Source organism: Hevea brasiliensis, chromosome 7, assembly GCF_030052815.1.
Source record: "Hevea brasiliensis isolate MT/VB/25A 57/8 chromosome 7, ASM3005281v1, whole genome shotgun sequence".
Lineage (NCBI taxonomy): Eukaryota > Viridiplantae > Streptophyta > Magnoliopsida > Malpighiales > Euphorbiaceae > Hevea > Hevea brasiliensis.
The window spans coordinates 7,085,339-7,157,427 of NC_079499.1; the positions used below are offsets into that span (position 1 = coordinate 7,085,339).

At 32.0% G+C, this 72,089-nt stretch overlaps 6 protein-coding genes across 7 annotated transcripts; 4 read left to right on the forward strand and 2 right to left on the reverse strand.

The window, feature by feature from the left end:
* The first annotated feature begins 8,884 nt into the window (after positions 1-8,884).
* LOC110662290 (uncharacterized) lies at positions 8,885-19,735 on the forward strand. 2 transcript variants are annotated; one of them, XM_021821219.2, is made up of 14 exons: positions 8,885-9,358; positions 10,598-10,707; positions 11,174-11,236; positions 11,330-11,522; positions 11,686-11,790; positions 11,885-12,015; positions 12,147-12,726; positions 12,819-12,884; positions 13,082-13,158; positions 14,699-14,980; positions 15,868-16,201; positions 16,630-16,782; positions 18,323-18,862; positions 19,301-19,735. In XM_021821219.2, exons 1-14 carry the CDS (start codon positions 9,095-9,097, stop codon positions 19,487-19,489), a joined length of 3,087 nt encoding a protein of 1,028 aa, XP_021676911.2. In that variant the 5' UTR covers positions 8,885-9,094; the 3' UTR covers positions 19,490-19,735. The 2 variants fall into 2 exon arrangements, with proteins under 2 accessions (XP_021676911.2, XP_021676912.2); XM_021821220.2 differs by having other exon boundaries at positions 9,220-9,358; positions 10,594-10,707.
* Positions 19,736-19,941: 206 nt separating this feature from the next.
* LOC110662291 (ras-related protein RABA5e-like) lies at positions 19,942-21,249 on the reverse strand. Its single transcript, XM_021821221.2, has 2 exons — positions 20,563-21,249; positions 19,942-20,410 (listed from the first exon to the last, which is right to left on the reverse strand). Exons 1-2 carry the CDS (start codon positions 20,903-20,905, stop codon positions 20,097-20,099), a joined length of 657 nt encoding a protein of 218 aa, XP_021676913.2. The 5' UTR covers positions 20,906-21,249; the 3' UTR covers positions 19,942-20,096.
* Positions 21,250-23,895: 2,646 nt separating this feature from the next.
* LOC110662289 (cysteine-rich repeat secretory protein 55) lies at positions 23,896-24,868 on the forward strand. Its single transcript, XM_021821218.2, has one exon. The coding sequence runs from the start codon at positions 23,994-23,996 to the stop codon at positions 24,768-24,770; it is 777 nt and encodes a 258-aa protein (XP_021676910.2). The 5' UTR covers positions 23,896-23,993; the 3' UTR covers positions 24,771-24,868.
* Positions 24,869-27,447: 2,579 nt separating this feature from the next.
* Positions 27,448-32,620, reverse strand: LOC110662285 (asparagine--tRNA ligase, cytoplasmic 2). Its single transcript, XM_021821216.2, has 8 exons — positions 30,646-32,620; positions 30,329-30,565; positions 29,385-29,954; positions 28,800-28,985; positions 28,644-28,708; positions 28,412-28,541; positions 28,220-28,278; positions 27,448-27,847 (listed from the first exon to the last, which is right to left on the reverse strand). The coding sequence occupies exons 1-8, from the start codon at positions 31,132-31,134 to the stop codon at positions 27,664-27,666; spliced, it is 1,920 nt and encodes a 639-aa protein (XP_021676908.2). The 5' UTR covers positions 31,135-32,620; the 3' UTR covers positions 27,448-27,663.
* Positions 32,621-35,432: 2,812 nt separating this feature from the next.
* LOC110662288 (EPIDERMAL PATTERNING FACTOR-like protein 9) lies at positions 35,433-36,837 on the forward strand. The gene is made up of 3 exons (XM_021821217.2): positions 35,433-35,906; positions 36,184-36,257; positions 36,405-36,837. Exons 1-3 carry the CDS (start codon positions 35,834-35,836, stop codon positions 36,585-36,587), a joined length of 330 nt encoding a protein of 109 aa, XP_021676909.1. The 5' UTR covers positions 35,433-35,833; the 3' UTR covers positions 36,588-36,837.
* A 14,602-nt stretch (positions 36,838-51,439) lies between these two features.
* On the forward strand, positions 51,440-53,334 carry LOC110651061 (uncharacterized). Its single transcript, XM_058149927.1, has 2 exons — positions 51,440-51,798; positions 52,607-53,334. The coding sequence occupies exons 1-2, from the start codon at positions 51,676-51,678 to the stop codon at positions 52,889-52,891; spliced, it is 408 nt and encodes a 135-aa protein (XP_058005910.1). The 5' UTR covers positions 51,440-51,675; the 3' UTR covers positions 52,892-53,334.
* Positions 53,335-72,089: the final 18,755 nt, after the last annotated feature.

Below are 72,089 nucleotides of genomic sequence, written 5' to 3' on the forward strand. Positions count from 1 at the left end.
TAACCTCAAAAGGTCCAATATACCGATGTGCCAACTTGCCATTCTTTCTAAATCTCATGACTCCCTTCATCGGAGAAACCTTCAGAAATACGTAGTCGCCTACTGCAAACTCTACATCTCTCCGTCTGGGGTTTGCATAACTCTTCTGCCTACTGAAAGCTGTTTTCAATCGTTCCCTGATTAAAGGAACTATCTCTGAAGTGTACTGCACTAGGTCTACATCATGCACCTTCGCTTCTCCCATTTCCATCCAACACAGAGGAGACCTACACTTTCTTCCATATAGTGCCTCATAGGGTGCCATCCCTATGCTGGAATGGTAACTGTTGTTGTAAGCAAACTCCACCAACGCTAGCTGATCATCCCATTGACCTCCAAAATCCAAAACACTCATGCGAAGCATGTCTTCCAGTGTTTGGATTGTCCTTTCGGACTGTCCGTCTGTCTGAGGGTGGAAAGCAGTACTAAAGTTCAACTGTGTGCCAAGTGCCTCCTGCAACTTCCTCCAAAACTGAGAAGTGAACTGGGGCCCTCTGTCAGATATTATGGAAGCAGGAACTCCATGCAATCTGACAATTTCTCAAATGTAAAGCCGGGCGTACTGTGCCACAGAATATGTAGTCTTCACAGGCAAGAAGTGAGCTGATTTAGTCAAGCGATCTACAATTACCCATATCGAATCATATCCTCTCGTGGTACGAGGCAACCCAGTCACAAAATCCATAGTAATCATTTTCCACTTCCATTCTGGGATAGGGAGCTCTTGCAGCTTCCCTGATAGTCTCTGGTGTTCAAACTTCACCTTCTGACAAGTCAAGCACTTGGACACGAAGTCTGCTATGTCTCTCTTCATGCCATTCCACTAATAACTATCTTTCACATCATGGTACATCTTGGTGGAGCCTGGGTGGATATTGTACAATGTATAGTGTGCCTCTTGCATGATTTCATTTCTGAGATTGTCCACATTGGGCACATATATCCTAGAACCTTGCATTAGGGCGCCATCATTGGCAAATCCAAACTCGCCACCTTCACCTTGCTATACTATTTCTATAATCTTCATCAATTGTTGGTCTCTGTGCTGGGAAACTCTAACTCTATCTCACAAGTCTGGCCTCACTGAAAAATGAGCCAACAATACCCCCTCATCTGAAAGATCTAGGATTAAACCTTGATCCATCAACTCATGTACTTTCTGAATCAATGATCTCTTCTCTACTGAAATGTGCGTCAAACTGCCAGAAGATTTTCTGCTCAAAGCATCTGCTACTACATTGGCCTTCCCAGGGTGGTACTAGATAGTGCAATCATAGTCTTTCAAAAGCTCCATCCATCTCCTCTGTCTCAAGTTTAAATCCCTCTGTTGGAAGATGTACTTCAAACTCTTGTGGTCGGTGTATATCTCGCACACTTCACCATATAGGTAGTGTCTCCAGATTTTTAGTGTAAAGATTACAGCCGCCATTTTCAAATCATGAGTGGGGTAGTTCTGCTCATGCCTCTTCAGCTACCTTGAAGCATAAGCCACTACTTTTCCATTCTGCATCAAAACACACCCTAAGCCAACTCTGGAGGCGTCACAGTACACGGTATATCCTTCGCTACTCATCGGTAGTGTCAACACCGAAGCGGTGGTTAGACACTCCTTAAGCTTCTGGAAACTCTCCTCACAGTCATTTGTCCAAATGAATGGAACATTCTTCCGAGTCAACTTAGTTAGGAGAGTCGCTATCCTAGAAAAATCTTGCATAAAACGCCTATAGTAGCCAGCTAGACCCAGAAAACTTCGCACCTCAGTGACTGTTGTAGGCCTAAGCCAATCAATTACAGCTTTAATTTTCTTGGGATCCACTTGAATATATTCACTAGAAACCACGTGTCCCAATAATGAGATGCTTTCTAGCCAAAATTTACATTTTGAAAATTTGGCATATAGCTGGTGCCCCCTCAAAGTCTGTAACACCATCCTCAAGTGCCACACATGTTCTTCCTCGGTCCGAGAGTATACCAAAATGTCATCTATAAATACAATGACAAAACGGTCCAGGAATGGCCTAAACACTCTGTTCATCAAGTCCATGAAGGCTGCTGGTGCATTAGTGAATCCAAAAGACATCACCAAGAATTCATAATGATCATATCTTGTCCTGAATGCCGTTTTGGACACATCCTCATTCCTAATTCTCAACTGATGGTAGCCTGATCGCAGGTCTATCTTGGAAAAGAATCTAGCCCCTTGAGTGATCAAATGCATCATCGATCCGAGGAAGTGGATACTTGTTCTTCATGATACCTTGTTCAAATTGCCTATAGTCAATACACAACCTCAATGACCCATTCTTCTTTCTCGCAAATAGAACAGGAGCGCCCCAGGGTGAAGTGCTCGGACATATAAAACCCTTGTCCAGAAGCTCCTGTAGTTGCTCCTTTAGCTCTTTCAATTCTGCTGACGCCATTCTGTAAGGCGGCATTGATATGGGGTTTGTACCCTGAACAACATCAATTGAAAACTCTATTTCCCTTCCTAGTGGCAACCCTGGAAGCTCCTCAGGGAAGACATCCATGAATTCTCTAACAACAGGAACATTTTCCATGTTGACACCTTCTACAGATGTATCTCTCACTAATGCCAAATACCCTTGACATCCACGCCTCAACATTTTTCTAGCACTAATTGTTGACACCAAATTATATGGAGCCACGCTCCTGTCACCATCAAAACTAAACTCTTCCACACCAGGTATGTGGAAATACACCTTTTTGTTCCTGCAGTCTAAAGTGACATAATGAGTTGCCAACCAATCCATTCCCAAAATTACATCAAAATCCATTACTGGGAGAGGAACCAAGTCTACTGGGAAGATCTTTCCATCCACTACTACTGGGCTACCCAGAAAAACCATATCTACATCTATGCTGTCACTAAGTGGGGTAGCTACAGACAAAGGGTATTCTAAAGTCGTAGGGTTTCTATCCAATCTCATGGCAAACACAGGGTAGACAAATGAGTGCGTAGCACCCGGATCTATCAAAACACGAGCCTCATAGGAATAGACTAGAAGAATGCCTGCCGCAATTGCATTGGAAGCCTGAGCATCCTGGTGGGTCAGGGTGAAAACCCGAGCTTGACCCCTACCTTGAGTGGCGTAACCCCGACATCGACTTCTACCTCCGACCGCCTCCAAATCCACGCCCCTTGTCCTCGCCATCGAACTGATCGTCGCCATGCTAGAAGCACCAGGATACAACTGACGAGGAACATTTGCAACAGAACCTTATGACCCCATCTGTGGCTCGCTGAACACGGGGCATTCCCTAGCAAAGTGACTTGGTTGGCCACACCTGAAACATACTCCTGAACCCATCATACAAGGTCCTGAATCTCCTCTTCCACATTGTGCATAAGGTGCCAAGGAGGATCCTCAACTGCACTAATCCAGATTCGAATCAGGATTACTGGATTCATACTCGTCCGAATCTCGAGATTTGTGTCTAAAACCACTCCTCTTATTCCTGCTTCTTCCTTTGTAATTAGTTTGGCCACCACTATCCATAGTACCCATGTGGGGAATACCTGAAGAACCCTCTGCTCTATTTTTCTTTGCCCTTCCACTGTCATCCACAGCATAGCTAATCTCTATCTGTTTGGCTCGATCAACTACCACATCAAAAGACTGATCAGACATCATGGCATGGTTTGCATACCTACTGTCAAGCCCCTTTTGGAATTTATTCACCTTCATAGTTTCTGTAGCTACCGCTGTAGGGGCCTACCTGCTAAATTCCAGAAATTCTGTAGCATATTCATCTACAGACCAGCCATTCTGTCTTAAGGCCTCAAAGGTCCACTGCTTTTGATCTCTGAAACTTTTTGGTACAAACCGGTTGATAAACAGTTCCACAAACTGAGTCCATGACAAAACCTCCATCCGAGGTAATATGTAGTCATTCATCCATTATCTAGGCATAGGCCCCATGACATGCTGCATACACTCTATAAGTCCTCTACTACCAATCAGAATTGCTCTCGCTTGTCTAGGAATCCAAAAACCGATATGCATCGTCTGACACATCATAAGTACCAGGCACCAACTTCTTGAAATTAATTATCTGTTTGTAAGGTTCCCCTCTTGGTGCGGTGGACTGCTACTGCTGTGGAAGGTGGACCATATACTACGCCATCATATCGATGGTTCTCTGCAACCGGGCTAGAGTAGCTGCCATGGGGTCCATGGGACCCTGTGCCATAAAAGACTGATCCTGAATTGGTGGCAGCTGCTCTTCTACTTGAGCAGCTCTAGGCCTCCTACGCCGCTTCCTCGGGGCAGGCGCCTCATCCTGTGTCGACACCTCGTCAGGCACATCTGGTTCTGGTGCAGTGGCAGCTCTCCTGCTTCTACGCATTTTTCTGAAATTCAGCAGCATTAGCCCACAAAATTCAAAACAATATGTTACACAGCTCTATAGACTCATATTTATACATAATTATATGAAGCAGAAACTAGAAGCAAAGATGACAATGCCAGACGAATGTGGACCCTGTTTTCCGCATGTGACTCTTAGTAGACTCTTCCCAACACTTTAGACAAACATTCCCTAAGAATCTGGAGCCTAAGCTCTGATGCCACATTTGTCACGACCCAACCTATGGGCCGGATCGGCACTAAGACCTGGGCCAGCCTAAAGCCCCCGAGGCCCGTAGTAAGCCTAACTATTCCTTAACCCAACTCTAAGGCCCATTTGGGCCCAATTTCAAGAATTCAACCGGACAGAGTCCGGCCATAAAATGGACCTTTCAATGGGGAGTTTTTGACTCACCCGACCTGTAAACACAATGAATAATCAATTGGGGAGCTCAGCTCACCCTCCACATACTCAAATGTCATAAAATAAATGGGAGCTCAGCTCCCTCATCCCATCCATCAAACATGCATAAAATAATAAGTTTATAGGTCCAAAATAACAATTTATATTATAGACCCAAATCAAATAACTATTTCTAACACATGCAGAAATTCTAAGAGTTAACAGGTTTATACAAAAATTAATAAATGACCTGCGAGGGAGAAAAGCAGGTTAACCTCAAAAATATCCTCCTGTGGCCTGGAAAAATATTGAACAGGAGTGAGCGTTCGACTCAGAGAGTAAAATATCAATTTTAACGATAATCTCTATAACTATCTAAAGCTAATGCACCCTGCAGAGTGAAATGCAACATCAGCAATACTTTTCACATCATAACAGCAAAAAGATAATTTGGAGCACTCACGCACCTAGTAATATCAAATCATAAATATATGGGAGCTGATCCCCTATACAGCTCTTTTAAATCCAACCTGTGCCAGCGAAGAACTCAGCTCGGACTTCCACTTAATAACCAAATCGGGGTCCCAGCGAAGAACTCAAGCCGTGTCTACCCTGAAGGACTGGGTCCCAGCGAAGATCTCAAGCCGTGTCTACCCATCCTATCCATAACCAACACCACATCACACGCACGCCAACGCACGCACACTGCTCCAAATTACCATAACAACATCCATGGCACTTTAACAGTTATGAATGTAATATAAATCGTGCCTAGAGTTTAACTACATAGATATATGCATATAAGTGATGCATTGACATGCTTGAACATATAATAATATCAAAATTACAATTAAAATTAATATTTTACTCACAGACTTGACAGCAGTCACTGTGGCGGCTGGGCGGAGGAAGAAGGCTGTCCCGGCTCACCTGAAAATTTTATTATAATCATTTAATAAATTTGACTCATTACAAACTAAGAAAAAGACTAAATACATCCTAAGTCGTGTCGAAAATCCGGCAGAGTCTCCCCTATACCTAGGACCTACCCAACCTGCAAAAGGGCTTAAAACGCATTTCTATATTCACAAATCATACACTCACAACTCAATCACATCACACAGCCCCTCTTGGGCCAATTCATACAGTCCTCAATCACAATATGTAAATTTACAGTTTAGTCCTTATAATTGATCATTTTTGTAAAAACTACACAAATAAGCTCTAAAAATTATAAAACTTTGCCCCGCGGTCCTTAGCAATATTACTAGGCTCTTGCAAAAAGAATCATAATTTGCTGAGCTACCACGAATATTTTATGGATTTTTAATCCCATTTAAGTACTAGAAAATTACGAAACAGTAAGGTTCAGGTTTACCCATGCCGATTCCGACTTCGGGGACGTGCTCGGGACATCTGATAATGGTGGGATAGCCAAAATCTCGATCCAATTCGGAGACTTTTTTGGTAACCGGTCTATCTAGCCGGAAATTTATAGATCCGGACAACTGTCAAATTTCCGCTAATTGAAGATACCTACACGAAGCTCACAACACGGGGGTTAGTACATAAATTTTATGGAAATTTCTAAGCTCATTTAATGCTTGGAAAAATACTACGAAGTTCCATGAGACCCACCGAAAAATGGTGTCGGAAAAATTTGAAATTTATATCGCCATGAAGCTCTCGAAGAGTGGAGCGCTCTGGTACTCTCGGTTTTCTCGTGGGGTTCACGGTTTGCGAGAAATCTAGCTCAAAAATCAAAATGGGCTAAAACTTCCCAGGCAAAAATTGGACAAACCGCTCGATGGATTTCGGTGTTCTTGGTGTCTATGGAAAGCTCTCGACGAGTAGATGGGTTTAGACACAAGACCCAGCCTAATCGGTGGCCGGATCAACCGGATTTCGGTCGAAAGATTTAAACGCATCGCGCCGCTGGCCGCTCGTGGGACGCTTGCTGCCAGATACAAATGGGTGGTCGAGGTGGTCACGAGGGGAGGTGGGAGGAGAGAGAAAACGGGAGAGAGAGAGGAAGGAGAATGCACACGGGAGAGGAGAAGAAGAAGAAAAAGAAAAAGGAGCCTGCCCGATTCGGCCGGTTCGATCCGATCCAGTTCGATTCAGGAGACAAAATTTTGAATTTTTACTCTGCCTTGGGACTGAAAATGAGGTCCAAAAATTCCGAAAAAATTATAGAAATTTGAATAAATTTTTTAATTTAGACTTAATTTTTAAGTTATTTGATTTGATTTTAATAACCATTAATAAATAAAATTAAACAATTTATATATATAAAATTACATATAGTTCATAAATTTTCTATAAAAATAAATCAATTTAAAAATTAATAAAATAATTTGATTCGGTGCTATTATATTAAAAAATATTTTAGAAGTTAATATAATAATAATATTGATAATAATAATTAAATATTATAAAGTATGAATATCAATTTTGAATATTTTAAAAATAAAAAAATTAAAAATAAAGATATAAAAATTAATGAAAATAATGAAGAGAAAAAAATTAAAATAATACATGCTTTAAAATTTGTGTAGATTTCTATACTCTTTATTTTCACCTTTCGTTTTATCATAGTTAAAGAATTGAGTATATAAATATATATATTTTTTATTTCTCTTTTATTAATTAATTTGCTTTTTATCCAATTTTTAGATCTCAATTCTCATAATCTTCAAACTGTAATTTAATAATTGGGATTGTAATTTTAGATAATTAACTAAAAATAATTCAACCATTTTAGTTGCGATTGCAGTCCAAATATTTCATAATTTTAGATATTAATCTTTTCTTAATGATTCTATTGTTATTGTTTTAATATCAATTTTTAAATATATATATATATATATATATATATATATATATATATTTTTTTTTTTTTTTTATTTTCATCCTTGACATGCTTGATAAAATACCTCAATGAATTTATGCTTCCATATGCTTCAATCTATGAATGATTAATTGATAATATTTTCTTAGAATATATGATAGGTTTTTTACGGACAAAAATATAGTTAGATTAATAGTGTGATGTATATTACAAAATTTTCTTAATTTAAAATATGTGTATTAGTAAGTTTTAGTGGTGGCTTCTAAAAGGTCTAGCACGATCTATTCATATAAATATTATTAAATTTATATTGCTTAAATATATATATATTTTTAAATTAATTATCTGTATCTAAACATGGTATGAGTATTTTTTATTAAGTTTCTTTTTTAGTTATTTAAAATTAATAAAATATATAATTTATAAAAAAAATAGCCAACGTTGATTATAACATTGCAACTTATAAATTTTGTTAATTATAATAATTATATGACTAATTAAATTTTAGCCCCTTCCCCGTATATGTTTATCAAATAAAACATATATGATAATAATTTATTTTTATTAAAATAAATATTAATTAATATCAAACTACATTAAAATATAATATTTAAGTCATATTCAGTTATCTTAATTACAGTAAAAATCATAAAGTGCCTTCTTTGCCTCCTCGTTTCATTGAATAAGAATGGAAAATATTGTTGATTTAATTATTTTTTAATTTTAAAATTTTGTAGTAAAAATTTGTGAGAAATTTATTTATAACAATGAAAATTTTTAAAAATTTATTTATAAGTTGAGTTTGTGATTGCTGTTTTAAAAAATTACTTAGTTTTGTTAATTATTGATTTTGAGTAATTTGAGATGGAGATGGTAAAAAGGGAAATTTATTTTTTTTTAATTATTGAAAAAGAAATTTATTGTTTAAGATGTTTTGGATTTTTCTTAATATAGTTAAAAAGATTTTTTTAAAGGAACATTTTTATTTTTATTTTTGTTAAATTAATATTAAAAATTTATATTATTAAAATAATTTTAAAATTGTGAAGTATCGGATTTAATTAAAAAAATAAATAGTAAACACAACTCTCTTTTAAGTTTGGAGAACGCGTGAGATTTTCGCGCTGCTGTGGAAGCGACGCGTGAAACTTCCTGTCGCAAAAGCCAAACGAAAAAAAAAAAAAATGTCTTAAAGCTGAAGTCTTTTTTAAAATTATTATTTATATTTTCCAAGTAAATAGGAAAATTCCTCACCCGATAAAGCATATGCTTTCTCCAACCAGGCGCAGATTCCCTTCCTTCCTTGCACGGATACGAAACAAAAACGCATCTCTTTTTTAATTTCCTCCCTTTCTCATTGGCGCGTTCACTGCGGAATTGCAAATCCAATTCAAATTATAGGGTTTAGACAAACTCCCAAAATCTCTAACAGCAATGGAATCGATACAGAGCCGAGTAGAATCATGGATCAGGGACCAGAGAGCTAAGATCCTCAAGGTGTCTTGGGCCCCACTGCAGTGGAGAATGAGGTGGCCGCCTTGGTTTCACAGCGACAGAGAACATAGGAAGAAGATTCAACAAGAATACGAGCGCCGGAGGAAGCAGCTTAACGATCTCTGTCTCGCCGTCAAGGCCGATTCCGTCTCCGACTTGCAGGAAATTCTCTGTTGCATGGTCCTCTCCGAGTGTGTATATAAGGTAAAACACTAAAACTGATCATTAAGTTGTACAATATGGTAAAGGAAAGGATGCATTGAGGGAAAGTGGAGTTTGCTTTATTAGGAATTGGAAATGCTTGTTCGATGTGTTGAGCTTTACTGTACTTCAGGGGTTAATTGGTTATGGAGCAAGGAATATTGGATTGTGTTGTTGATAGGTAGCATTGCAACTCAGTATAGAAGGCTGTTGTACATTGTTCTTTGGAGTTGAAATATTGTAGGAAATGAAGTTAATGCACTTTGCTCCTGACCTTGCGAGCAATGAAACAAGATAGGGAACTTTAGACATGCGACATTGTGAAATTTCATAACTGATTATGTACGAATGGTTGACATTATAATTGCTGTTTGGTTTGATGTAAGCTGGATGTCTGCTTTGATTTGGTTATGGAGTGAGGAGTATTGGATTATGCTGTTGATGGGTGGCATTGCAACTTAGCATAGAGGCTGTTGTAAATCGTAATATTTGTAATTGAAGTGTTGTAGGACAGGCTATTTGAGTTGAATAGGGAAATGGATTAGTATTGGGGAATACAATCCAATCTTCAAAATATGCATCAGGCTATTTGTTAGCCACCCAATCTCTTTTCTTTTTCTTTTTTAAAAAATTATCTGTGAAAAAAAAAAAACTATATTTTTAAAGTACTAAAGGAGCTGTACGTGTCACTAATGTAGTCTAGGACTACAAAATATACAAAATCTATTGTTAGCCCCCCAATCTCTTTTCTTTTTCTTTTTTAAAAAATTATCTGTGAAAAAAAAAAACTATATTTTTAAAGTACTAAAGGAGCTGTACTTGTCACTCATGTAGTCTAGGACTACAAAATATACAAAATCTATCAACAGCATTTACAAAAGCAAAATCATCACAGATAGAATGAAGTGTGATTATCTATATAGTAAAACCTATCAAATGAAGATTCTACAAGTGACAATCTCTAAGCCTATCAAATGAAAATTCTATGTTTGCAAAAACTCTCTAAATGGATTCTTAACTTCTTATTAATGATGAACTTACAATTGTTACTTTAAAAATGTGTTAAATATAAAATTTGATATACATGTCTCTTGACATGGAATAGTCCCCCGTACAACTTCAGCTTGCAATTAAAAACTGTGTAAGCTATACCTGATTGCTTTTCAACATGGTCACCATTCTGCTTAAAGAAATGAAACATGTCCCATTTATTTATGATATTTATGCTTCATTACAAGGTAGAGACCTGCTAATGAGATGGTTCGGGCTTTGAACAAATTTAAGGCTGACTTTGGAGGACAAGTTGTTTCTCTGGAGCGTGTGCAACCCTCTTCAGATCATGTTCCTCACAGGTTCTCTTACACTCCTTACTTAAGTTAAATGAAAATTGCTAACCAGTTTGATGACTTTATACATTCTTAGAAGTTGTGGTTTTAAGCAGGCTGTTTTCATGTTTTTAGAAGTTCCAATTGTTTGATATCCTTCTGCAGCAGAAATTTAGAATATGGATCATTAATGGTTAATTTATGATGGAGAATTTTGCTACATATCTTACGTTCTAATTATGTTCCATGTCCAATTTATGATGTAGGTAACTAGGTATGGTCTTTGAAGCCATGTTTATTGACTTCTATATTGTCCTTAGTATTAGTTAGAAGCTTCAAGATGATTGAATCTAGGAGTACATGGATTGGTTGACAATAGGGTATTCATAAAACTTCCCCAGTTAAATTTTATTTAAGACCTGTTTTTCTGATTCTCCTGATGTAATTTTTATTTGTGGTCATATTATAGTTTATTGTACTTTTATTGCTGAAGGTACCTATTAGCAGAAGCAGGTGACACTTTGTTTGCTTCCTTTATTGGGACAAAACAGTACAAGTAAGTATTATGAATATTTCACGGATCTACTTTCTGCAGTATTTATGGGCTAAACAAGTAAAATCCCTCCTTTCAATTTAATTTTATTGGCAGGGATGTTGTGACCGATGTAAATATACTACAAGGTGCTATATTTCATGAGGATTCCATGGAGGATGCTGCCCAGATGGAAGCCTGTGAATCTGTGCAAGGTGAAACTCTAAAGGGAAATGGGGAAAGTCAATGGAATCCTCTTGAATCAAAGCCTAAACATCTGAAAGATCAGCCAAAGCCTGCCGCTCATCGAGTAAGACAGCTGCTGGTCATTTTTGCAATGCATTTGAATACAGTATTTTTGTAGATGTTAATAAATCTTTTGACAGTTATATCGATATTGCACTTCACAATTTATTTTCCTCCGTAAATGTTCCCTTTCACCTGCCTTTTTAATTTTTAAATCATCATCTTAGGGTTTCTTGGCTCGTGCTAAAGGCATACCTTCTTTAGAGTTGTACAGGCTTGCTCAGAAGAAGAATCGAAAACTTGTATTGTGTGGGCATTCACTTGGTGGGGCAGTAAGTTTGAATAGCTTGCTCTCTTAAGCTTTATTGAATAAACTGCTTTTGATTATTGCATTTTCATTTTCCCCTTTTTTTCCAATCTTTTTAGGTGGCAGCATTAGCTACTCTTGCCATCCTGAGGGTTGTTGCTGCATCCTCTCCATCAAAAGAAGATGAAAAGATTCAGGTTAAATGTATAACATTTTCCCAACCACCAGTTGGGAATGCTGCTTTAAGAGAGTACGTCTTCTTTAATCTTCATTTCACAAATTAACAATTGAAAGTGTAGATAACTCATTGGTTTTCTCTTTTCTGAAACGTTGAGACAACTTAATTTACTGTTATCTTTTTTTTCTTCTTTTCCTTTTCAGCTACGTCCATGAAAAAGGCTGGCAGCATTATTTTAAGAGTTACTGCATTCCTGAAGATTTGGTGCCCCGTATCCTTTCTCCTGCTTATTTTCATCACTATAATGCTCAACCTTTGTCAATGAATACTGAGGTTGAAACTACCAGTCAATCAGTGTCAAAACATGAGCAATGGATAGAAAAATCAAGGGCACAGAAGCCAAAGGAGAATGAGGGGGAGCGACTGGTTCTGGGTTTAGGCCCTGTGCAGACTTCTTTTTGGAGACTTTCGAGGCTTGTTCCTTTGGAGGGAATTAGAAGGCAATTCAATAAGTACACAGGAAAACAAGTTGGTCCCATAGGGACATCAGTGACAACTAATTCTGGTGTAACATCTACAATTGAGGATGTAGTTGCACCTCAGTCTCTCGAAATCCAAGAGGGTTCTGATGGCATATCTCTTAAACCATTATCTGACACTAATAATGGGCCACCAGAGGAATCAATGACTGGAAAAGTAGGCGAAAAAGGAAATGATAGAAGTGGAGATAGAAGAAACTGGCATGGGGTACCTTATTTACCTTCATATGTCCCATTTGGTCAGGTAAGAACAGGAACAAGCCACCCTCATTATTGAGCCTGATATATTTTGAAAAATTATTCTTGATATGCTAATGAGTATTTTATTTGCAACAGCTGTATCTAGTGGGAAATTCTTCAGTGGAATTACTATCTGGTGCAGAGTACTCAAAATTAACATCGGTAAGGTTTTCCTTTGCTAATTCAGTTTTTGGTTTTGCTTTGGTTATGGCTTTTCTTTGTGATGGGAAATTTAACATTATGTCTTGCACAAATTGCATGATTCACTATAGCTTTGCATCTTCATTTGTATTGGCTGGAGGCAATCAATTCTGGGATCTCTCATTTTGTTTGCTTTCTTCTGGCAAAGACATTTTCAGGTCAGATCTGTGATTGCTGAACTAAGGGAACGATTTCAATCACATTCAATGAGATCTTATCGGTTTCGATTTCAGAGGTAGTATATCGTTGTTGATAGTAGTTTACCCTCTGTACTTGTTAAACTTATTTTGTAACTTTCACTGTCTGCCATTGCCCTGCTTCCAATGGTTCAATGTGCAAGCCTTTCAACCTAGGTCTTATTTTTACATATTTAATGACTTCAACTTTAGTTTGATAGGACAGCCAGGGTTGCAGCTATGTAATAGAATATAACCTGAGCAGATGGAACGATATGTACAAGTAACTTTAAACTTTAAAGCGCTTAAACAACTGTAATTTTCGAAAGATCTGAAATTTGCAGTGTCTTACAATAATATTACCTGAAACTTGAAATTCTCTCTCTGCCGGATACCATCCCTTGAAGACATTCAAAACTTTAGTAACTGGACTTTCATGCTTCAGCTTGGAGTGATATCAAGGAGATGATGGCACCCTCATGGTTCCTGTTTCTTGTTGGATATAGGTCAATTTTGATTCTTTTTTAAGATGAAAGCAAACATTTTTGATCTGGGGGAAAGAGGTTCTTTTGTAGTAAATATTCTTGATTCTGGGAGAAGTTTTGGATATTCACCTTAGGTACAAGTATTAGTTTCGTATCAATGTTGGTATTTTAACCCTCCCCATTAGTTTCCCCTTGAAATGTAACCCAGATTTTGCCCCCTAAAAATTGTGGGGCTAGCTGGACTGTGAGAACAATGCTATGAAACAATAAACGAACATAAATAGGTTTAGAAATTGTTTCATGGGCAATTGCATGAGGGACACGCTACTGAAATAGTGTAGTGAGGTTAGCTGTCCAAATGGCTACTGATGTGGCTCTGACTGCCACTTCATGGTTTTTAAAATTGTAGTATTTTTGGTATATTTCTCATAAATCACAATGAATTCTCATGGATGTGCACACAATGCCTTTTTCTCCCTCATGGACATTTTCTGTTGAGTTTGTGGTTCATATTTCATAGAAAAAGTAGTGCACACTAAAAGCTTCAAGCAATCTGGCCAGGGGATGTTTCATTGAGGGTATAGAGTGTGAGTTTTTCCTATTCTTTCATGTAAAAGGAAAACGCTAGGGTTAAAGTGTGAGTTTTTCCTATCTTTCATGTAAAAGGAAAACGCTAGGGTTAAAGTGTGAGTTTTTCCTATCTTTCATGTAAAAGGAAAACGATAGTATAGTGTATCTATAAATAGACACTTGTAATCTTCTCCTTCACAGTGAAAATTGTGGGCAGCTCTTTGTGGACATTGTAAGCACATTACTGAATCACATATAATTCCTCTTGTAGTGTTTTCTCATGTTTCTTACCTTTTTTGTGTGTGAGTTGCATGGATAATTTTTCAAAAATTTACCCTCCACCCCCTTCTATTTGATTGTGAAGATTCAAAAACAAGAATGAAATGGTGTCTGGTTGATTTGATTGTTTTTAAAAGACTTGAGTTGGATTTCAAATTTTAAATAACTGCGTTCTTGTGGTTTTTGGAAAAAATTTTTGTTGCATATGCAATTTTGGATTTTTTATTAACTGCCATGAAATGTTCACTGTCCTTTTCATGTGCAGAATCTATGACATGTGCATGGGTGATGCTGCTTCATCTTTTCCCGGAATGGAGCAAGTGCCTCAGTTTGTGCATTTGCAACAGTGGCTTGGGCTTGCAGTTGCAGGTGCTGTAAAGCTTGCTCAAATTGTAGAATTGCCAGTTATTCGCACAGCCACTTCAGTTGTCCCTCTAGGGTGGAATGGTGTTCCTGGTGAGAAGAATGGAGAACCCTTAAAAGTTGATATTATCGGTTTTGGTTTGCACCTTTGTAACTTGGTCCATGCTCAAGTCAATGGTAACTGGTATTGTCCTTTGTCACCTTTTTCTATTTGTCTTTTGATGCAATTTATAAAGTTCAAGAGATTTTTTAGCATCTAATATGATGACTAAATAGTGACACAATTTTGAGGGTCATCAGGTCATGTCTTAACCACTTAGATAAACCTGAACACATCCTAACTGCAAATTGCTTGCATAAGTTTGTTTGATTTGAAGAGTTGATAAAGCTTTGCTATCATTGTCTCATTTTTACCCCCATATGGCATCACTATCATTTATCATCACTTTTGGCTGGATCTCTTTATTGATTTTGTTTTATTCTCTGTTTATGCATGCTCAACCATCTGCATTTTCTCTAAATCCTTTCGACGTAATCTGCAAACCTTTTCTGTAACATGATTTTGAGTTTTGAACCTGAGGACCCTGACCTAAATGTTTCTACATGAGCAGGGATGCGATTTCAGTACTTTTTATATCACACACATTTGGTGAATGCAATTACTTATCAAGAAAAATCTCTCTTCATGATGCATGCATTATAATGCATTCTATGTTGCCTTTTTTCTGAATTAGAAACCATTTACTTGATTAGCTATGGGTTTGTAATATACCCAAATTTTCTTTTTTCGTCCATTGTGGGGCTTGTTTGGCCTGTATGAAAGAGATTAGCCATCATCATTCCTAATCCTCACCGCATACCAATCTCTAATATTTGATATTTACGCAACTCAATTCAACTACCTGGTCTAGGCTTGCCATATGGGTCATTTTACTCCGTTTCATTTTGGTTTAGGGAAGACAGCCACTAATGTTGTAAATTTGTAGCTCAAGAAAACAATTGAGGGGAAGGGGGGTGGGGTGGAGGTTACAAATGTGACTTAATTCTATGTTGTGTGCCTTTTGCATCCAGGTGTGCAACTACAGTGGAGTCATTTCCTCCTGCACCCAGCTATTCTTCAAACCATGAAGTACAGCCAGAACTACAAAAGATGAGGGTTTTAGTTGGAGCTCCTCTGAGACGACCACCAAAACAACCTATAGTGGCAGATTCATTGACGCCTGTTTTTCCTTCTATTGATTCAGATGCTGATAATCTCAATGAAGGACATAGTTTAGGGCATCAGGAGAAATTGCTCTGCCCTGAAGGTTTGACTGATTTTTGCATTTATTGTACAAGTGATTTTGCTACTGTCTCTAAGGAGGTCCATGTCAGAACTCGTAGGGTGCGGTTACTCGGACTTGAGGTAATTGTACTATCAATTCTAAGTCATAATTGCTCCTCTCTCTCTCTCTCTCTCTCTCTCTCTCTCTGATGTAGAGCAAAGAAGAATAAGGAACAAATCCTTAGGAAAAAGGGGAACTAATTCTCAGTTGTATTATTTTCAATTAATAATCATAGTAAATAACTAATAATAATATAAGATTTAACCCTATTTGTAGCACTTACAACCCTAATCAATTTAGGAATACAAATCCTAATTCATATCTAATTAGGAATAGTAAATAAGATAAACTTTCTAAATAAAATATCAACATAATTACTAACCAATAGAAACTCTTTAAATTTCCTAATTCTATAATGATTAAAGTTCCTAAGTAGAATTCTCTTCCCAGACTACATTACTCTTTCTCTCTCTCTCTATGCATCTTACCATGATTCTTGTATGCATAGGGTGCTGGTAAAACTTCTCTTTTCAAGGCAATTATGGGTCAAAGCAGACTAACCACCATTGCCAATTTTGAGAATATGCACATAGAGGCTGATGTCCAAGAAGGTATTGCTGGTGGTGTATGCTACATTGATTCAGCTGGGATAAATTTGCAGGTATATTTTCCCTTACATTATATTTGATAGAATTTACTTATGCCTTCAATGTAATCACAATTTTATACAGGTCTCATTACTTTGATTATTTAAAATATTTAATATAATGCGATGAAACGCCTATTACATCATTTCTTCATCACTATTTAGCTAATTAATGCCCATTACATGCAAAAACTTCTGTATTCATGATTTTTTTATTTATTTTTACTTCTACCACCACTACAATCCTTTATTAATATTAACATCCTGTCAGGGTTGTTAACCCCAAAATGAAATTTAGAGGAACTTGGAAGGAGATTAGGAAGAGAGAAGTAGAAATAGAGAGGATAGAGAATGAGAAGAAAAGAGAGAGATTGTATTTCTTGTTAAACAAGAATAATCCCCGAACTTATATGACAGCTCAGTAACTACCTGAGCTCAGGTAGTTATCCCTAACCTCCTAACTGCTTCTATAACCAATCTAATCCCTTTCCTGCCAATTACAACAACTCCCAACCAACTCAACCGACTCTTTAACACTCAACTAACTTCTTTAACGACCCAAAACTGCTATTGCCTCATTCTATACTTTCTCTTCTGATATGTAATACATCCATCCCTGCTACCACTACTACCATGAACCATTTCCTCCACACCCTCCCTTTCTCTTGCCACTGCCTCTATCACACCCAACTATCACTGTCACCAGGTAAAATACATACAGAAATATAAATTATCATTATATTACACTACAATGATATTAATTTTACAACAATAGATAAGAATAGAATGATAATTATATTTCATTTCATATTTTCATTAGGGATGTCAACTCCTGTCTGTTGGGTATTTGCCCTTCCCTGCCTCGAATGTCCATCCCATTTATTAACCGGGTTGGGGTCGATGTTCAATTAGAAACTAAAATCAATTCCCATTCGTTACAACCGTAATGTAACGGTAACGGTCTATTGTTTTGCAAATTTTTTTGAAAAATTTGTAAAATTCATGAAATATATACTCAACTCAACTAAATCTTTATCCCAAGAATTTGAAGTCGGCTATATGGATTCTCTTTCTCCATTCTAAACGATTTTGGGTTAAATCCTCGGACATGTATAATGTTTCTAGGTCATGTTGTACTACTCTAAATTCATGAAATATATAAATATTTAAATATATAGGTGAAACTAAAATATCAATAATAAGTATAAATACATCAAATAAAAACATTAAATCTATCATCTTATACATCATTACCATTTATCAATTTAAAACTAAAATAACTGTGTAGATAGTAAAGAACTAATCTTACTGCGCTAAAAAAAAAACAAATAACTCACCCTTTTGGCCTTTGGAAGATATGGACGTACATTGCTCTCCTTCACTTCAAATAATCCTTCACTTAAAATAAGTCTTCACTAATTGATGATCTTAGCTTAAGAAGGTAAAGATTTGTAAGAAGATAGAAAATCTTAGATGGAAAGTTGGGACAAATGTGAGAAACAGAAGCAGCGTTATAAGTTTTTTCCCTTTTCTCCTCTGTATGTCTATATTGCAGGACCTAAATATGGAGGCCTCTCATTTTAGGGATGAACTATGGATGGGAATTCGTGACCTCAGTAGGAAAACAGATTTGATTATTCTGGTGCATAACATGTCGCATAAGATTCCTCGAAGCAGTAGCCAAAATGCATCATCTCAACAGCCAGTACTTTCACTTCTTTTAGATGAGGCTAAAGCTCTTGGAATTCCTTGGGTTCTTGCTGTAACAAACAAATTTTCTGTCAGTGCACACCAGCAAAAAGCAGCAATTGATGCTGTTTTGCAGGCATATCAAGCATCTGTAAGCACCGCAGAAGTTGTGAATTCCTGTCCTTACGTAATCCACACTGCTGTTGCCAGTGCTTCTTTGTCGCTGGCTGCTGCAGAGAGAGATTCTGGTGGAAGGATTGGTGGTGAAAAGCTTATTTTTGCTCCAATTAATCTTGTTCGGAGGCCATTTCAAAGAAGAGACACCATTTTTCCCGTTGAGGGTGTGAATTCACTTTGTCAGCTTGTCCACCGCGTGCTGCGGAGTCATGAAGAGGCCTCGTTACAGGTAAAAATGTTTAGGAATTATATTCATTACAGAAATAGGAAATTTAAAATTCTATTATTTAGGAATTCTGTTAATTTTATTGTTATTTCCTAGTTTGAGTTTGTTTAGTATTCGTAATTTGTTTCTCTTGATTCTTTAGTTTCTTCTTGTACATCAGAGTTGCATGCATTTTTGGGTCACAATGTGGACTTTTAATCAACCTAAATGAACTGGAATGCCCTCCATCTGATGTGTCCAATTTGCTAGGCATCTTTTTCTACCTTGAAACACATCTTCTATTGTGTGTGTGTTTATATATATATATATATATATATATATATATATATATATATATATATATTTTGGTTGAACAATGCAATGGATGATTTGATAGATTTGATCTGCTTGATATGGTTTTGTAGAAATATTAAATCTTTCGTGTGTTGTCTTTCACTCCAGGAACTAGCTAGAGATAGACTTTTGGCAGAACTGACACGGGAGCGAGCAATGGCAACAGATGCAAGACGAGAGTCTCAAGCCAAGGCATCTTCCTTGACAGCTGCTGCTGTGGGTGCTTCCCTTGGGGCTGGTGTTGGCCTTGTCTTGGCTGTTGTCATGGGTGCTGCATCTGCTTTACGGAAGCCCTAAGCAAATATAGATCTTCTGAAAATGGAAGTTCCATAGCTGGTGTAAATTGTATTTTCTCATTGGTTAGATGTAGCGTCAATAGCAGCAGACTTGCCATTTGTTTATTCTATTGTATTCATGTAAAACCATTAGAGTCCTTAGAGTTCTGCTTGCTTGAACTTCTCATCCTTAGACAAACAGTGTAACACCCGAATCTCATCACCGATTATCAAGAAACAGTAAATCGAGAGGAATGCATTCATTAAACGCACGAGTCTTTGATAGATATGGACACATACACACACAGTTGAAGATTAAAACAAAGAAAAAAAACATAGGGCAGTTAAGGTTAATTTTCAAGCTAAGAAGAGTCAACAGCAGCACGTAATTGTAGTACCTAGTTGAATTTCATTGGTAAATAGATCATTTGATTACCAACCCCATAACTTCAGGAAGTTGAAAAAAAAATAGAGTTAGAAAAAGGCAAATTTATGACGTCTTTTTAATATTTAATTGAAATGAAAATGGAAAATTCATAAGTGATCAACGCCAATATAATAATGACAAAATGCAAATTATAAAAGAAAAAATGGTGCAATATTATGCCCAGAAAGGTGAAGAACAGAGATCATGTAGAGCAGCAAGAGAGAGTATTTTGCTTTGAACTTTCTCCCTCCTTAACCAGACTGACTCGGTTGACAGTCAACTCAGCCTTGTATGAATCAGAATTCAGAATTTTCTTGCTCACGTTGTTGTATATCTCACGGATAACCACCTCGAAAGCTGTCTGAACATTAGTAGAATCAAGGGCTGATGTCTCCATGAAGAATAAACTTTCTTCTTCTGCAAGGTTTTTGCCCTCCTCTACACTCACCTCTCTAATGTTCTCTAGATCACATTTGTTTCCTACAAGCATTCTTGCCACTGCAGTATCGCAATGAGCTGCAAGATTATTCAGAATAAGTTAAAAATCGACGATTTTGAAAAACAAACTCATGAAATAAAATGAACCCAAATTAGCATGTAATTACCAATTACCTGGCCATCAAAACCACAATCAAAGAAGAAAGATAAAAGAATAGAAAGAAACTTACCGCTGAGTTCATCCAGCCACCTTTTGACACTATCAAAACTTGTCCTCCTAGTGATATCATAGACAATTAGTGCACCAACAGCACCTCTATAGTAAGCAGAGGTAACAGCTCTAAACCTCTCTTGGCCAGCAGTGTCCCAGATCTGTGCCTTAATTTCTTTGCCATCAATATCCACTCCCTGGGTCTGAAACTCTACCCCAATTGTAGCCTTAGAATTGCTATCAAACTCATTTCTTGCAAACCTTGACAGCAAATTCGATTTCCCCACTGCAGAGTCACCTATAAGCACTATCTTGAACAAGTACTCTTCACCTCCTGCTTCCACTTCCTGTTCTCGACCCATTGCAGAGTTGTTCTTGATGTAACTTTGATTCGTGTGCGGCTTAAATCATATATAGATGATGGGTTTCAATATTTTCCTCTTGGGATATGCGTGTGTAGCTTTACAGAGGAGGAAAGGTGGCACAGACACGCTGCGTGATTGGCGGCGAGTTTGGGGTTTTTGTAAGGGAAGTTCGCTGCTGGCTTTTGACTCTGGAACTGGAAGGTGGAGCTTTTATGATCCCTTTCAAGATCATATTAGATAAGGGAAATAAAATTGTGATTTTTCTTGAATTTATTTGAGTTTTTGATAGCATCATTTTATGGTGTTATTTGATTTAGGTCATTTCTTAATTATATGCTAACTAACATGAAATTTTGTAACTGGATTCATCATTTTTAATTACCAAGATTGGTGAATTAGACCTACTAAATTAATTGGACTCTTTATTTATTTATTTATTTTTCAATTTCTGTTAATCTTGGCTGCAGGAGTGAGTCATAGCAGGAAAGGAATTTAAAACCTATAGCTGCTGCTATTAACTGTCTTCCTAACTTCATCATGCTGACTGTACCAAATCATGTGTTTCCTCTCATCATCATATTTTTGGTATTTTAAAAAAAATATTATTCCTCTTTTATTAAAAGTTTATGTAAGGAAGTCTAATTTAACTTAATTCAGCAATTAAAAATATATTACTTAAATATTTTCGAATTAAGTTTTATTCTTTCAATTCAACTAAATCTTTATTTCAAAAATTTAGGATCGGCTATATGGATTTACTTTCTCCATTTTACGAGATTTTGAGTTAAATCTTCAGAAATGTATAATGATTTTAGATCATGTTATACTAATCTCCTTCAAGTCAATTTAGATCTACTCTTTTTATTTTGTCGTGTATTATGAAAATATTATATTTAACCATTAAATTAATAATTTAATAACTTTCTAAATGAAAAGCCTAATTAAAAGGAAATTTTTAAATCAATAGTAAATAAGAGAGTTCAAAAGATTAAATGCAATTATAATTCTTGAATCTTGAACATTTAATTGGAAAATATCAAAATATTTAAAGTAGATTGATAATGCGTCTGGTGTTTTTGAATGGCTAATTTAATTAAATCTTATATTATATGAATTCGGTTAATATATAATTAAGTTTAAAAGAGATCCGAATTTAGAAAATAATATGAGCATTGAATTTGTATTATATTCAAATTTTATATATTAAATATTTATTATCTTAATCAATTTAATATATAAATGATTAAATAAATATAAAATATATTTTTAATAAAGTTTTATGTATTATATTTTAAATAAATTGAATGTAAATACTTTATCAAATTATTAAAATTTTAAAATATAAATTATTAATAAATATATATTATTTTGATTATTAATAAAAATATATAAAATAAATAAATTTAAGTATTATTTATATAATAACTAAATTTTAAATAAATTTAAATATAAAATACTAATAAATCTCACCAGAAAAAAAATAAAAAAGCAATACATCACACACAAAAAATAATATTTCAACAAAGGGACGGCTGCCTACCATTATACAAATGTGATAACCTGGGGCTGGCTGATGATCTCCGATTAATGATTATGCAAATATCTCCTTCCATGCTAGGATTAAAAGATATACATATATATATATATATATATATATTGATTTCGATGTGAACCATTACATCTATCACTCAAGTATATCGAAAGAAACCACGGTATTTATATTAGGGTCAAAATTTTAAAAATCTTCACAAACAAAATTATGAAATATAGATATGTTTCTAATATTCTGCTTTTAAACTTTGAGAATACTCTTAATTGCTTACCCTGAAGCTGAGTCAATGTTTTGAATGGATAGCAAATTGCATAGAATATGTCAGTTAGAGGTAACTTACTAGAGATTATTTAATGTATATATATTATCTCTTATAATTATATGAAATTCGTTCGGAGGCTTTACATTTTTCATCTTCAATGTGTAGATAATGACGAAATCTTGAGTTGAAATCTTGAGTTGAATCTTTCTTATCTACCAATATTATCACTATTCACTTTTACTAAGAAAAAGAGAAGGAGCTATTTTTATTTGTTATACAGACTATTATAGTTCTGTTTGATATTGAGTTTCATGGCCTAAAACTGCTTTTATGAATAAAAGCACAATTTTAGATGCTATTGAGAAAAACAGTTTGAAAAAAATTGTTTTGTTATTTTAGTGTTCTTATGAATAAAATTGATCAAATTTAATTTTTAATTATTTTTAACACTCTCTAACTAGTATATTTGAAAAAATAATTTTCTCAACAGCAGTTTCAACAGCAATGGCAAACAGTCCTATGTCTCCATTAAATCCAAAAAAATTGCATGGAATATGAGAGAACTAAAAGAATGACAGAATGGAAGCATTTGCAGTATTGACACCGACCATGGGCATTGACCATGGAATTTTAGGATCGTTGGGCTTTGGCACCGCGAAGGCCAAGGGCTAACTCCCCATCTTTGACAAAATCTAACCTTATAAATAGTTTCAAATTAATAACAATAATAATCCCAACGTCGAGCATAAGTCAACTGAGCTCACTTATTTTTGCGTGGAGGGCTATGGACTTGGAAAGTGATATAATTTCCACGCACAGGTTCAATCATCTTAGGAGGTGGAGGTCCCTAATTGATCATGTAAATGATGCTTTCTTTTTCATTATTTAATTACCCACAACTTAATAATTAGTTGGGTATATCCACAGGACCAATTCATTATCATAACGAATTTTGAGTTCATTAAAAGTGAAGAAATTTCAATTAACTTTGAATTTCAAACTTTGATCCATTCATATATAGAAACAAAGATCTTGAAATCATACAATAAGCAATTTTTAGACCTGGCATGGATGGATGATCAGACTTTGATTTTAGTTAAAAATCAAATAAAATATTTCTAGAAAGACAATTATATCTTCTTCCTCCACTTGCGATTGACGTGTAGTGAACCAATAAGTCAAGATTGTCTGCAATGCTATCCCCACTAATTAGGTTAATAATAAGAGGAACATCCAGTAATGGTGAGCTTCATTGATTTACGAGGCAAACCATGGCACTACTTCTATACACAACTCTTCTTCTTATTCTGTTTCGATACCCCTGCAATGGTGCTGACCCTTTAGGGGATTTATGCAATAAAGACACCAAAACTAGCGACAACACCAAGATATCAAACAATATTGATCACTTGCTGGCTGAAATAGTTTCTAGATCTCCCTCACCTGGTTATATTGCGACCTCCTATGGTGACGGCCAAGATAAAGTGTATGGCCTAGCACAATGCAGGGGTGATGTTAGCACCAACGACTGCTCCGGTTGCCTTCAGGACGCAGCAAAGGAAATCCGCCAACGCTGTCCGGACCAAGTTGATGCAAGAATTTGGTATGATTATTGCTTTTTGAGGTATAACGATGAGAATTTCATTGGAAAACTTGACACTTCTTATGCTATTTTTTACTTCAATGTTGAGAATGTAACAGATCCTGAAGATTTTAACAAAAAGCTAGGATCTTTGATAGATGAGATCAGATCACAAGCTGTTATGCCTAAGAATAAAGGGCTTGGCAAAGGTGAGAGCAATTTGTCGCCTTTCCTTACAGTTTATGCTTTAGTGCAATGCACGAGGGACCTTGCTGTGATAGATTGTGCTCAGTGTTTAGCCATTGCAGTTGGTAATTTCCCAAACTTCTGCAACAATAAGAAGGGGTGCAGGGCTCTGTATAGCAACTGTTATGTTCGATATGAGCTCTACCCTTTTTTCTTTCCCCTTGATTCAAGCAATTCCTCATCACTAATTGGTAATTTAGTTGTAAAAGTATATCCATAATTTTTCTAATACCAGCCTAGCCTGTTGTGCCAGAAATAAGATTCCATCTGTAAGGGAAAATAAAAAGGAAGGAATGAATTTTCAGAGGATTTTCGCTATATCTGTCAAGAACCTTTTGTTTGTATATTTTGCAATCTGCAGTCTTTCAAAAGCAGAATGGATTCATGAAAAAAATGATTTCAGTGCACACAAATTTTCAGCGAAAGAGCAGTTGCCATTCCTCATCATGTCGATGATGTATGAATACAATACAGCAATATGCTTTCTGACATGGCTGTCATTATTGTACAATCTAGTGGCTATCCATAGGCGTGGAGCTGAAACCCACTAGATAAAACTGGCAAATGAGCTATACTTGTGTAATGATGTCAAATAGATAGAACATGGAATGCAAATCAGCCTTTATCTTAGATATATGGTTGATAAATGAAATTGGATCAGTGTTTTAATAGCAATTCTGTGATCTTGTAGTTTTATTACTTTTTCGGCTTCTCATATTAACCATTTGCATCAATTTCTTTTAAATCCTTTTTGGGTTACACAGAGTTTGGTATAATTCTACCATAAATTTTGGAATTCATTTTAAATTGATAAAAAATTTTGTATAAATATAATAAAATTGGTCTCATTTTATCAGAACATGATAAGTAACGCTTCATTATATATATATATATATATATATATATATATATAAAACGAAGCTTTACCCCTATTTTCCTAACAATTTTACAATATGAATCGATAACATGTACTAATATGTAAATTCTATCAAACTATAAGGCATTTATTAAAAAAATATGAATAGTTACAAACTTTAATTAATACTAGAAAATTTAAGAATCATAGTTATAAATTATATAAATCAAAGCAACCTTTTTATTTTTCACTATAATTATGGAATCATGTAATTAATTCTTTATAATTAAAAAATTTATGATAAAAGTTACAATTTAAGTACAATTTAATTAATAGTAGGAAAACTAAAAGTCATAGTTATAAATTATATAAATTAATATTATACATTAAAAATCAAATTATCCACCTCTTAATGGAAATAGAAGATTCAATGTCCAGTCAAGATTTCTTCCAAATCTATCAAATAATATTTCAGTAACCAAGACATTTGAAACAGATGATAAATGATTTGCACAAAAATCTTTAAGGTAATCTTCATCTTATAAGATTTATTTACATACATTTTATTGATTTTTTTTATTTCTTTTTTATATTTATTTTTAATTTATATTTATTTTTAATTTATATTTATTTTTTATTTTATTTTCTTTATATTTTCACAATTTTTTTACAAGCTTTTATTAAAACATTTTAAATAAATTAAGTATAAATATATAGATCATTATTCAATTAAGTAATATACCAATAGTAAATGATAAAAGTTTATCTTGGTTGCCTGGTGTGGTTTGGTCCAATGTCTCGCATACTCATGTTTGAATCATATATCGAAAGATTTCTCAAAATGAATCAAGGGAAAAGTTTTCCTGTCATTAAAAGGAAAAGTTTATCAGTCAACCATGGACGACAAGGAAAAGTTTTCCCTGAAAAATGGAAACATTTCCCTTGCACGCCATTTAAAATTTGGTCGTTTCAATGAAGAAAAAGAACAGACTATTTTATTGATCACTAACTAGCAGAACAATTTTTCAAAGCTCCCTCATCTGGAGATGTGAGCACGACAACTGCTCCGGTTGTCTCAAGGACGCAGCAAAGGAAACCAGCCAACGCTGCCCCAAGTCCCAACAAGTTGATGCAAGAGGAAATCATGTTCCCTCTGGCAAATGATCCAATTACCAATTAGTTATCTTGTTAGGGACTCAAAAAGTAATAGCTTTTTAGGTGATAAATTTGTTTCAAGGCAAACCATGACTTTGTTATTATACAGTGTTTTTTTCTTACTAATGTTGTGTACTAGCAGGGCAGATCATGCAGGACAGTTACAGCAATGCAGACACTGATATAAGTAGTAACAGCCAGACATCAGCATATATCCTTTGGGAGGTTATTGTCTATGTTGGTTTTCAGAACTGCCATAACTAGTTTTGCAGCTGTCTCCTGTGGCCAAGGCCAGGATAAAGTGTATGGCCTTGGAAAATGCAGAGGAGATGTGAGCAGCAAAGAGTGCTACACTTGTATCCAAGATGCAGCCAGGCAAATCCGTGAAGTTTGTCCTGACCAAGCTGATGCCAGGATTTGTTTTGACTTCTTTTTTTTAGGCTATGACAACAAAATTTCATTGCAAAAGTTGATACTTAGCATAGTCTTTACCAATGATGAGGAAGTATGAGATTTTGAAGATTTTGATCAAGAACTAGGAGCTATTTTGCGTAGAAACAGGGGGCTGGGGAAGGGTGAAAAGAAGCTTTTTCCATCTGTAACTCTTTATGCTTTGGTGCAATGCACAAGGGAATTACCTCAGACAGACTGCTCAGTGTGTGGCAATTGCTATTGGAAATTTCCTAAACCTCTGTGACAACAGAAGGGATGAAGATTATTTTACAGTAGCTCTTATGTTCGACATGAGCTCTATCTATTTTTCTTCCCCGTTGATGCCAGAAATTACCAGCTTAATAGTACGATGGTGACACGCTATCCTTAGATTTTTCCAATCTGAATGTGGCTTTTCTAGCATGCCAAAACTCAGTTTACTAAAGATAATAAATGCATAAAGTTGGAACAACTTTATTTCAACCAATATTTTCTTTGTATACATCAGGTGAACCAGCATTTAAAATAATGCTCTTGATCTAGCATGCAACTTTCTTGTATTTTGTGTCAGCATTTACACTTACATATTTACATGTATACTACTTTTTTTTTTTTGCCTTTTATGCATGATATTCCATTGTTGGAGGTATGATTCTTTCTTGCAGCCTGTTTAGTTGTTAACTTTGCCACTGCTTCTGGGGAAAGGAATCACATCTCTGACATCAGGAAGCCCAGTGGCAAAGAGAACCATAAGGTCAAACCCAAGAGTAAAACCAGAATGCTTGACTGTTCCATACCGGCGAAGATCTAAATACCATTCATACTGCTCTTTGGGCAAGCCTAGTTCATTTATCCTGCAAACAAGTTTGTAACAAAGTTTGGAAATTAGTTCTTATTTTGCTAAGAGATTATGTAATTGCTTATGATCTTAATGTTGAATTGCCATTAATGTGAGCCATAAATGAAGTTTAGCTGAGATCAGACCCTGTTAGTAATTAAAGTGAGCCATAAGTGAAGTTCCGAAGAGATCAGACACTGTTAGGAATTGAACCATTGTCCACATTAATTAAAATCTTGCTGCTTTTGTCAATGCAGAGTCAGTGTTCAAGTGACTGACCATAATCTCTCTTCCTCTTTTTTCTTTGTTTCTTTGTTCGTGGCTTGTAAAGCAATTAACCACTAAACATGATATCCAGTAGAAATCAGTAGAACTATTTACTTATTACCTTTCATTTAGCAAATCGAAACGCTCTTCCTTTTGGCTACCTGTGATGAATTTTCCAACCTGAAAAAATGCCATCCAGCATTATAAAATTCTGTTATATTAGGATTTGGAAGGAGTGCAAAAGCCTCAATAAACATTAATGTTCTGTTTAAGGATTATGCACATCATTAGAGATTTTTTTTTTTAATCTTACCGTGGGTGCAACCATATCAAATGCCGCAACTGTTTTTCCATCATCATTCAACCGTACATAGAATGGCTTGAATTCTTTTGGGAAGTTGTATACAATTACAGGCTTCTTATAGATTTCATCAACCAAATAACTGTCAGTGCATAAACACAATATGAGTAGCCACATTCGAAAAACACCTCATTTCCAATCCTTACAGGAACTTTTATATGAATAAATAACATAATATAAATACCTTAGATGTTGAGATGTTAATTCAGTGCCCCATTCAGGTTCAGTTTCAAATTTTCTATCAGCAACCTAGTTGTCAAAATGCAGTAACACCTTTATGAATATAACTTGCCAGAGGTTAACATGTTTGTTACTAATGTAAAAGAACAGGTAACTAAACCTTTTTCAAAACATTTACTGCTTCCATGTAGGTGATCCTTTCATATGAAGATGATATCATTGCTTCAAGAAGATTGGTTCTGGTTTTGTCAATGCGTCTCGAAACAAATTTCATGTCCGTTGAACAATTCTCCAAAACCCATTTGCAGAGGAACTTGAAATAGTCTTCTGCACAATTCATGGCATCCTAGGAAACCCACAACATATAGAAATATTTATTTATTTATTTTTATAAAACCTTCATATCTATTTCAGACATTTTTATTCATAATCTCTCAAGAGTGCTATAAATCCATATGAAACATTGCAGAGGTTCCCAATGTAAATAGGATGCTACCACATTAATAGAAGTTGAGAAAAGTTATCAATCAGTTGGACATCATTCTATGCAAGTTGAAATGAGAATTCAGAAAAGATTTAGTGACTATAGACAAGCTAATTCCTAAAATATACCTTGTGATGAACAAATTTTTATATAAAAAAACTATTATCAAAAATCAGGTTTGTGACAGACCAAACTGGCCGAACCAGCATTAATGACTTTCAGCTCGTAATACCAGAAGGAACCAACCAGTGATTGTCATACCTCTAGTTCTGAAAAAGCCATTTCAGCCTCAACCATCCACATCTCTGCCGCCTGTTTTGTGGATATCCTTCTATCTGCTAGAAACCTGGGTCCAAATGAGTAGACATTTCCAAGGCCACATGCATAGCTTTCCAGATGGAGGACACCAGAAACTGTTAGATAAGTATGTTGAGAGAAGAAATCTTCAGGAATATTCGCAGCCTTCAAAGTTTCCAACCTAAGTTTTTCTTTTTCTTCTAATTGTGATGCCAATTGTTTTGTTTTGAGCAAATCCTGCTCTGCAGCGAGCAATGCCTCCCTGTCGCTGTCACTTCTCTGGAGTTGTTGAATTAGATTATTCTTCTCCTTTATGGCAGCCTTGACAACTTTAAGAGCTTCAGTATCACCAGTGATCTTTGGCTCCTCCTTTTTAACTTCTTTATCAGAAAGACTAGTAACCTGGAACTTTGCACTAAATCCTTCATCTGTGGTTGTTAAAATGGGCACTTCCACACTGAAAAACCCATTAACTTGGAAGAATGTGTGAGTTGCAAAAGTCAAGGCACTACGGATTCGCATAAAAGATGCCACCTGTATAATGTATAAAACATATCAATGAAAGAGTAATAGGATGATCAACTTTAGGCTGTCTTGGAAATCCCCAGGATTAAAATTGCATATATGTGATCCTCATGTGATTTATCTTGAATTACAAGTCAAATCAACTTGAAAAGGATCACTTGTTCATTCGATTTCCTGGAAACTTGGATTCCCATATATAATTGAAAATATTGCATTTCTCATATCTTCAATGATGGGCAATATCACAAATCATTTCGAGACTTTTCTTTCCCCAAATTGCAATGCATAACAACAAGAAAGTATCTAAATTTCCCCCTAAATTGCCTGGTATTATGAATTAAATTGCTTGTGGAGCATCAAGTAACAACACATGTACAACTTACCGTAGTTGTCCGAGGCCGAAGATGAGAATAGTCTCTCAAGGTCTCCAACGGCAATCGCTTCTTTGATAAAATATATTTATCATCTTCCACCGTTCCTATATGAAGGATTTTATTTACTTTAAACTCAATGCTATGTTTTCCCTGCGCTGGTAACTGACTTAGGACACCTTCCGCTAATATACAAGTTCCAATAGGCAGTGGTCGGATTGGGAAGTCATCAGAGAACTCTATCGTAACCTATGAAGCATTTAACGTAGAGCATTAACCATAGGATTTCAAAAGAAAACAGAGATCTCCATGTATAAAATTTTTCATACCTGGAGACTGTCAACACAAGAACCATCGCTAACAAGCAAGTTAAGAATTGGAGGAGGAGGTTTAGAGATTGCAACTCGTTTAGAGGGCGCAGGCTGCAACTTTGCACGAGCTGGGTAATTGCCGCTACCACGGAAAATATTTGATATTGACCTGAATATGGGCACTCGATTTTGAAGAATATCCATGCAGCTGACTTCTTTATGCCCTGGAGGCACAACAATCCCATCATTATCATCGGACTGCAACTGTGGCGGAGGGTCTTTCCTTACTTCCCTGGAAGACTTCACCCACCCACCAATCACAATTGTCTCACCCACCAATCCAACCCCTCCATCACTTCGTTCTATTATTGTTCTCAAGACCACCCGGTTCGAGTACTTGGATGATGGAATCAGAGGAGTGGAGGGTTCTGTTTCAAGAGGGATTGTTTCGGGTTCTTCGGAGGGTTTATTGGACTTCAGAGATGCCAAACTTTCTTGGGATGCCATTTTTTGGTTGAAACAGAAGGAGAAGATAGAATTGAGACAATAAAGGAGGAGAAAATTTGCAGGTTGTTGAGTTGGGAATTGATTGAATGATGAAGGGACGCGGGTGATATATAGAAGAAGAAGGATGCTTTGCTTTGGAAGTCATTCTTGAGGAAGGAAGAGGAGGGGAGTGAAGGAAAGGGATTATTTGAGAGAGTTGACAACAAATATGAGAATTCAGAGAGAAAGGAAGGGAGAGGAGAGGTGTAGGCGGCAAGGTTTGGTATTCTTGAAGGCTGGGTTTTCGCGGGAGTTTCAAACAGTATTGGAACCCAGAAGAGAGAGTCCTGTTGAGTTGGGCTTGCATTCATGGGCTCAATAGAGGGGGACATTAATATAAGGAAGGATTAAAGTTAAAAATTCTTAAAGCAATTCGAACAAGCCTAATTTAAATTAGTAAATAAAATCATCAATGGTTTCGAACCTTATTTTAAATTCTTTTTCTAATTTTTCAATAAAAAAATTAAGAATTTGTTGATAGTTCTACTCAACTCAACTAAGCCTTTATCCCAAAAATTTGGGATCGGTTATATGGATTCGCTTTCTCCACTCTACACGATTTTGGGTTAAATCCTCAGAAATGTATAATGTTTCTAAGTCATGTTGTACTACTCTCTTACAAGTCAATTTAGGTCTACCCCTTTTTTTCTTTCTATCCTCTAACTTAATGTGCTATATTTGTCTAACTGGAGCCTCCGTATGTCTACGCTTCACATGACCAAACCACCTCAATCTCCCTTCTCTCAACTTATCCTCAATTGGCACCACTCCTACTTTTTCTCTAATATTCTCATTATGGACTTTATCTAGTCTAGTATGGTCACTCATCCACCTTAACATTCTCATATCAGCAACTCTTATCTTAGACGCATACGACTCCTTCAGTGCCCAACACTCACTACCATATAACATAGCCGGTCGTATGACTGTACAGTAAAATTTTCCTTTCAACTTATTGAGAATCTTGCGATCACATAAAATTCCCGTAGCACGTCTCCATTTCAACCATCCGGCTTTAATCCTATGACTAACATCCTCCTCACATCTTCTATCTACTTGAAGGACTGAGCCGAGATATTTAAAGTGATTACTTTGGGAAAGTACCACTCCATCCAAACTAACTCCTTCCCTATCACCAGTTTGGCCTTCACTGAACTTGCAATGCATGTACTTTGTCTTCGTTCTACTTAACTTAAAGCCCTTTGACTCTAGTGTATTAAATCTGTTGCTATGGCTATACCAGTGTATGTGATGACTTGTTTTAAGTTTCCCATTCTCTTTGCTAACAAATTAATCGGATGATTTCTAATTTTTAGTGGATCAAACCAAAGATGAAAGGTGTCAGCATTAGATCTCTTAGCGAAGTTTATGCATTGGCAAATCTCAAGGAGGGTTGGGTTTTAAGGATCTTAAATGTTTTAACCAAGTGATGTTGACAAAGCAAGGATGGAGGCTCCTTACCAACTTGAATGCTCTTCTCATGAGAGTACTCAAAGGAAAATACTTTCATGCTTCCTCCCTTCTGGATGCTCAAACCAGTGGTAGGCCTTTATGGGGATGGAGGAGTAACTACTTATGCAAGGTCTTCGATGGCAAGTTCAGGATGGGAATTCTATTCTTTGCAAAAGGGGCAAGTGGATGCCTAAATATTTTCCTAATTAGTCAAAAGTAAAAGAGAATGTCAATCCTTTTATCAATTGAGTATCCCAACCCTTTGACAAGGTTAATTGTAAATGGGACACTGCAAAGCTTAAGTCTTCCAGGAATAAGAGATTGTTAATATCATGGCTATTCCTATCAGTATGATTGACATGATTGATAGAGACGATTGACTGTGTTGACATTTCGCTCAAAATGGATTATATTATATTCAATCCGGATATCACCTAGCTCATCACACAAAAATGATGAATTCTTTTGCAGGTTTAGCTGCCCCAGGCCCAAATGCTCAAGCCAATTTAAGTACCTTTTGGAGGAACATTTGGAAGATTCCCTTTGTAACCAAAGTTAAGTGTTTTCCTTTGGAGATTTCTTAAAGAAAAACTTCCTACTTGAGCCTTGTTAAATTCCAAATTTCATGACATCCCACTAGATTGCCCTTTCTGCAATCATGTAGAGACAACACACCACCTTTTCTTTGCCTACCTAAAAGCCATCAAAGTTTGATAGATTATTGGGTGGAGAATTGTTCTAATTTTCGGCATCAAGCCCAAATGCATAATCTTTGTTCTCTATTTGTGTTTATCTTTATGGCAAGTGTGGAAGAATAGAAACTGGCAAATCTTTAATGATAATGTGCTGCTTTTCCACCAAGTCCTTTCAGCCGCAAATTTTCACTTTGAAGACTTTCGCTCGTCCTCGACAATACAACTCAATTTTAGAGGAAGTTTAACCTTGGTTGTGCTAAGCTCAATTTTGATATGCAGCCACCAATTCGAAAAAGAATATGGGGTCAGTTGCGATGATAGCTTGGGATCATCTTGGTAATCTTATTGGTTGGTCTTGCAAGCGTGTAATTGGCATATCAGATCCTCTCATCCTAGAAGGAATGGCCTGTAGATAGCCATTATTCTTGCTCAGCACAAAGGATTTCGAAGTATCATTTTAGAAGGAGACTCTCAAATTGCGATCGGCAGTCTTAATGGTGCCATTGTTCCTCAAGACATTCAGAGTATTATTCAGGACATTTCTCATTTTACCCATATTTTCGCTATATCTCTTTTTCAAATTGTTAAGAGAGATAGGAACATGGTAGCTCACTTGTTCGCTTCTAAAGCTATGATGGATTAGTCTTTCATTATTAATCTTCTATCTCAGCATGACTTTGTATTATCTGCCTTACATTAAGGCTTCTTTGATACATCCACCTTTCAGGAAAAAAAAAAATAATGGCACTAAATTGATAAACTATTTTCAAAGAGTTAAATTATGCATTAAAAATAGGGGTGTTTGTTTTCAGGTTTGGTGTGGTTTTGTTGCTTAAGAATCGAAACTATAATCAAATCTTCGGTTCTTTAATTTTTAGGAACCCAAATCAAAGTTCAATTTTGATTCAATTCTAATTGATTTTGATTTGGTTTTGGTTCTAATTTTGAATGGAGAAAGAGAATCCATATAGCTGATCTCAAATTTTTTGGATAAAAGCTTACTTGAGTTGAGTTTTGATTTTATTTTGATTTTACATTTAGTTCCAATTTTAGTTCGAGTCTCAATTACTACACTTAAAACTACAACATTCTTATATTTATTTTAAAATAATTAAAAAAATCTTAAATTTTTAATATTAAAACAATAATAAAAATAATAACACTAATATCAAATATATATATATATATATATATATATATATATATATACTTTTATTTAATTTATAAAATACATCTAAAAAGTACATAAAAAATATGTACAAAATCAATTCTCCGATTTGATTTTAACGATAAATATAAAATAATAATTCTTTTTTAATTATGATACGTTGTTTAATTTAGTTTGAAACATCTTTAATAAGATAACAATAGATAAATAAATAAATAAATTATAGAAGAATAATTTATGATGAGATGAGTTCCTTGGAATCAGTTTACACAGACTCTCATCTTAATTTGTTCCATATTGTATAGAAGATCAATATATAAGAGGATATAAAGCGAAAGATGAAACAGGAGCATTCCCGATGCCTCTAAACAAAGGACACAGCATGAAATGCAGATTACAGAGTTTGGATCTTTTTATGAAAATTTTAATCTTTCATATTTATATTTATATATTTGAAGTAGTAAAAAAAATCTTTGTTCTTTGCCTTTCGAGTAGAATACAGTTGAAGAGATATAAAGATGCTTTCACACAGAGACGGAGCCAGGGGTGAGAAGGGGGGGGCGTTGGAGCCTTCAAAATTTTGAAAAATTTTAAGGATTTAATGATAAATTTTAAATTTTTTTTTTTTAATTTTTATATTAAATTTTGATGAATATAAAATTTTAAGAGTTTTAAAAATTTTAGGTGTGTTTAATAATAATTTTATATAAATTTTATTTTATAATTATTAAATAATTATTATTATTAATTATTTATTTTTAATTAATATTAAAATAAATAATTTATTAATAAATTATATATTTTAATTGAATTCTCTAAATTAAAATTCTGACTCTGACGCTACTTCCACGTGCATTGATTTCAGGCATATTTAATTTGGTGTAGAGTGGGCTGCTTCCTTCGAAACGCTGGATGCTTAATTCAGTGGGGGAGATGTCTCTACCCACCTGAGGGCTCATACCTGATGGAAAATCATATTCTCAGTTTTCAAACCCAAGATCAAAATGATTCTTTACCCTCTAAATTCCCATTTTAGCCTTTCAAAATATCGAATGAAAATGAAAAATCTCGTTGGGTATTTTGGTAATCCTAATCCATAGTCCATTGATGCCACGATTTTAGCTCCAGCAGTCAATCTGTCGGTTTTAAATGTTTCTGGGGACCCTCTGCGTTTTTCCAGTCTATCTTTTATGGTCATTAATTGACCACAACTCTCTAATCTCTCCTTTTCTCTTTCTCTATCTCACTCTCTTTCTCTCTATTTCTTTTACATTTATCCTTCAAACATATTGACCACCAATTCATAATAACACCTTCAAAGTTTACTCCAATACAAAGGCAAACCATGGCAAACATTAAACTATGCAACTTACTCTTGCTACTCTTCTGCTTTATCCTTGCAGCATTTGTTACTCAAGGTTATAATCTTTTTTTTCCCTTCTATTTTGGTCTACTTCAAAAGTGTTTCAGCTAATTCTATATATTGATATATTTAATGTTGATATGTTCAAGTTCACTTCTACTTTCTTGCACTCTATGTACTCCTTTCATTCCATAGATCTACTTTCTTTCTTGTATTGTTTGCCAAGAATCTATATTAATTATGCTTTTTTGCTTTCTCCTATTCTTATCTTCTACAAGAATTGCTAAAATTATATCAATATCTCATGCTTAATTATCATTCTCCACTTGCAGGATCCAGAACTCATCAAGAACTTCTTCCTAATAATCCAAGAACCTTTATCTCATCAGGAGGATCACATTTTCGGGTCAGGGACTAACAAGCATTTTCCACAGAGAATTTCTCAGTTAGTTTAATTTGTTTACCAATCAGAAAGAAAAGAAAAGAAGGTACTTAATTTCTTCTAAATTCTACAACATTTGATACTGAAAACTTCTGGATTTGGAGCTTGCAGATTGGTAGTGAAGGACAGACTTCAAGGAATTCAAGGAGATTGATGATCGGATCCACGGCTCCTACTTGCACTTACAATGAATGCAGAGGATGCAAATACAAGTGCAGGGCTGAGCAAGTTCCAGTGGAAGGAAATGACCCCATAAATAGTCCATACCACTACAAATGTGTTTGTCATAGGTGATGGATGGACAAATCAAATTATAATTATATGGATATATATAATGTTTATCAGTTCATTAGTTGATGAGTGGGTTAATATATAATGATAATTATAATTATAATTACAATTATAATTATAATTATTGTGATTTTTGTATCAAGAAAAATATGTGAGGGAAATATGAGTGGTGCTAGGATTATTAGCTAGCTGTTATAGCGTTCACTGGACTGGATGCTTGAATTTTTGCATGTTGAAAGGATTTTTCATGCTCTTCTCATTCACATATATATATACATATATATGTGTGTTACTAATTACCCATTAATTATTAAGAAAAATAATATATTTTAATATTAACAAAGACAGGGACAAGCTCATCTTACTTAAATTAAAATTTAATTAATAAAAGGCAGCTTCTTGCTCTACTATTGTTCTATCGAGTGATTCTTACTGGAGTCTGTGTATACACCTGTCTAAGTAAAAATTGACACATCACTGATAACAATGGTGGATCCCAGTTGCAAAACGCTGATAGAATACAGAATTCAATGGCAAAAATAAAAAATTGAAGTTTGCTTGCCAAAAGTATCGACAATCTCTTTAGGGCAATCATATTCAACTACAACTTGTTCGCGTCACCTATTCGACTGACTTACCTAACAAACCATCGTAAGTTACCCAAGAAATGAACATATCTTTCTCTCTTATATATTAGGAATTTAGGACGAAAACTACCTGCACAATTTGAACCGTTTGAATCAAACATCAAGCAAGAAGAGAATGATTGATTGGAAAATACTAAAAGAATTAATGATAAGCTTAAGAGGCTCCTTGGAAAGGTAAGAGAGGCAGAGAGATCAAGATTCTGCAAGAGTTGGGGACAAATCAGGTGGTCCCAAAGTTAAGACGTAAGCCTAACAAGGCATCACATGGGCAACTTGTTTGAAGTTTGAACTCATTTATTAATTTCCACCCCAAGTGGTGGCAAAGCTGAATAGTACTAGTAACATAAGCCAGAGAAGCTGATTTAGATCCATAAATGGAGGTCCCATTTTTATTTTTTTACTGTAGAAAAACAAGGAAGTGCTGCCAACATTTGAAGCTTGAATGCAGTTGGCTCTTTCATTGCAATACACTTGTGTTGTGCCCACCTGTTTTATATGCAGGTTGTTTAGTAGGTAGACAATCATTTACATTGGCTTGGGTTCCCACTTTTAATACAATATTCTCATTCTAGTTGCTCAACTTGTTTACATCTTCACTTCACCCCCTCCTCCTGCAATAATTGTTTTTGAATGGAGATGGTATTGCTTTTTGCCAGTTCCTAGATGATTCTACATTCTATTTTTTATTGCATAAGATCCTTGATGGAAAGTTTTGATTTGGGTGTTTATTAAGAAGTTATGTTTTTTTTTTTTTTTTTTTTTTTTTTTTTCTAAAACTATGTCCCCCTCAGTGGTTTCTTTTGATTACATTAATTAATGTTCAGTCCAAATTCATAAAAGAATATGATTTTTTTTCTGTTTTTTTTAGTGAGATAAGAGAATATGATTGGGCTGGCCCAAATGAATTATTAGGCTCCACTGCCGGATGAATCATTAGAAGCAGTGAAGCCCCAAGGAATATTTTTTGAAAGGCTGGCCCAAAATCTCTCTCCAAGAAGTTAGAACCTCCAAAGAGCTAGCATCAAAATGAGCCCTTAAGAGCAGGGCTTGCTATATATATATATTTTTTTAATTCATTTGATTTGATTAAAATTTAAATTTAAAATTTTATAATTGCAAAAATAATTTTAAAAATACGAAACAAAAACTGAGGTGAGGTTTGTTTCCATAGAGTTTTGATGTCTATATTGTAATTAATTTAAATATTTAGATTTTTTCCTAAGGTGATTTAACTCATAAAATTAAAGCAATATTAGATGAAATAGAGAAATGCAACGAGTGCATTATGCAACTATAAGATCCAAAACAAAGTGAAATGTAAGTTCTATAAGATTATGGTCAGATCAATTATGTCATATGAGAGTAAATATTTGACATTTAAGATATAACATATTCATAAAATAAGTGTTGATATTAAGATATATGTCTGATAACATGATAATATATGAGATTAAAAATGATTACGTACATTAGAAAATGCATGTAAGCATATATTGGCAACAAAATAAGAGAGTTTAATTATAATGATTTAATTATATATAACGTAGATAATTAAATGTCCAAGTAAGGAATTATAATAAGTTGGTGGACGAAGAAGCGAAAAGATAGAGAGGAAGATCAACAATATAACGTAGAGGAGTGTTAGATATAGACATACACTATCTATCAGAGTTGAATAATAAAAAAATCTATATAAATAAATCTAATTAATTTAATATTAAAGTTTTGTTATTTCAGTGTAAATTAAAACTCATAAACAATTACTTCTTTTCCCGTGATGAATGAGATGAAAACACATGTTTGATTTGAAAACACATGGGGCAAATAGTCGTTAAATTTCATGAATCATTAGCTTGTCTAAACTAAAGGAACTTTCTTTTTATTGCCGACATTGACCATCAAGAATCAATGACCTAAATTTGAATTTGTTTTTCTAACTATTAACTTATAAAAGCTAATAGTTTATTTCCTAGCAAGCCAAAAATTTATGCAGTATCTTTGAAAATTTTGATGATGCTCACAACTCAAATCACATGTCCTTTAAACAGAAGAACTTCACTTTCGGTCCATGGCAATAAATTTTTCTTTACATTGATTGTGACCCAAAACACCAACATTTCAACCTCTAATAGTCTTTACCCACAATAATTTTTCATTTTACGTAGCTCCTTACGTTGGAATCAAAAGTGATATTCAGGTAAAGTTCTCTTAACGATGATGATTTTAAAATTTGAATCTCTATAAATTAACATCCCGCAACTAATCTCATCAGTTATTGATTCACATATAAAAATTTAACTAAATGCTTTCTAGTTTGTCATAGGTTCACTATGCTATCCATGTGAATTCTTATCATATTAATTTGATATGGTCTTACTTTAGAATATTTGGCCTACCCAAATGGTTATTTATAATAATCTAATTTAAAAAAAATAAAAAAAATATATAATATATATAAATTTACCCGTGAAACAAGGGCTATGAACAATTAGAGATAAGAGGGTTTTAATTTATTCATTGGTTGTGCTTAATTTGATGGTTCTTGTAGGCTATTGACATTGATATTTGGGTTTTTAATTGATTTTAGATGATAACATCTCCTACTTAAGATGAGATATCGTTCTATTAGATTTCTAGCCATCTAATTAAATATTTCAACAAAATCTTTCATGCAATCTTAGATATATTAGATTACACTTGCTACTTCATTTTCCTTTATACTTATATGCGAGTGGAGAGGTGGCGCATGCAATCTAAATGTTATTGCTTTTAATTATTTTTTTTAAATAATTTGTTATTTATCTTATAATATAAGCACAGTTATCCTACCTTCAATGATTTCCCACCAAGAAGAAATATTTATTTTTGTCTTTACATAAAAGACAAAAACTTAATTTAATATTCTATGAAAAATATTAAAAATTCATCTCAATGTAATTTTTTTAAAAAAAAAAGTTTATAGTATTAAAAATATTATAATATGTGAGATATATATTTTAATTATCATAATCTTTATTTATTTATAAATGTTTACTAATCCAAAAATTATAAAAAAATTCATTAATTAATTGAAATAAAATACCGAATAAACCATTGATGGCCAGCCAATTAAAGCGTGAAAACATTTCACGTGTGTATTAAAATACGTTATATATATACTGAGATCCACTATTATAATTATAGCAAAATTCTTGGAAAATTATTATTATTTTATCAATGTCTCATCCAAATTGATGAATAGGAAACTAATTGAGATTTGACTTTTTTATTGTTCATATTCATTTAAAAAAATATAAAAAAAATTAATTAGGTGTATATATATTTCTTTTAAATTGGATATAATTATATTGACATATAATATTAGGACATATATCTGCATATAATTGATAAGAAAAATGAGAATTAAAAATTATATATAAAAATAAATATTCCAAAGTGGCTTTCGTTACACGTCTGATGTAGGGCGAACAGTCGTGGAATAAAAGCTCTTGTAAATACTCCTCAAATAAAAATATTCCCCTCGTGAGGGTCCAAATATTTATAATATTTATTAGTGAATGTGAGACTATCGTCTTATTCAGTCATAAATTTTAAAATAGTATTTAATATTTTAATTTTAATTAAAATATTATCACTTTATTTTTATTATTTAATAGTATAATATTTATATTAATATTTAAAAATTAAGAGAGTAGCTAATGAAAAATTATTTTTTTAATTTTTAGATGTTGAAGAGAGCGTTCTAACTATAATTAAGAAGATGATGCCATTATTTTTATATTTAATAGTTATTTTAATAATTATTTTTACTCAATACTTATATTTTAAATCACTATATAAATGATTAATCAGTGATAACTAATATCTAATAATTAATCGTTAGTAAAATAAATGATTTTTAAAATAATTGACAGCTACTATAACAGCTAATATTATTAAACATAGTCTACATATAATATTTTATGACCTTTGGTTAAATTATCAGTGAGATTAAAATTATAATTATTTTTAAAAATATAAAATTTTAAATTTAAGCATAAGAGCTAATTTTTTAGTAAAATAAAATTACAAGAGTTAGATAATGTCAAATTGATAAGTGTTAATAGAATTAATGGTCAATTTACTAATAGAGATTAATTTATTAACAGAATTTAAATTTGAGAATCAAATCATTACTAAAAAATTTTTTAAAAAAAATCTCAAATTCTTGATATAATAATATAATAAGGGATAGAATATATAAATGGTGTTTTAATTAGTTAAAAATTTGATAATTATTAAGTATTTGAACTCTTTTTATTAATTGTCTGAATAAATAAATATATTTTAATTAAACATTTTTGTATGGATTTATTCACTAAAAAAAAAAAAAACGATTTACTCCCACAAACAATATTACTTTTATCTCTAAACTTTAATTATTTTTCATATTTCTTCCCTTTCTTTCTCTATTACTTTTTCCTTTTTTTTAATAAAATTTAATTATTGTTATTTCTTCTTTTTAACTAAAATTAATATATATATATATATATATATGCACACGCAATTTTTTATTATAGTTTTTAAGAAAATGAGAAAAAAAAATTAAAATCTTGCTAAGTTACGCAAGAAATTAAAACAGAAAAGTGAAAATGTGAATTTTAAATGTATTAAAAAAAATAAAATATGTAAGAAAAAATTAATTAAGTGATGATTATTGATTGCATTAATTCCTAATTTATGATTTTTATATTGGTAGAGGTAAAAAAAAAATAATAAAAAAATGTCAAGACTATAGAGAAAGAAATAGAATAAGTAAAAAAGATGTGTAGGGTGATACAAGAATAGTATTATTTGTAAGGGTAAATTTGTTAATTTTAGAAAACTAATTAAATATTACTAAATATACTTAATTAAAATAATTTTGTCCATTTAAATACTTTAATTTATATTAAGAATAATATTATTCTGCCTTATGTTTGATGAAGTTCAGTTTGGTACTGTTCGCTTGATCTTTGTTTGATGAAAACTGGGGTTTGTACGTTATGTGTTACTGCTATTGCCTTTGGGAGGGGAACTGAGCAAGACAGGGAAAGGATGAAAAAGTTGAAAACCGCAATGTTTGAGCCCTAAAACGGCATAGTTTGAGCTTACACAAAACGATGGTTTTAAATCGAGTCGAATTTGATCGATTCAATTTAATTATTTACTTAATTCTATTCAATTTCAGTAAATATTTAACATGAAATTGATTTTTTTATTAAAAAATAAATTTCTAATTCCGCCCAGTATGCACAGCCATTAGCATATCTGAAAATATGGAAAAATTAGGCTACGTAACCTAATCCAACCGGCAACCGCAATAAACTTTGTATATTATTAATTAACGATTTGATCACAAGAGATTGAGCAGCCAAACAGCCCTCAAAAATAATTATGGATGAAGAGTTATCACATTCCCCCAAAGTATAAATGTCGTCTCTTAAAAATTCATTGTCGGACTGGTAATTTAATAATGGAATGTTTACCTCGCAACACATAATTTAAACCAGGATAATTATTATTACCTTTAAATATTTTCAAAATATAAATTTTATTTATTTCACTTCATCTTTAATTTGAAATTAAAATTTTATTATAAAAAATAAATTTATTAGCATTTAACAGTTAAGTTTATTACGGGTTTTGAGAGTTTATATCCACTAATCTTCTAACATTGGTCAAGTCCATGAAATCGGATTGTGACGATTGTGACGTTGTGCTTTTATTATTTGTTTATATGATGATAGTGGAGATTTTTTTTTTTTTTTTTTTTATTTGAGATTTCTTTTCCTGTCTAGTCTCCATCTTACCAAAAGAGAATTTCTTTGCATCTCTTTGCATGTGCTGAAGATTGAGAGCAATTTTGCATTGTCTGTTTGAGATACAGAACTTCGTGTGGTTGGATCTGGAGACCACATGAGTAATGACCTTCTGATTTAACCTATCTAGCTTGAATATCTTTTTTTTTTTGTTAGAGATAAAACATAAGCATACACAAATCAGTAATGAGAATAGATCATTATTAAAATTATAGAATTTTTATAGACCTTTTTTTATATATAACCTACACTCACACATGCTCTATAATCCATATGAAATCTCAAAGAATCAGTCAATTGACAAATGAGTTTGCCTCAATTTTTTCACCATAGATTCACGTGGACCGGCTTTAATCTCAATAGCTATTATGAATTGTTCTTAATAATGGTCTCTTGGTAATCCATAAATCAATTCAATAAATAATAACTATTAATATAGATTCAAATATTATGTTTCATTGATTAAGTCTGTATTGAATTAAAATGCAATAAATTGTGAACAAAAATTAAAATGTAATAAGAGAGCTTATATTTTGAGCACTAATAAGCTATTTTTAGAAGATATGAGTATAAAATACATTATAATCATGTAATTCAAAATAATCAAATAATATGAAAATGCAAATAACTTAACAATAGTTAGTGTGTGTATTTAATTAATTAAATCAAATTAAACTAAATTTTTAATTAATTCTAAAATACTAATAAAATTGAACTGAAATAAAGAGAAAATCGAAACAAAAAATAAAAATATTTGACCAATTATTAATTATAACTGAATTAATAAAAAATATTATATATATTTTTATTTTATTAATTAATTATTCATAATCGTATATTTATATTTTTTTATACAAAATAATATATGTGATTTATTATTAATAAAAGAATAATTAAAAATTAAATATTATTAATAAAATTATATATTATCAATAAAATTATAATTAATATATTAATTAATAAAAATTATATTATTTCTATTATTTTGATTATCAAATTAAAGATAACTGATTTAATTATCAAAAATTAAAAAATTTTAAATTTATTAGTAAAAATCAAAGTAAACTAAAAATATTCTTACAAAATACATAATCGAATTTTATCACTCTGATTTAATTATTAATTATATGATCAAATAATGCACGTGAAACTTAAATTTGAGACTATAATTTCATAATCTCACCCTTAAATAGTTTATAATTTGACAAGGCTTCAATTCATTGGCTAAGCATTGATAAACCATATGATGAATAAAATTAAAGTGATCAATTATTGGGCAACCTAGTGTTAAAGAAATATAGGGGTATGATAATGCACTTTCTTGATATTAGCCTAAATTTTGTAGGGGACAAATTAAAACCCTAAAAAGAGCAACCCTAATCTAGCTAGTTCATCCCCCATTGCCAAAAGGACCACATAATGCTTTCCTTTCCAAAACTTTACATAGTCAATAATCAAAACCCATAGACCCATATAGTGTTCATGTTCAAATCAATAGCAAATCATACCCACGTGATATCATAGTTGTGTAAGGGTTAAGAGAGGGAGATCTCCATGCATTTTTGTTGGTGCCGACTGCTATTGATATTGACATGAGAGGGGAGAGATCATATACTATTGATAAAGCCTATTGTTAGGTTTTGAGAAATCACATTGATTGAATATGAAAAATATGTGAAAGCTAAGTTCTGATTCACATATCCACAATTGGGAAAATAGATTTGCTTTTCTTTTTTTTTTTTTTAGTTAGTTAGGATTTTCCTATCAAAACTAACTTGGTTCCAAAAGAGACTAAATTAAATTGATTCTACCAAGTGCTAATGTTGCACCACTTCTATTTTGGTAAGATATTGTTATCTCATCTATTGCTGTAAGTAACTTAGTTCTTTATTTTAATTAGGGAATGATATGATTTCTCATAATACACACATATCATGAAATTATTCCATTTCATTTTACGTACCATGTTGAAGGTTTGCTGCTGATGTTTGTCATCATATAAAATTATTAGTATTAAAATTTTGTGAAATACTAATTATATATTTAATTAAGAGATTTATAAGTTTTGAATATTAATGTGGCCATAGAGTTTAACTAAGGTAAACAGTGAAAAAATATCTATGTAATTGATCCAGTATTAGTTTGGGATTAAGAATTTGACCATTCTTAATTATATGTTTGAATTATAAATAAATGCATTATTGTTTAATTATTTAAAAATTTAAAGTATATATATATATATATATAACTTAGATATATGTAATTTTTTTTTCATAATTTGATATTATTAGTCTCTTTAATTACTTTAAAATGTGTAGGGATTGAAATGTTTTATATTTTAGTCTCTTCATCTACTATATATAATGGAAGACTTTATTTTAGGATAGGACTAAGAATTTTGTTAAAATTGTTATGATTTTAATAACGGTCTGGTTATGTTTTTGATCCGTGTGCCTGTGTCCTTTATCTTCGACAAAAAAAAAAAAGTAACTGTTTGAGTGAAAACAAGGAAGAGGTAAGAGTCCATAGTGTGGCCCCGATTGAGGTCCGCAAGTAAATTGGACATGTTCAGGAGTTAGTTCTTCAAGATCCCATATCGTGTAGTCAAAGTATGTGTATGTGGATTTTATAGGACCAAGGACTCTGTTAAAATTAACATACCTTTAACAGCAGTCCGATCCTGTCTTTGTCTCGTGCGTGTGTTCTTCACTTTCGTCAAAAAAAAAAAAAAAAAAAAAACCAGGACTAATCCTATTCATACCAGCTTAGCTACTAAATAATAAAGCGCTCCTAATGAAATTTTATAAAATATTAATTATATATTAATGTGGATATGGTATTTAAGAGAATTGAATGACCAAAAAAAAAAAAGATTAAGAATTAATTATATATATAATTTAGATATATGTATTTTTTTTTATTATTTGATATAACTTTATTGATCTCTTTATATCTTTTAAAATGTGTAGGGAGTGAAATGTTTTATTTTCGAGTCTCTTCATCCACCATATACAATGGAATATTTTATTTTAGGTTAAATTTTAAGTTGCTCTCTAAAGATTGTAAAAACTCATAACTTAGTCTCTTTATTTTAAATTTGAAACAGTTTAATCCTTTAATGTTTATTCTGCAAACAAATTAGCTTTTTAATCCAAATTTAATTAATTTATCATTAATTATCATAAAAATTATTAAAATACTCTTAATTTTATTTTCAATTTAAAATAATTAAATTACTAAAAGTTTATTTTATTAACAAAAACACTTCATTATTTGCACTCGATTTTCAGTCTCAGACTCACTTGAGTCACTCGTTCGTCTCCCTCTCCACGTCCAACATAGCCTTTCCTCATTTTTCTCATTATTTTTCATTGCCCCCCTCCTTTCTTAGCAGGTACATAGCCTTGCGGGGAGTGGGGCCCTGGCGCCCTCAGAAATTTGCTTTATATATATATATATAGTCCCAAACCTACAAAAAAATGTGCACTCCTAATTTCATTTTCTCCAACTCTCAAACTACAAATTGACATTCATGACACTTCTAAAAATCATCAACTCATCTCAACAAAATCAAATTCCAGCAAATGCACAAAATCTCCAATAGTTAGGTCAAAACACTAACTCAAATTGTCAATCTCAAACATACACATGCAAATTCAAATTTCTAATACATGTAACTTCATCACTTAACACCATTAATCATCATTATAGTCATGAATTCATCAACACCACTAATCACCATTTACATGTATGAAATTATCAAACCCCATGTTTCCCAAGGCTGCTGAAACTAGTGACCTCACAAACCCATTATTTTTCTTAGTTTTTCATGCAACTCTAACTCATTTCAATTTTAATTTAAGGTTTAATGAAGAAAGGAAGAGAAATTATGCACTAACCTCTTGTAGCTAAATTTTAAGCCAACCAAGACTTCAATATTTTTCTCTTTTTTTTGCTACAAATAGCTTCTCCAAGATATAGGCTCAAGTTTTAGTGAAGATGAATTAGGGTTTTGGAGCAGGAAACTTAGGGAAATCAAGCTCTTGAAAACAAAAATGGTAGGACACACTAAAGTGGTTCGGCCAACTCTCCAAGGAAGAAGAAGATGATGGTCTTTGGTAAATTTTGACTCATTTAATTTCCTTTCTTATATCTTATATGCATGTGTTTTAATTTAATTGGTTAACACCTTTTTATAATGTCATTATGACATCATGTCTATGTAATAATATTATTTCTTTTTCTTTTTCTTTTTCTTTTTCATTTCTATATATAATTTAATGATTTAATTTATTTTGTGTGTTTTAGTCTCTCTTATTTTAATTGACATTTAAGTCAAAATTCAACTCTAGAGTTGAAATGATCAAAATGCCCTTCGTTATGCTTGTCGGGTTATTTTTGTCTGTACCGATTAATAAATTTCTCTAAATTTTTTGTGACATTTTTAATATTATTTATACCTCAGTAAACCTTTAACTAAGTCCCGAAAATTATTTTCTAGGGTTCCTCACAGGTCTTGCCTCATTTAACCAACTTGCATTTTATTTCTTTATTTTCTCTTGATTTTTCTCATATTTTCTTAATATTTATTCTATCAATTTATGCCTCCTTACTCTAGTTTAAGTGTAGTTTCAAATATTCTAATTGTCCGAACAGACATTAATCATCAAAACAATAAAATGTATGAACTACCTATAGTGAAGGTATCACATATTCTGTAAACAAATTAACTTTTTAATTCAAATTTAGTTAATTTATTATTAATTATTATAAAATTTATTAAAATACTCTTAATTTTATTTTCAATTTAAAATATTTAAATTACTAAAATTTTATTTTATTAACAAAAACACTTCATTATTTGCATTCAATTCCCAGTCTTAGACTCACTCGTTCATCTCCCTCTCCACGTCCAACATAGCCTTTCCTCATTTTTCTCATTATTTTTCATTGCCCACCTCCTTTCCTAGCGGGGACACAGCCATGCAGGGAGAGGGGCCCTGGCGCCCTCAGAAATTTGTTTTTTTCTTAATCTCGAATTTTAATGTGTAATTGTCGATTTTAGCCTCTCTATACTTAGTCTTACGTCTGCCCCTGTTTCCAAGGCTCATTTTCTGTTGATTTTTCAAAGGAACATGGTATAAGCAAAAAAATTTCTTATTTTTTTTAATGTATTTTAATCATTTTTAAATTCATATCCTTTAAAAATGAATTTATATATGGTAGTAACTGAGAAGGGCAGGGCCGTGTGTATTTTAGTGATGTCAATCAACTCCACTCAATTTAAAAAAAAAAAAAAATACTATATTCAATCACATTTTGACGATGTGCAAGAATCACATTAAATCTTCATTTAAGATTGATTTAGGAATATACCAATTCCATGAGTAATTAAGCTCATTTATTACTATGAAAAATTAATCTGAAGAAATGTGTTACTGGTAAAAATTAATAGGGAAGCATTATGAATTTCTCTGCAAAATATCAATTCCAACTGCTTTATTAGAAATGTAGAGCAGAGAAGTCTTGCATTCCACCCTCAATTTCTTAAAACAAGGCAATCAAGCAATATTTTCAGAAAATGAAAATAAAAACTCATAGAAGATAATGATAAATTTAAAGTTATAACAAAAATTTATTATTTTGTAAAATAATTTTCTTTTTTACTCAAATCATTGATACATATTAAGAATTTATTGTTGTTACACATTAAAAATTTACATGCTTTATTGTTCTTTTAATAAATAGTTTATTATTGTACATAATAATTTTTTTTCTTTAAATTAAATTAAAGAAGATTTTTTTTAACCCTATTAATTTAATTTTCTAGTTTCACCCTTAATCACTGATATATTTTTATTGGCAAATCTCAAGTTCTTTGTTAGTTTCTTTGTGATAATTTGTTTGGTCTCTATTTCAAGAGAATTTTTTTTTTCTTATTATACTGTTATTGGGTATTATATTTTATTCACTGTGTATAAAAGTAATATAAGATGTAAATTTTTCTATAATAAAAAATAAAATTAATAATTGTTAAATTAGACTAATTAAATAATAATAAATCACCTCTAAATGAATTTTGTTTAATTGATTAACTCAAATGCCCTTCAAATTGTTTATTTATGAGTGTTTCATTATTCATATATTAATTTTAGGGTAAATTGTTTTTTAATTTTGTAAATTATCTTTATTTATTATATTTATTTTAATATATTTTGATATTTATATTATTAAGTTCGGATGAATTAAATAGTTTTTTTTTTCTCAACACATTTAACAGCCAATCTAGTCAAATGAGAAAAAAAAATATATTAATCCTAAAATACCCTTTCCATGTATTTTATCTAGCTTATATTATTTTTTAAAGTAAAACTTTTAAAAATTTTTAAAAATGTTTACACTCATGAAAAATTGAACTTTTTTTTTTAAATTCTAATAAAATTAAAAAATAAAGTTTCATATTCATTAGTATTAGTTTTTCAAAATAGAAAATGAAAAAAAATAATTATTTATTTTTCTAAAATATAAATAAGATCTAGAAAATAACTTTAATTTACTTTTCAATTATTTTGCAAATGAAAATAACGGTTTTTTATGATCAAAATTATACTATTATTTTTATAATTAAAATTAAATAATATATAAAAATAATTATTTACAATAATAAAAAAGTAATTATATTATTATAAAATAAATGAATAACACATTTTAAAAATAAAATCAGTTTTAAAATATATTTTATAATAAATCATTTTTTAATTGTAAAAGATATGAATAATTTATATTTATTTAAATTTTAAAAATCGTTTCTTATCATTTATAGATGAACAAATTTTTTATATTTTCTTTTATTTTCTATAAAAAAAGGAAAAATAAATTTTTTAAAAAAAATAAAAAATTATTTTTTACAAGTAAACATGTTTAATTTTTCAACTTATAAATTAGTAGATTAAAAAAGTTTTCACTTTAAAATTTTTAATGAATTAAAAATAAATTTTTTATTTTTTCAAAATGCTAAAAAAAATTATAAAAATTTAAAAACAATGAAAAATTTATTTTATAAAACTTTAACTTAAAAAACATCCCTTTACTGTACTTCCTTCCAAACAAAGCGTAAAAAGCGCGGAATTCAACATCGATAGAGGTGCACAGTCATGATGGAGCCAGACCCCAACATGGAGGAAGGAATGGAGTGCAAGAGAAATAAACATCGACGTAAAGGAGAGCGGGTGCGGGTGTGGGTGTGGATTGGTCGCAATACAAGGGGGAGAGGATAAGTGCTTGGCTAGTGGGCTGTGTCTTTTTGGGTTGGTGAGGGAAGGGAAGGGGATAGAAAGAGACACAGAGGCAAGTGTATTGATAATTTTAGTTTTTTTTTTTTTTTCATCAATGATTAATTATTAAATATAAAAATTTTCATAAAAATTTTTATTAAATAAAATTATATTTATATTTAATAATATAATTATCAAAATATAATAGTAATAATATTTAAAAATTAAATAATAATTTATCATTAATTATCACATTTAAATTTTAGATAATCTTATTTTTTTAAAAAAAATATATTAATAATTAACTAAATTATTTTTTATTTTATCTAGTTTATTTAATTTATTAATTTTAATAAATCATATAAATATTTATATAATTAATAAAAATAAAAGATAAAATTTAAAAATAATTTTTTTTAATATTCTAAATGTAATATATAATTTGAAAAAAAATATTTATGTCAAATAAAAATGAACAGTAATATTTAATAATTTATAGACATTGAAAGCAACACAATAAGCAGCAATGAGCAAGGGAAAGAGAAATTAGTAAAAAAGACGCCATTATTTTGTCAGCAGAGCCAAATCCTGTTTGACACGTGTCCTTAGGGGCTAATAGAGGTGCATTTGTCTAGTGTATAATGACCTGAGCCAACTGGCAATGGCCAGTAGCTTCTGGCAACGGCGTGGCTAAAAAAGCAATAAGTGAATTCACTCCTTTCCATACTAGGATAGGAATACGGAATATTCTTATATATTAAATTAATAAAAAGTTTAAAATAAAATTTATCAATTATCACAAGAATTAGGAAAAATTATTATTGAGTTTTTTATTTTAATAAATTAATTAAATTTTTATTAATTAATATATTTAAAAAAAGAAAATTTTTATTATGAAAATAACATAATTCAAAATTTAAAATGAATAAATTTTTTTAAATGATAGATATTGAATAAAATTTAATAAAATAAAAATAAAGGCATTAATTATTTTTTTAAAAAAAATTAAAAAATTAATTTCAATTAAGGGTTATTATTATAATTTTAAATAATACCTCAATTATAAATCCAGTAGGACAGGCCATTCCTCTTCCAAAGCATTCCTTTGTCGTTTGGTCTCTCCCACTTTCTCTCAACCTGCTCTTTAATTTTTAGGATTTTTATATTTATATATAAATATAATACAAAACCAACTTCTCTTCAATAGCCTCTGCCTCCTCTGCCTCTGCCTCTTATTCTTCTATTTTGTTTTTGTTTTTGTTTTTTTTTTTTCCTTAGCAAAATCTTTTTTTTTTTTTTTCGTTCTCCCTCTTTCTTGGAAAATACAAGGATGACTGGTGTATCTGATGGAGAAAGTGTCTCTCTTGATCTTCTCAAGATGAAAATGGCTGAGTTTGCCAAGGAAAGGGACTGGGATCGATTTCACAGCCCCAGAAACCTGCTTTTGGCTTTGGTACGTTTTTGTCCCTTAAAGTATTATCATCTTTTCTTCCCTTTCATCTCATTAATTTATAGGTTCCTATTTTATTCGCTTGTTGGTGACTGTTTGGCTGATTTCTGGTTAACCCTTTTCTTATTCTGTGGCTCATAAGAAAAAAGAAGAAGATGATGTTGGAGGAAGATCATATAATAGAATTACTCTATCATTGCTTTGCTGTTCTTTCATTTTCTATTCAAGTTTTTCATTTGGCTGATTTCTGGTTAACCCTTTTCTTAATCTGTGGCTCATAAGAAAGAAGATGATGTTGGAGGAAGATCATATAATAGAATTACTCTATCATTGCTTTGCTGTTCTTTCATTTTCTATTCAAGTTTTTCATTATTTGACCAAACGAATACAACTGAAACCAGTTGGATTTATTTCAATTTTTAATCATTTCTTCGCTTTCACCACATGCTTTTGTTACTAACCTTCAAATAGGCGTTTTTTTTCCTCCGATTACTTTCTTCAATCTCAAGTTAGGGTTTTTAACTCCAGGTCTGCAACCCTCCCCTTTATTTATCTCTAGTCAGACTTCACCAACTGTGCAAATAGATCAACCTTTTGTTTGTTATGTCATAGCAATCCAAAGAAAACCCACTTTTTACACACCTTTGTTAGTTGCTTTTTTGCCTTTGTCACATAACCCACAAAGAAAGAAAGCAAGAAACCAACCAAAACAGTGATTCTTTGAAATTTTTTATTTTTTTCTGTTCATGGGTTAAAATAAAACTTCAACATTTATCAGAATGAGTTAAAAGACTGGTTGGTTGATTCACAGGTGGGTGAAGTGGGAGAATTATCGGAGATATTTCAGTGGAAAGGAGAGGTACCAAAGGGACTACCTGATTGGAAAGAAGAGGAGAAGGTGCACCTTGGGGAAGAGCTGTCCGATGTTCTGCTGTATCTTGTACGACTCTCTGATATCTGTGGAATTGACTTAGGCAAAGCCGCTATGAGAAAAGTAGAATTGAATGCTATTAAGTACCCAGTAGGCATGTGCAAAGGGTCTTCCAAGAAACACAACAACAACAACAGTAACAGTAATAATGGCACTGAGAAATGAGAAAGGAGACCAGTTGATTGAATTCTTTTTGGCCTGCTGCCATGAAACATGCCCATAGCTTTGAAGACTTTCTAGGTCTTTTTGTTCAGCTTGTCTTTGTTTGGGAAATGGACAAGTGTTTTAGGTAATTGCTAGGTGTTTTTGATGATAGGGTATTGGGTAATAGGGGGTTAGATTAGAGGTAGCAACTAGCAAGCAGGCGTAGGAGCGAGTGACTGCATGGTGACTATATGGGGGTTGTGTTTTGGCATTTATTCTTGCAGACTTTATTTACTATTTGAGCAGCTGAATGAAATCCATTCGACAGATGTGGTAGTGATATGATCTTAAGATGTATTTTGCTTTTATAGGCTTGTGCCTTTTAGCTCTTTAATTCCATTTTATTTTTGGGCTTTTCAATGCCTTTTGGATGTAAATCGAAACCAAGAAGGCAAAATTCAATATGGAGCTGTTATGGGTCATGTGTTAACAACTTTAATTAAATCTTGACCAATCTCAAACCAATTTCATTTTGTGGGTACGGAAAGCTTGAACATGTGAGAATGAATTTTATCATAATTATATTAAATATTTATATTTAAATTTATACATTTATTATATATACTTCAATTAATCTTATATAAATCTTATGGTTAGGAAATTAATTCTAATATGCTTTCATTTTATATAAACATATAAGGATTTCATTCATTAGATGTAAATAATATAAAAACCAAGGATAATTGTGTTGAGTTTCCCAATTTAAGTCTTATATCGAGAATAAATAAAAATTATAAGTAATTAGTTGAATGCTATTAAGTACCAACAAGGCAAAATTCAACATGGAGCTGTTATGGGTCATGGATTAACAACTATAATTAAATCTTGACCAATCTCAAACCAATTTCATTTTGTAGCTTGAACTTATGAGAATGAATTTTATCATCATTATATTAAATATTTATATTTAAATTTATATATTTATTATATATATTTTAATTAATTTTATATAAATCTTACAGTTATTAAATTAATTTTCATATCCTTTCATTTTATATAAACATATAAGGATTTCATTCATTAGATGTAAATAATAAAAAAAACTAAGGGTAATTGTGTCAATAGTTTTGCATTGTTAAGAATTTGTCTTATATCGAGAATAAATAAAAATTATAAGTAACTAGATTATTACATTGGCTTAATTAATAATTTTAATGTGTAAAGTAGCTTAATCAGTTATATAAGTATCAATTCAAATGAATTAAAACGTATTTTGATTAGTATTCTCTTCGAATTTATCGCATTAAAAAAAATAATGAATTCAAAGAGTTTATAAGAGTGGAGTGCCCGCCAACTAATTGATTAGTCTATCATCTTATAACTCAACTCAACTAAGTCTTTATTCCAAAAATTTGGGGTCGGCTATATCGATTCGCTTTCTCCACTTTAAACGATTTTTGGTTAAATCCCCAGATATGTGTAATGCTTCTAGGTCATATTATACTACTCTCATCCAAGTCAATTTAGGTATACCCCTTTTTTTTCTTTTTATCCTCTAACCTAATGCGCTCTACTTATCTAACTGGAGCCTCCTTATGTTTACGCTTCACATGACCAAACCACCTCAATATCCCTTCTCTCAACTTATCCTCAATTGACACCACTCCTGCCTTTTCTCTAATACTCTTATTACGGATTTTATCTAGTCTAATATGACCACTCATCCACCTTAATATTCTCATCTCTGTAACTCTTATCTTAGACGCATACGACTCCTTTAGTGCCCAATACTCACTACCATATAACATAGCCGGTCGTATGGCTGTACGGTAAAATTTTCCTGTCAACTTATTGAGAATCTAGCGATCACATAGAACTCCCGTGGCATGTCTCCATTTCAACCATCCGGCTTTAATCCTATTACTAACATCCTCCTTACATCCCCAATCTACTTGAAGGACTGAATCGAGATATTTAAAGTGATTACTTTGGGACAGTACCACTCCATCCAAACTAACTATTTCTCTATTACCAGTTTGGCCTTCACTGAACTTGCAATGCATATATTCTATCTTCATTCTACTTAACTTAAAGCCTTTTGGCTCTAAAGTACTTCTCCAAAGCTTTAGCTTTCTATTGACTCCTTCTCGCGTCTCATCTATTAGAACAATATCATTCGCAAACTTCATGCACCAATAAATACTCTCTTGTATATGTTTCGTCAATTCATCTAAAACTAATATAAAAAGGTAAGGGTTTATAGCTGATCCTTGGTGTAATCCAATTGAGATAGGAAAATCTGTTGTGTCCCCTCCCACTGTGCGCACAATAGTAGTTGCTCCTTCATACATATCTCTCAACACTTCTATGTACCTAATAGATATCCTCTTTTATTTTAACACACTCCATAATGACATCTCTTGGAACACTATCATAAGCCTTCTCCAAATCAATAAAAACCATGTGTAGATCTTTCTTCACATCTCTATATTTCTCCATCAAGCTTCTAATGAGAAAGATCGCTTCCATAGTTGAACGACCAGGCATGAAGCCAAATTGATTGAGAGAGATAGAAGTATCATGACGTAGTCGATGCTTCACAACTCTTTCCCACAACTTCATAGTATAGCTCATGAGTTTAATTCCTGAGCAACTCTATATGTCTCCCTTATTTTTTAAAATAGGTACTAAAATACTCCTCCTCCATTCATCAGGCATTTTCTTTGAGTTTAGAATCTTATAAAATAATTTAGTTAACCATGCCACTCTCTTATCTCCCAAACGCTTTTACACTTTAATTGATATTTCATCGGGTCTACATGCTTTACCCACTTTCATTCTCTTAAGTGCTTCATTTATTTCTAAAGATCTAATCCTTCTAGTATAATTCATATTCTTTTCTATTGTTCTATAGTCTATATTCACGCTGTTATCATTTTGACTATTATTAAAGAGATCATTAAAATAATTTCTCAATCTTTCTTTAATGTTCTCGTTTTTCACCAACAATTTTCCTTCTTTATCCTTAATGCACCTAACTTGATTGAGATATTGACATTTCCTTTCTCTTCTCCTTGCTAATCTATAAATATCTTTCTCCCCTTCTTTAGTTTCAAGTTTCTCATATAACTTTTCAAAAGCCTGTGCTCTTGATTGACTACCTTTTTTGCCTCTTTCTTTGCTATATTGTACTGTTCATATGCCGCATTATTATCACATTTAGGTAATTTCTTTTACCATTCTCTTTTTCTCTTTACTGCCTTTTGTACTTCCTTATTCCACCACTATCTTTCTTTTAAGGGTGGTCCATGTCTTTTAGACTCTCCAAGTACTTTTCTAGCTACTTCTCTAATCTTTGATGCCATCTGTATCCACATATCATTAGCCTCCATATTCAGCTTCCATGCGTCGGACTCGAGAAGCTCATTTTTGAACTTCACTTGCTTTACTTCGTTAAACTCCCACTATTTCTTCTGACCTTACTATAAGTCTATCATCTTATAGTAATGATTAATTCAAGCCAAGTAAGCCTATCTTACTCTTCATGGACTTTTGACTTACCCAAATAACCTTTTAGCAATGATTGGTCCAAGTCAAGTAAGCATATCTCACTTTTCATGGACTCTTAACTTACACACTCATTCATCTCATTTTAATTCAAGTTCAGTAATATGGTCCCGAAGCAGGTTTGACCTGGTTCAATTCAAGTGTTAAAGGTGTCCAGTGTGGCCACTACGTCAACGTCAAGGTTTTAGGGGAGGATTTCAAGTTTCAAGTGTCAGCTAAAATGGTTAATGCTTGAGGAGAGTGTCAAGAGACCCACATTGAAAAAGAACAAAGAATTCAAAGGGCTTATAAGAGTGGACGGCCAATTAACTAATTGGTTAGTTTTAATTTTTTAGCAATGGTTAGTCCAAATCCAAGTAAATTTATCTCTCTTTTTTCATGGACTATTGTCTTGGCTCACTCATACACCTCCACTTATTCAATTTAGTTCAATAATAGATAGAAGAAATGAACCGCAGTATCAGACTTCAATAGAAGAAAGTTAACTTCTACAAAACAAACTTTGTGCATTGCACATGGATCGCAATAAACAAAACCAACGCTCCACTATAGATAGGGAGGATATAAACCTCCAAAATGACGCAAGAACCCACCAAATAATAACACACACAAAAGCACAAGATTTGAAAGTTAGTTTTTTTTTTAAAAAAAAACACAAACTAAAAGAATAAAGAAAACTATGAAAGAAGATAAAAAACGCTAAAAAAAAAGATGAGAAAAATGTTAACAAAAGGGAGTGAAGGGGTGCTGTCGACCAAAAATGGCCGAAAAGGCTTCATTAATGTCCAAGCAAGGGAGGAGAAACTTAGCCATAAGAAAGAGCATTTTTACGAGAGACAAAATCTTCCCATTTGTGGGAATTTGAGTTTTAAATTCATCATTCAACTTTATTTAAGATGAAATTCACATTAATATTTAAAAAATACAATTATTTTTAGTCATTTTAAATATTTCTCTTTTTCTCCTCATTTATTTCATTATTATTTTATCATATTTTTGTATTGGAGCATTTAATTATCTATGTTGGATATAATAAATATCTAAAATTTGAAATATATCAAAAAAAAATAGTGTAAGGAGCATAGGTTCTCGAGTTTGAATCTCTATATTTATATGTTTTCAAATTAATTAGCTTATAGTGAAAAAGAAATAGGCTATCTCTTATTGTACGGTCTATCAATTATTATTCAATTTATTAACTTTTTATTCAATTAAAAAAAAAATGGTAGAGGAAGATCCTAAATTGATCGTTTGAGTGCCCAACTTAGTTTGAAATTTAAATCGAGAAACATCATATTTGATTCAGTTAAATAAGATAAAGCTTTATCTATTTCGAATTGCAACAGGAAACTCTCATAAATTGGATTAGATAATACAATAAAAATAAAATAATTTAGAATTCTAACTAGAAGAGTTTTATAAATGAGTATTAAGAAGGTATTTTTCTTAATTTCTAATCAAACTAGCTTATAAGTTTTGAGAATAGACTGAAATATTTTTTATAATAATTTTTGGGTCTTACAAGTTAAAAAAAAAAGTTGAAGACTTAATTTTTTATTTTAGTACTTATAAATTAGTTTTATCAAATATTTTATCATATTATTATAATTGAATTTTTAAAGTTTTATTATAAATCTTATTTAATATTATTTTTTATTATTTTAATAATAAATATGCTTATAAGCTAATTTTTACTAAACACATTAACTATTTTTCAGTCATTTATAAAAATTTTAATTAAACACATGATTATTTAAAATTTTAAAAATCCAATAAACTCAAATTAATATATAAGCTGATTTTTATAAATTAAGACAAATACTCCCTAAATAAGGTGCATGGATGATTAAGGATGCTACTCCAATAGAAAGTTAGGCAATAATGTTGTCCTAGTTATTGGATGTTAAAAAAAATATAATATTTTTTAAATATTAAATATTTATATGAAATTTATATATATATATATATATATATATATATATTATAAATATATTTTAATTAATTTTATATAAATTATGATATAAATAATTAATTTAAAATTATTAAATTTATTTTTATATAAAATTAAATTTATATTAAATTCACTTGAATTCAATCAAAACTATAGTCAGCTCATTAAATTTTGTTTTATTATAGCCGTGAACAAAGAAACCATAACCTATGTGATTGAAGCATTGACTTGTCTACTTGGTGCTAAGTTGGGTTCATCAAACGAAAACCCCTATTCTAAATTCTATTAAAAAAGAAAAAGCTTATTCTAAAAAAATTATAAAAAAAAAACTTATTCTAGAATCATAATTTATCACTTCATAGAATGTAAGATGTAACCAATAGAATAAGTAGAATTAATAAAAATAGGATTTTAAAAAAAATAAATAAATAAGGGTTTGATTTAACGAAAAGTACTATAAACTTATTTAAGAGAATGCACTTTTAAAATTTCTTAAAATGAAAATTTAATTTCAATAAGTGAAAGTTGATTTGAGAATATTGGTGATAGTAAATTAAATAAAAATATATTTAATTAAAAAACTTATTAGGCTCAATCTGATTGACATCTAAAATTTTATAAAAATTTAATTTAATTTAATTAATTTTTTATTAGTTTTTATATTTACAATGAAAAAAAAATTATTATTTTTAATTTTTAAAAATCACTTTTAATATAATGAAAATAAACATAATTATGTGTCAATTATTTTTTTTTTCAAATGAAGACAATAATATAATTAAGGCTCTATTTAATAATAACATTTTAGATAGTATTTAGGATTTTGATCCTAATAAATAATATTATATCTCTTATTTATATTATTTAATGACATAATATTTACATTAAAATTTAAAATTTAAAATAGTGATTCATAAAAAATTATTTCTCTTAATTTTAAAGGTAGAAGGAACATTTTAATTAGGATTAATAAGATAATACTATTATTTTATATTTAACAATTAATTTAACAGTAATTATTACTAAACAATTCTATTTTAAATTTCTACATAAAAAAATTAATTATTAATAATTAATATTTAATGATTAATTATTAATAAAATAATTAATATTTCCCAACAGGCGAAGCCTTTCACGCGATTTATTTGGACAAAGAAGAAATGCTGTGTTGCATGCCCCTGTTGGGGCTCTGGACAGTGGGAACTTTGAACCCTAATTATTGGGCTTCTTTGTCTAATATTCGTAAATCACAATGTCTCATCAGTTGTCTCTTATCACAAGCAAAGAAGATTAGGCCCCATCGAGTCTACTGACCAGATGGGCCCATTCTAAATTGAACTTACCTACGTTATTTATTTCTTTTCAATCTGCTTCTGTTAATAATTTATTCCTCAAAATTACAAAACACCTAGTTATTTTTTAGATTTAAAAAAAATCAAAATTAAAATATATTTATAAATAAAAAATACACAATAAATAAAAATAAATAATTAAAGAATTCATTAATGTAAATGAAAATAAATTAAATAGAAAAAAATAAAATTATGATATACATGGACTTGGTATCATAATTTACTCTAATGGGTTAAGAGAAGAATCATTTGGTCTCCACATATACTAACAAAATTAGGGTGAAAAAGAAATGGTAATAATAATAGTAAGAAATAAGAACAAGTACAAGGAGACAATACAACATTGATGTAATAATTTCAATTTCTTTCACTTGTTGTTTGAATCCCTTAGTCCATCCCAAATATGATATATTTAATTCTTAAATTGAATGTTTGGTTTATTAATTGTAATTAGTGGTTGATGATTGAGAGACTGATATTTGATCATTGAAAAATTTTAATTTTAGTTTTTATTTTAAAATGTTAAGACTTTAAAATATTGTATCAATTATTTTTTTATTAAATATTTTTCATTAATGATTAAAAGTTAATAAATCAAATTTAAGTATATGATATACTTATGAGTTTTAGCTTAATAATTTATTAAAATTATCCTTAAAGTTATGGAATTAAAAATTTAAATTCAATTAAAATAAAATAAAAATAAATAGAAATATTAAAAATTAATTATAAATTTCACTAAATTTTGTATCCTATATTAATTTGATTATTGGTAATATAATATAATTAATTTTTTATTAAAATAAATAAAAAAATTACATTATATTATATTATATTCAATTATATGTTTAGAGTGACAGATAAATAATTAACACATTTAATAAAAATAATTTATAAATATATTTATTGTTAAAATTATTAAAAAGAATATTATATAAGATATGTAATAAATTTTAAAAATTAAAAAAAGATAATATAATAAAATATTTTATTAAATTAATTTATAAGTATTAAAATGAAAAATTGATCTCTGATAACTTAATTTTTTTTAACTCATAAATTGAGTTTATAAATCTAAATAATATTATAAATAAATAAGTAAATTTATTTTTAAAATTTATAAATTGATTTTTAAAATTTATAAATTGATATAAACTAAAATAAACATTTCAAAGAATCAGTTTAGAATTAATATTTGTTTTCTTTGGATAAATTAAAGGAAAGAAAAAGAAAAACAATAATATGAGAATCCTAGAGCAATGATATCTCATGGCATAATTGGATTCCATAGCGATCAATACACCTCACCTACTACTACTTATTAACTCACTTTTAAGTTTAAAAGAAAAAGCCCATCTCTTCTAATGATGACTATCACAAGGCCAAAGTGAAAAAACAGAATAAAATCCCTACTAAAATAGGAATATTAAATTAAAAATTAGCTTTGGGCCATTGTTGTAATTGCTGTCATTATGACCATAATCATTAACATTTACATCTAAAAACTTTAGCATGCACTATAAATAATATGCTCAAGAGAGGTTCTGTTACTATATCTATGTTTTCCAATTCCACAGTGTTGGTGGGGTGGTGCCGTCCACGGCGGCGGCTACGGAGGCGAAGGGGCAGCACAGTAAGGCTAGGAAATAAGCGGCGAGGGTTTTCCCTAGGGTCACGGCCGGTGGTTCAATGGGGGGTCATGGTGGCTGCGCCTCTTCGAATGCTAAAGAAGATTATAATGGAAATGGCAACTAATGGTCAATTCTTAGAGGCTTCTTATTGGTCTCTACCATTTCTACGTCCTCAGATATTTCCTCTATGTTGATTTCCTCTACGTTCTTAATTGTAAAACAAGGTAATGGAATAAAACCCGTATTAATTTGAAAGGCAAACTGTTGATTGTACGTCCGAAAGTGTTGCAACTAATATTATATTGAGGAAAATTCATGCTTTTAATGAAAATTTTGTATAAAAGGAAATTCTATCAACCTCTTAATGTAAAAATTTGTATAAGAAAAGGGCAAAAATTTATCAATATTAATGGGATTTAGTTTTTTTTTTTTTTTTAGCAGAAATGAATTTCATTCATGAGCAAAAAAGAACAGCTCAATCCAAACATAAAAGAAAAAGCAACTTGGCTGGATGTAGGGGTGGCCACAGTCAGGTTTCGAACCGGAACCAATTCGGTCAAAATCAGATCGAAACAGGTTAAAATCAGAACCGATTTTGATTTAGACCAAAATTGTCCTTCAATGGTTTGGTTTAAGTTTATATTTTTTAGAAATCGTGAATCGGTGGTTCTGAACCAGACCAAACCGACAATTTAAATACAAAATAATTTAATAAATACCTCACTCCACTCCTAATTCTCATATATATATATATATATATATATATATATATATATATATATATATCAATCATTAATTCTCTACACAATTATTCTTTACACTCTCTTTAATTCTTAATACTCTTTCAATTTTTTTCAAATTTTTTAAATAATTATTTTCTACACTCTTTTTAATTCTCAGTACTCTTACAATTCCCCTCTTTATTATTTTATATGCTCACTGCAATTTTTGATCTATCTCCATTACTCTGTTTTTATTTTACCTTCTATAAAATTTTTAATACCCTGTATTTTATTTTTTTTCTTTTATACCTTTTTAATTATCAATTATCATATAATTTTTTTAAAAAAGGCAAGTAATACGCAACTTAATTAAACTAAACTAAACTAAACCAAACTTTTATCTCAAAAATTTATTGGGGTCTGCTATATGAATTCTTTTTCTTCACTTTAAACGATTTTGGGTTAAATCCTCGGAAATATGTAATGTTTCTACATCATGTTGTATTACTCTCCTCTAAGTCAGTTTAGGTCTACCTCTTCTTTTCTTTCATCATTCAATCCAATGTGCTCTACTTGTCTAACTGGAGCTTTTCTATGTCTACGCTTCATATGACTAAACCACCTCAATCTCTCTTCTCTCAACTTATAACTGAAAATTTTAATTCCTCTAAATTCTAAAGGAATGCATAGGCAAACTTAAGTTCATGCACATTTTTCTATTTTTTTTAAATTAATTTCATCTCTAATTTTTTAATAAGTTCAAGTCTTTGCTTATTAAATTTTTCTAAAAAATATGTCATTTTCATTCTTTTTTTTTTATTGAAAGATTTCTAAGAAAAATTAAAATTTTTTTACAAATATAACTTAAATTCTAAATCAATAAAATTTTTCTCTAATTTTTTTTTCTTTAAGTCACTCTTAAATTGCCCCTAAACCGCTTCCAAACCGTCTTGAACTATCATTTTTCGAATCATCTTTTAAACCCTTTTTAAATCGGGACTCGAACTAGAACCGGCGATTTAGAAACAGTTTTCCAAACCATCCCATGACGGTTTAGTTCAGGTTCATAATTTCATTAAACCTGAACCGGCAGTTCCTGAACCGTGGCCCCTCCTAGTTGGAGGATTTTTCACCAATCCTGCCTCTATAGAAAAAGTCCTTGCTATATTTGCTACCCAGTCTGCACATCTATTACAACATTTAAGACTAAACGCAATATTTAATGAAGGATAGAGAAACAGATACATTCTAATATCATGAATAAAAGTTTCAAGAGCCCACAAAGGAGCCACTTGAGAGGAAGAAAGCTGAACAATCTAAAAGGAATCATATTCAATAATACAAGGATTAAAACCCCAGAAAGAGCAAAGTAGATCGCTTCTTTAACTACTAATGTAACACCCCTCACCCGTCTACAGTGTAGTCGAGCAAGGCATGTCACACTCGGTGCCGAAGCACCCTATCTTATCTTACTTTATTCTTTTAATAATTTTGAATGCATTATATTTTGAAATAAATTATATTTTAAGGAGAAAATGACGGAGTTTCCCCTATTTTATTACCATTTGGCGCATTTCGCTATTTACCTGTTTAAAAATTTGATATAAATTTTTAATAAAATAATACATAATCTCATCATCATCATCCCTCGTGTAATTCTTGCAACTAACATTCATATGTATCCATTCATGCTCAATTCATATATCAAAATTCTCAAATTTTATTAATTTATATGATTTATAAACTAATTACATAAATTCATAATTTACAAGATATATAAATTAATTACAATTTCATAATTTACATTACAACATAATAAATAATTATAATGTACAAAATACATAATATGACTTATATGGGCCCTATCTATATACATTACTGAGGAGGTGACAACCTTGGACACTTTGCAGATCTGGACTCCAAAATCCCAGTCTAATGTTCACTGGGCTTTATTTTCAGTATCTGCTCGAGGAAACAATCCATTGCGCTAAGCATTTCTGCTTAGTAGTGCAATAATATAACAAAGAAATAATATACAAATAAAGATAGAAATAAAGCATGATTTGGGTAATCAAGAATTAATTTAATCTCATATAAAATTTCTAATATTAACTATCTTTTATCCTAATTTGTTTATTCCTCATTGGAGGTGCTTAGTTCATAAATTTACAATAAAAATATTCAATATAAAAATAATCTAAAAATATTAAATTTATGCTTATATTATTATACAAGACACATTTGTAATATTTATTTATGTTATAATTTCTTTGCTAATCTTTTTATCACTTCCTTAATACTTTCTAGGTTGTCTTAGATCATTTCATAATAATTAAAATTCTTAGAGTTATTTCATAATAGATAAATTTTAATATTAATCCAGTTCATTTTAGGCTTTTCTAACTCGTTTATTTAATTTCTGATATTTTAATTTTTAATATTCTTAATTTATTTCACTGCCCAAGTAACCTATGACAAGCTGACTAAACTGGATAAGTCGGTCCTTGGCATTGGATACTGTGGTGTCTCGGGCCGTCATACTATGGGACGTGAAATACAGAACTTCAATCACGTCTGCATCACGTATGCAATCAATATGGCTAAAAAGCCATGATAACGAATAATCGGGCATACAAGCCAGGAATGCGGGCATAAAGCCATAAATACAGGCAGAAATCCTTATGTAGTACTGCTCAAATAATCTCCTATTGGCATGCCTATCTATCCAATCTGACACAAGTGTCTAAGCAATACATAGACACAATAGTACTATTAAGTATTCTTATGTTTTATTATTTCATTATAAGTTCTATTTATATTTTACAGTATTTTAGTTCTAGTTATGATGAAAGCAAAATTTTCCAAATCACATTTCATATCAATTATTTTCATGTACCATTGTACTCAAACATTCTTCTTTTCTTTCATGATGAGAATAAGTGTTTATAATTCACATTATTCCCTCTTATGTGTCATTTATTATGCAATGTATTATTATTCTATTTACAATGGAGACATAAGTCCTAATGATTACTTTACCTCATTTAATACAATTTAGCAATCCATTTATGTAAATTACATTTCATATTTCAAATTATATTACTAAGGTATTATGTGTTCTATTTGTAATGGGAATACAAGTCCCATCTACCTATCCACATGATTTAGGTATAAGTCATTTAGGTTTTGGTTCTTTGGGTTTGATGTCATTGTGGTTACTATTCATATTACTATTTATGCAAATGTTGACTATTTCATAAATAATAGGAATACAAATTCTAAACACATGATCCTACCACATTTTGGGTTCTAAATTTATTGGTATTAGTTGCCAATTACAATTCAAAACTTCCTAGAAGTATTTCTAAAATTTTAGATTTTGTCTCCTAAGTTTACTATTCCATTGAACTAAGTTACAGTAGGATTTTGGCTAACTTTTCTTCATTAAAATTGTTCCTTAATGTCTCTACTTTGTTTTCCTTTTTGAATCACTTCATTTAGAGTTTTGTAGCTCAAGTTATGATATTTTTACCATAATTGGCTGGATTGATTCATTTCCAGAATTTTTGGGCAATTTTGGTTCTGGCAGTTTTGATGAGCTAAATTTAGTTAGAAATTTGAATAGGTTATGGTCAGAAATGAGCTCTAAGTTCTCCATAGGAAATGTTCTCCTATTTCTAAGCTTTTCAATGGTTTAAAAATCAGGTCATTCTGACCTTCTTAGAGTGAGTTATGGCCATATGAACATATGGTCATTTTTCCATGTCCAGATTTTGGTTGCCCGGATTTAAGCCAATTTTTGGTCATGTTAGGTTTAGTTTCTGGGTAGGGTCTTTGCATAAAAAATGTAGCAAATTGTCTTAGGTTTCATCTCCAATTGGCCTCACACCAATTGGAGTAACACGACTCTACTTATGGTCTAAAAACTACACTGGACTCAAGGTCCAGAAAATCCTACATAAACACATCACTCCCAATACCACCATTCCACACTACTACCAACCTCAAATCACATTTCATGCACTTCAAATAATCCATAATTGACCTCAATAACATCAATTTAGCAACATATCATCAAATTCCCAATTTTCATACTAAACCCTAATTTATAAGTTTTGCAAATCTCATGTAACACATATACATCATCATCTAACTCAAAATACACATCAATTAACATTAATATACAAGTTTAATTGCAATTAAACCCTCAAAACCCTAACCCTCTCATGGCTGCCGAAAATGGATCTTTCAATTACTCATCAACTTCTTTCAATTTCGTAAGAATCTAACTTAATTCACTACACTAACAAGGATTAAAGAAAGAAAAGAACTTGATTATAGCACTAACCTTTTGTGACAAATTTTCTTCTTACTAAATCTTCAATTTTTCTCCTTCTTTTTGCCACTAATCTCTTAAGCTAGGTCTAAAATCAAGTTTTGTTTTGAGGGCTAGGGTTTTTATGGAGGGAATTGAAGAGAATCAAGCTTGAAATGAAGAAGAAAATGGTGGAAGGGCAATGGGTATGGTTCAGCCAACATATGGGAAAGGAAGAAGATGAGTTACTTTTAGTCAAATTTGTCTCTTTTAGCTTTCTTTTATCTCTTCTAATTATGCTTGTCTAATTATAATCGGCTAGGAATTTTTAATTGCATCATTCATGATGTCATAATTAGATTTAATTTTTCATTTGATTTTCTTTTCTTTTCTTCTTGCTTTTAGCATTTTTAATTAAATTTTTTTTAGCATTATTTATTCATATTTTAGAACATAGATCTCACTTACTTAAATGGACAAGTTGGTCAAAAATCATCTCTGAAGGTGAAATGACCAAAATACCCTTCATTTTGCTTAATGAGCTAAAATTTTCTATACCCATTTACAAAATTTTCTTAGTATTCTATTGTAATCTAAGTCTCAATAATTCTTCACTGGAGTCCCAAAAATTATTTTACAAGGTTTTCCATGGGTCTAGGGCTGCTAATTGTCTTCACTGTCGCTTTCCGTTAGGTCACCCATCGCTGTAGCTCCAGCTCATTTAATTTCTTTGCATTTCATTTCCTAAATTTTTTTTTTAATTTTTCTTATCATTATTTGGGTTATTTATGACTCTTCACTCTAATTTAAATATAGTTCCAGACATTCTGGCTGTCCATACAGACATTGATCACCAGAACAGTAGAATGTACGGACTATCTAAAGTGAGGATGTCACAACTAAGCCCTCCAGTAGCAAGAGGATAAGAGCTTAAGAAAGATCTTGAACATCCATCCACTAGCTGACCCTACAAGTTTCGAACAATAACTCCTAAACTAGCTGCTGAAGATTGGTAGTCAAAAGAGGCATTGACATTGAGTTTCAGCACTCCATTAGCAGAGGGAAACCATATATGAGATGTAGGCCTTTGTGGAGGAAGAACAACAGGAAGAGAATGCATTTGCAGAGTTGCTGTTGATTACTTCTCTTCAAGTTCATTCTGAGCCTTGGAAATAGTCACATGAGGATTCAAGTCCACTCCTTCAAAAATAGCCTTGTTCCTTGATTTCCAAATATGCTAACTTAGCAAGCATGCTAACTAAATTTCACGTTGATCCTGATGGTGATAACTTTGATTTGAAAGACTTTTGATTGAATGGCTCCATGATTTTCTGCTCTCATTTTATTGAATAAATAGATGATGAATATACAATAGTCAATGGCTAAATTTATGTGATTTACAATGATCTAAGGCTGATATCTCTCTCTATTTACAACTGCACAAACTAATTATGGAAGGATAATATGAATGTAAAATATATAGACTGTACAAAGTAAATGCTTGCTATCTATGGCAATATCCCCCCTCAAATTGATGCTGGTCGATCAAGAAGCATCAATTTGCTAACAAGAAATTGATGATGCTATCTAGTAAGTGACTTTGTAAACACATCAGCAATCTGCATAGCTGTGGAAACATGTGGAAGAGAAATAACACGATTTTGGACAGCTTTTCCAATATAGTGACAATCTACTTCAATATGCTTGGTATGCTCATGGTAGACGGGATTAGTTGCAATTTGAATAGCACTTGTATTATCTGCATGAAGAGAAGTAGGAGTAGATTGAGGAAATCCAAGTTTAGACAACAAACCCTAAGCCATGTAATCTCAGAGCATGCAGCAGATATGGCATGATATTTATATTCAGTGGAAGATTTGTAGACTCGATCTTGTTTCTTACTCTTCCATGATATTAAAGAATCCCCAATAAACATACATCAAGCTGCGATAGAGCGACGAGTATTTGGACAACCAGCCCGATCCGCTTCACTAAAAGAGGTAAGTTGCATAGAAGATCCAGTAGGAAAGAATAAACCACGACATGGAGCACCCCGAAGATATCTTATAATACAACAAACTACAGCTAAGTGAAGATGGTGTGGAGAATGTAGAAACTAACTAACTTGCTGGACAGCAAAGGAGATGTTAAGTCTAGTAATAGTCAAGTAGTTTAAGCTCCCCACTAATTGTCGATACCAAGATGGATCAGAAAGTAACTCTCCCTCATTAGTGTGGTATTTAACATTCAGTTCGAGAGGAGTATCAATAGACATAGAATCCTGAAAAGCAACCAAAGAAATTAAATCTTGAGTAAATTTATGTTGATGTAAGAAGATTTGTAACACCCCTAGTTGTATGGCCTGGTATATTTCACTGTTCCGGTAATCAGTGTCAGTCCGGATAATTAAGGGGATTAGAATCATGTTTAAGACAACTAGATAAGCCCTGAAAAGAAATAATTAGTAATTGTCAAATAGTTAAGTATAAATAAGAAAAACAAAACACAAGAAGCTAAATGAGCCGAGAGTCACAGTGATGGGTGACCTTCTTGGGAAGGACTGCGAAGTCGATTTAAACTCAAATTTCGAACAGTAAAATGTGACACTGCGGTCCTTAGGACTATTGCGAATGCAGTGGAAAAGAGAAAATCACAAAAAAGAAATGTTAAGCCTGTCAAATAATTAGTTCAGGGATCCGGAAGAAATATTGAATTATTTACAAACCAGGTCGAACCGGAGAGGGACAATTTGGTCAATTTGGTCAATTGACCCCTAGAGCTGACTCCTGACCTAACTGCCAAATAAAATCGGAGAAAAAAAAACTTCGAAGTCAGAAATTAAATTAAAGAACTAAAGAAAAATAAATGAAAAAAAAAGAGGAAAAAGAAAAAGTGAAAAAGTGATTACATCATGCATGACATCATGCATGATGCAATAAACATTATAATTAAAAAATTAAATTTTTGTAATTTTTTGTCTTATTAAAGGTTAAATATTTAGAAAAAGAAAAGAAAAAAAAAGTCCTTCATCTTCTTCAAATTGCCGTGACCCATCTCTCTCACCTCTCCCTCTCCAAAACCTCCATGGAAGCTCACTTTTGAGCTTCAAGACAACCAAATCTAACCATAGAAAATTTAATTACCATAACTAAACTTTGTTTGGGCAACTAGAAAAGAAGGTTCAAGGAGAAAGAAAGAAGAAAGGAAGAAGTTTGAAGGGGAAAAAAAATTCTGCATAAAGGTTAGTAATCTAAACTTGAAGTTCTAGTTGAATTAATTGTGTTTATAGTTTGATAAACCTAGAAATATACTTAAAATGCTTCGGGCAGTCAGGGTACTGTTAGTCAGTCAGCACAAAGAAGTGCTTCAGCCAGGGTTTATACAATGAGACAGCGAGAAAAGGCTGAGACTTCCGATGTGGTAGCCGGTACATTCTCTATCTCTGATCAAGAAGTATTTGTGTTGTTTGATCCGGGTTCAACCCACTCATATGTTAGTGCTAGCATAGTCAGTTCACTTGCTGTTCCGTGTGTCAAAATGGATTTTGAAGTGCTAGTAACTAGTCCGTTAGGATAAGAGGTTCGGGTTAACAGAATCTATAGAGACTATCCTTTGGTGATCCAATGACATGTTTTTTTGTCAGATTTAATTAAAATGCCCTTCAGAGATTATGATATTATCTTGGGCACGGATTGGTTAGCCAGGCATCACGCCATGATTGGATCAGAGATCAAGATAGTCACTTTTGGTCTCCTGCATGCGGTGATGTGGTAATACATGGGGAGAGGCATTTACTGCCATCAAACATCATTTCGGCTGCACTAGCCAGAAGGATGATCAAAAAGGGGTGTGAAGCATACTTGGCACATGTGATAGATACCCAAGTGGGGAGCCCAACATTAAGGGACATTCCTACAGTATGTGACTTTCCAGATGTGTTTCCTGATAAATTGCCAGGATTACCTCCAGAAAGAGAGGTGTAGTTTGAGATTGATGTTATGCCTGGTGTGGACCCAATCTCCATAACACCATATAGAATGGCTCCAGCAGAATTGAAAGAGTTGAAAGTGCAGTTGCAAGAGCTGCTTGATAAGGGCTTTATCCGCCCTAGTGTGTCACCTTGGGGAGCGCTAGTGTTATTTGTTAAGAAGAAGGATGGCACTCTCCACTTATGTATTGACTACCGGCAGTTGAATAAGGTGACAATAAAGAACAGATACCCATTACCTCGCATTGATGACTTGTTTGACCAGTTGAGGGGTACAGCTGTATTCTCCAAAATTGACCTGAGATCAGGTTATTATCAGCTAAAAGTACAAGAGCAGAGTATTCCTAAAACTGCCTTTAGAACCCTCTACGGCCATTATGAGTTCTTGGTCATGCCATTCAGGTTAACTAATGCTTCGGCTGCTTTTATGGATCTAATGAACACTATCTTCAGACCATACCTCGACCAGTTTGTTGTGGTATTCATAGATGATATATTGGTCTATTCGAGGAGTGCAGAAGAGCATGATAGACATCTGTGGATTGTACTACAGACTTTGAGGGAGAAACAATTATATGCCAAATTGTCAAAATGTGAATTTTGGCTGAAAGAAATATCCTTCTTGGGGCACGTAGTATCAGTAGAGGGCATCAAGGTAGATCCAAGTAATATAGAAGTTGTCCTTAATTGGAGGCCACCCAGAAATATCACGGAGATTCGTAGTTTTCTGGGTTTAGCTAGATACTACCATCGATTTGTGAAGGGATTTGCTATGTTGGCATCTCCATTAACTAAGTTACTTCGAAAAGATGTGAAATTTCAGTGGACGGATAAATGTCAACAAAGTTTTGATGAATTAAAGAGGTGTTTGACTGAGGCTCCAGTCCTGACTTTACCTACCCCAGGTAAAGAATACACAGTATATAGTGATGCTTCTCATAATGGGTTAGGCTGTGTATTGATACAATAACGGAATGTCATTGCCTATGCATCACGCCAGCTAAAACCGCATGAGAGGAATTATCCAACACATGATTTGGAGCTTGTAGCTATTGTGTTTGCTCTTAAGATCTGGAGACACTATTTGTATGGGGAGAAATGCTACATTTACATAGATCATAAGAGTTTGAAGTATCTAGGCACTCAGAAGGAGTTGAATTTGAGACAGAGGAGATGGTTAGAGTTGATAAAAGACTATGATTGTCTGATAGACTATCAGCTAGGGAAAGCTAATGTGGTGGCTGACTTCTTAGGTCGCAAGACTATGGCAAGTCTACGGGTTACTCATTTGTCTATGGTACATGAGTTGAGATCATTACATGCCAGCTTAGAGATTAATGATGAGGGGCAGACAGCAGTTGCATAGCATGTATAGCCAGTGTTAATTGATCAGATCAGAATGGCTGTTCAGAATGATCAGAAATATCAGAAGCTGTTAGAAGAAGTCCGACAGGGCAAGAAACCTGAATTCTCAGTGAGAGATGATGGTCTACTGCTACACCAGGGCAGAATGTGTGTTCCTAATGATGTTGATTTGAGGCAGATCATTTTGAAGGAAGCACATGAGTCTCCTTTTACCATGCACTCTGGTGGCACAAAAATATATAGAGGGCTAAAGGAGCATTACTAGTGGATGGGTATGAAAAGAGATGTGGCAGAGTTTGTTTCCAAATGCCTAACTTGTAAGCAAGTG

Excerpts from the sequence above, each read along its gene's own strand:
- LOC110662290 (XM_021821219.2), top strand. The coding sequence starts at position 9,095 with ATGGAATCGATACAGAGCCGAGTAGAATCATGGATCAGGGACCAGAGA. Across the intron at positions 12,727-12,818 it reads CATATGTCCCATTTGGTCAG|CTGTATCTAGTGGGAAATTC; the intron begins GTAAGAACAGGA and ends TATTTGCAACAG. Across the intron at positions 16,202-16,629 it reads TGCGGTTACTCGGACTTGAG|GGTGCTGGTAAAACTTCTCT; the intron begins GTAATTGTACTA and ends TTGTATGCATAG.
- LOC110662291 (XM_021821221.2), bottom strand. The coding sequence starts at position 20,905 with ATGGGTCGAGAACAGGAAGTGGAAGCAGGAGGTGAAGAGTACTTGTTC. Across the intron at positions 20,411-20,562 it reads GTGGCTGGATGAACTCAGCG|CTCATTGCGATACTGCAGTG; the intron begins GTAAGTTTCTTT and ends ATAATCTTGCAG.
- LOC110662289 (XM_021821218.2), top strand. The coding sequence starts at position 23,994 with ATGGCACTACTTCTATACACAACTCTTCTTCTTATTCTGTTTCGATAC.
- LOC110662285 (XM_021821216.2), bottom strand. The coding sequence starts at position 31,134 with ATGGCATCCCAAGAAAGTTTGGCATCTCTGAAGTCCAATAAACCCTCC. Across the intron at positions 28,709-28,799 it reads CAGTAAATGTTTTGAAAAAG|GTTGCTGATAGAAAATTTGA; the intron begins GTTTAGTTACCT and ends TTTGACAACTAG. Across the intron at positions 28,542-28,643 it reads TTAACATCTCAACATCTAAG|TTATTTGGTTGATGAAATCT; the intron begins GTATTTATATTA and ends ATGCACTGACAG.
- LOC110662288 (XM_021821217.2), top strand. The coding sequence starts at position 35,834 with ATGGCAAACATTAAACTATGCAACTTACTCTTGCTACTCTTCTGCTTT. Across the intron at positions 35,907-36,183 it reads TGCAGCATTTGTTACTCAAG|GATCCAGAACTCATCAAGAA; the intron begins GTTATAATCTTT and ends CTCCACTTGCAG. Across the intron at positions 36,258-36,404 it reads CAGGAGGATCACATTTTCGG|ATTGGTAGTGAAGGACAGAC; the intron begins GTCAGGGACTAA and ends TGGAGCTTGCAG.
- LOC110651061 (XM_058149927.1), top strand. The coding sequence starts at position 51,676 with ATGACTGGTGTATCTGATGGAGAAAGTGTCTCTCTTGATCTTCTCAAG. Across the intron at positions 51,799-52,606 it reads GAAACCTGCTTTTGGCTTTG|GTGGGTGAAGTGGGAGAATT; the intron begins GTACGTTTTTGT and ends GTTGATTCACAG.